We start from the raw sequence: 72,089 nt of genomic DNA on the forward strand, positions 1-72,089 counted from the left end.
CAAACAGAAAGCCTAGAACAAATAGCACTCTGTGGGAGAATAGAGCAAGTGCGTCTTCAGAGGAGAAATTTCCAGTCAAGTTATTTTGAAAGTTCGTACGCACACGTATGGACGTAGGAAAGATCTATTTAAAACCTCAGTTGTTACAATGAGAGTTGAATTAGAAAGTCTCCTGTTTATCCCAAGAAAATGATCTGTTTCCTTTCAAGTGTCCCAAGTGTTTGTAATGGTCAGATTGTAATTTGCTATCTACATTAGTATACCTTTTTTATATAATTATTATTTTAGTACTTTGTTTCATTTATTTTATTTCTGATTTCTAAATGAATAGAAAAGCATCAGAGATAAAGCTGATTCCTAAATTAAACATCACTATGCTATGAAAGTGCAGTCTCTGAGCAATACACTTTTCTTCTAGGGGTTTCAGATTACTTCTATTGCTGAAGGGTGTTGTCTAGTGACATATCAGGTGAGAAATTCTAAATAATAGAGGAATGACTTTATAATTTAATGTTAGCTTGTGTTTATTAACCAAGTAAATATGCATATTGACAGCTACCCGAAAGCTCTATTAAGGACTTAAAAACTGTATTTTCGCAATTTTAACACTGAGGTGAGATTTAAAAACCTAATTGCCTCTCCATCACCATCTGCTCAGATAATGCTTAAACACACACACCCACACACCAACAGATCAAACACTGCAACAAGTGATCACTCAATAAAACACTTGATAATAATGAATATTTATTCATGATGGTTTTATGTACAAGTTTTTTAGACAAAGCATGTTTGTGTTTGACATTTCCCTTCTGTAAACTTACTCAGAGAGAAAGACTATGCACACATTATCTGACACACAGAGAAAACACAAATCTTTCAGCTCAAGTGGTTCCTGAGTTTTACAGGTTGAATTAAACATTGACTTCCTGCCCTGACTTCACCTGATACTTAAAGTACCTGGCACAACTCAGATTAACTAACACAACCTAAAGTACTTAACACGGTTTTAACAAATGAAAAACATTCATGGCGGCCTTTGTTAGTCAGTTATTCCATTAGCTATCTGTTCATCCTATTGTTTACAGTGGCACCAAATAGATCTGGACATTTAAACCACTCCTAAAACATTTTATTGCATTAGGAATAAAAATATCAAAGCAAGTGGCATCTGCTTTTAGTTAACCACTTCAGCTATGCACATTTCACTATGACAATCAGAATTAATCCAAAAACAATATCTCCATTGTTTTAAAATTTTAAGCATTAACTTTTTAGTGAAATGTTCTTCCTGAAATTTGGACATTGTAGCATGTGTCTACATACTTTTTGGAGCCACTGTGTGATAACATATCTGGCTTAATATCCAACAATCACCAAAAAGACAAAGAGATCTACTCTCTAATCTACTGACAGTCACCTGGAAAAGTAAGTCTAATCTGTGTATGTTCTTATTTACATGATGATGTGATGAACTGACATAGTCTCACTTGTCAGCATGAGAGTTTTCCTCTCAATGTATAGACTTTCCCCGCCATCTCTGACATTTACCTCTAGTCTATTTTCCACATCACTCCCATTTTCTTTGCCCCTCTACTTGTCCTGTGTTCTCTGATTTTAGAGAAGGACGAGACTTGAGGTGGTGTTACAAAGCCTGCTGGGAGTGCATGTATGCAGTAGCCCTGTCTCTGTTGTACTTTATGAATTGCACAGTGTGTGTTGGGTTTAATATGTTGTTGTGTGCCAGTCTGGTCACCCTTTCCTACATGGCTGCTTGTATGCGCTTATTAGCATAAGCCCAATTGCAGGAGAAAGGTAGTGGAGCATAACAGAAGAGAAAGAGGAGGAGAAGGAAAACTCAGCCGAAGAGAAGGTGAAAAAAGAGAGTGAGTGCTGTGAGCGAGAGGAAGGGTAGAAGTGAAGGCGAAGAGGAAGATGGGAGAATGGGAGAGTCATAACCTGGTGGACATTCAAGCTCAAAACAGCGGACTGAGGCTGCATCCTCATTGCCATAATTTGCCCAGTACTCTTCAGGCTCTAGCTTGGGTAAGGCAGCCTCCTCCACAGTGAGATCATACTTGGATGAGAAGGAGGATGATGAAGATGAGGGATGTTTAACAGAGGTGAATGGAAAGGCCTTAAGGGTCTCGCTGCTCTTGTGAAAGTGGCTCTTGGATGATGAGGCTGGTTTGTTCTTTGAGAACCACCAACGGGTCTTGGTGCTGAAGGTGGTGGTTGTAGTGCCAGCCAGGGATCCTGGGTCAGGCAATGGGCAGAGGGCGAAGTCCAGCTCCCGCAGGAACCTCAGGTCCTGTCCTTTACGAGGGGCTGGTGAAGAGCAAGTTAGGTCTGAGCTGGAGATCCGAGCTTTGCGGAACCACTCCCATAGCGACCTAGCTTCACAGCCGCAGGTCCAGGGGTTAGCATTGAGCCTGAGAAACTGCACCGATGATGTATCCTTCAACACCTGGCCTGGAAGCTCCTGCAGAGAGTTGTTGAAGAGATAGAGGATTGTCAATCTGCCCAGGTCACGAAAGGCTCGCCGATGGACTTGTCGGATGCGGTTGTCATGCAGCAACAGGCGGTCAAGATTCACCAGGCCACGGAAGGCATTTTCAGACAGGACACGGATGCGATTGCCATGCAGGAACAGGTGGGTGAGGTTGACCAGGTCAGAAAAGAGGCCATCTGGAAGGTGGTTCAGCTGGTTCTCCTGCAGGTAGAGGAATTGCAAGCTGTATAGCTTGTGGAAGAGGTCAGCGGGCAGCTCGGTCAAGTGGCAGCGGTGCATGTGTAGACTCTGCAAGCGCTCCAGCCCCCTAAATGCACCCCCATCCAGCCTGCGCAATGATGGGTTGTCACTCAAATCTAGTTCCTCTAGTACACGCAGATTACTGAATGCACCTGCTTCAATCCATGTGATGTTATTGGAGTATAGCCATAGGACCTGCGGATTCAGAAAGTAAAGGCAAAGGGTAAATCTCTGCTTACTGCAAATCTTCACACAAAAAATTTTTAGCATGATGTTTATTCACAGATTCGCACTCACCTGTGTTTCGAAGCCAAAGGAGTCGGCTCTGAGCTCAGTGATACGGTTGTTCTGCAAGAAAACACGCTGAGAGTCATAGGGCACGCCGGCAGGAACAGTAGTGAAGTTCTGAGACTGACAGCTCACAGTCATGGGCATATGGTAGCATACACACAACCTGGGACACGCCTTACCCGGTGCACAGCGACAAGCCAACAACCATATCACCAACCAAAGAGACAAACCACCTGTGGAGTGAAAAAGAGGTAGATTTAACACGATGTTTGTGTTTACATTTGAGAAGAAGATGTTCCACATCTGGAGGGATGCAGTCATGAGGAAACACTTTGCCGTTTATTGTGCTGGATTAAATACAACAAAACAGCTGCTATTTGTTAGCCTTTATCATTACTGGATTAAGTAATGTCCAGATATATCCCCCTTGAAGAAAGCAGTTCTAGGAAAGACTCCCTCTGTCCATGTCCATCCAGGACAGAACAGAACAGTGCCTAAGAGTGCGTGAAACAAAAAGGGCAGATTAACTTCAGGTTTGTGAAACCGAACCTGATTCAATTACTGCAGCTCTTGAATATTTAAGAGGGGACCTCATGGGGATCGGTGACTCTACACAATAACATGGCGCTTAAAGACACGCATGGCGTAAATTAATCATGCAGTGTGCATTCATGTTGCCTGCACAAGATTTTCCTATTACCTGACCCATGACCTGGTCACTCCACATCCCTTCCAGGACAAGATGTACTAATCCACTGCACTAATGTGGAATTTTATTTTTTTTATTTTTTATTTTTTTGTATTATTATTTTTATTTTTTACTGTGTTTCCTTTTTGCATAACTGCATACTCGTTTTTGTAAACATGTACAGAACTGTGTATATATTATTTATCTTTATTAGTGCATATAATTTATTTTTATGTGTTTGCATGTATACAAAATATAATTATCTATCAATAAATATGTATCAAACAAAAGTAATTACTATCGCTACTACATTTATTTATATTTATGTTTGCAGCTTGTGAAATTCACAATATAAGGTTAAATATGCAATTAAATGTCTTTAAATGGACATCAATACACATCTAACAAACATATAAAATGTTTTAATCAAAAATGCATTTTTATATAAATAATGTCTAGAATTATGCCTCAAAGTAAATAATACATAATCATTAAACATGAACTAATAATTACAATGCAAAGTTGGTACTTACTCTTGAAGGTAAGAGTGTTGGAGACGCGAGCGCTCCGCGCAGCCGAACGAGTTTCCATCCCAAAATCCAAACCGAGAGCGAGTTAGCCTAAGCGCAAGCTGCTATCTGCTCTAACGGTCAGCTCTGGTGCTCGAGTCGACTGCGACTGAGGAGCGACGCGCACCCCGGGAGCGTTTATAGTCCAGCACCGGCTGCCCACGGACGTGGGGAAGCAACGGAATCTCTCATACGTAACGTGCGCGCGGGCGAACTGCACGTAGGTGAGGGGCGGAAACCGGACTGTGTCTGAGTGAGTGTATTGAGGGGGATGACTAAATAACTCTAACGGTTGTTTTGCATAGATGACTGTTCTTTTCTCTAGAGTCGTATTAGTAAACAGGCTAGAATACAACCTCATTTATGAAATCAGTGTGTAGGCTACAGATAAGGTTAACTGACGAGAAACTATACTTTTACATACACTTTTGACAAATTAGATTATAATTTGTCCGAATTCAGGTATGGCAAGTAACATTATGATATAAATGTATCTGTGTATGATAGATTATCATAGGTTTGTTATGACAGAGGTATAAATACAAAAATTCACCAAATACACAGTGAAAAATGAGGTATTTCTTAATATTCATAATATGGATTCGTAAAGAATCCGAATATAGATTTTAGACGATCATAGTCATTTACACTATGATGGAATTATGTAATTAATTATACATTTACATTATAGATGTACAGATGTACATTATAGATGATACATATTTAATTATACATTAATGATACATTTTCTATTTAGTATTGTTTATTGTTTTAGTAGCCTGCCAAATCGGCTGTGCGGATTGTACTGTGGCGATCCCTGATAAAGGGAGCAAGCCGAAGACGAGAGAGAGATTGTTTTAGTAGCCTACAACAGAGCATGTGGTGTGTTTTCTTTTCACCTCTTTTTTGAAACCATGATAATAAGTAGCTGGAAGCATAAAGTTGTGAAAGTTCTTCTCACACTTGACAGCTGTCAAAACTGTAACACCACCTAAACCGGAAGCATCTTTAACTTTTAAAGGAAGTTAGGTATGCATTTACCGTTTTTTTTCGTTTCATGGGATTTATATATATATATATATATATATATATATATATATTGTTGCTGATAATTTAGAGACTTAGAACTTTGTGTATCAAATATGATACAGTATAGGCATAGGCTTGACGTGATTCTAACAAAAATCTTTATGAATTTTAAAACCCCTATAGCTGCCTTTGTGATTTCTTTTAAACATCAAGCAACAAATATTATAAGAATCCAATACCATTAGGGTTCTAAATATAAAAGCATACCCAAGAGGATTCTAGTAATCTAATAAGGACCTAGATAACCTGAAATTCCTTTAGAATATTTTTACTATAAGGACTCAATGGTAGTGCAGAGTTTTTAGTTTCCAGAGCTGCATTTTTAGACAAAAAGCTGCTGTACGTGTAAACAGTTGTGTAAAATAAGTCTTAGAAATTCATGTATGCATTTGTGTGCAAGTGTCATGTGTGTGGGCTGCACTGAGTCAGAGTTCTGTTCCCTGACCGTGACTGAGGTCAGTGCGTTCCAACTTCAGCATGATGCAGCCCATCTGCACACACACACCTGTGTACCCGTGTCATGACACATGCAAATACACACGTTTGTTTTTGTATCTTTGTGGGGATTTTCTTATCGACTTATTTTTTTATAAAAAAAAAAATAATAAATTATATTATGCATCTTCTAATCACAATTGTACACACACACACACACACATACAATCCGCTCTGCCAAGATGCAGTCATGTGCATGTGCATGTGCAAATATGCACACTTTTTACAGTTCTTGTACTCCTCCTACTCTTTCTCTCAGTGGACTTCATGAAATATCACATGACAAACACTGAATATCATATACACACACAAATACACACAGTTTAATCTGTACCCACAAGCTCACTCATCACTGAGAATCAAAGGTTAGGGCAGGGGATCATGGGGTATGGGACACAGCCTGCAGAATCATACACACAGAAGTAGGTCACTCCTCGTCATATGTGCCCTTTGTTCTTTGTGTGCTTTGCAGAAACAATGCAGCCAAGCTTGGACTATGTACTGTGCACAATAATCTTAGCCCACCAGCTAACTCATCACTGCACATTCTCAGCGCTGCAGGGGGCCGTGGGGGAAGAGACACACACACACACACACACACACATACTAGACATACATACATGAGGCAAGATCAGACAGATGACCACACTCCCCCTCACCACTTGGGGCAGTGACACACGCTTTAAAGAGCAACAGACGGGTTTGGGGAGAGTGTGTACATGCTTGTGTGTGCATGTCAGTTCATATGTGTGTCCTTTACAGTTGCCAACCGTTACTGAGCAACTCAACTCTGAATGTTTTGTTCTAATGCCATGAGCATGTTTTTCAGCTTTGTACTGTACATGTGTGCCTTCTTACAGAGGTTGACAACCAGAAAATCTTAATATAAATCTCGTAGTGTACATGATTTTGTGTCACAGTTTTAGCTCTTAAAAATAAAGTGTGCAATTTCTGTGCCAACAGCAAAAATGTGGTTTCCATGCAGGTTGTCTACAATAAAGTACTGCAGGAATTATGTTTTTATAGTCCAAAAGTTCAGTCATCACCTTGGTTCAATCAGCAGAAACAATTACAGGATTTTCCTGTTTGCTTGTGGATAACAGTCAGGATTATCTTCACAACTGAGCATATCTTTTATAAAATTTGAAGCCTAAATACAGTCATCAGAAGTAAGAATCTAAGATTATAAGCAAAAATGATTTCAATGTCACCACCAGTGTTGGGGAAAGTTACTTTTAAAAGTTATGCATTACAATATTAAGTTAATCCCTAAAAAAGTAACTAATTACTTTTTATGGAAAGTAATGTGTTACTTTACTTTTGCGTTACTTTTTAAATCTGGGCAGGGCTTGCTTGTTTGTTTTTAAGATAAAAAGTTATATTTTTGGCAAATGTAAAAGCCTTTTCACACCAAAAGCCTCAGGCTTTGATAAAAATAAATTCACGTCTGTATAGTAGTCCGCAGAAGAAAAAAATGTCAACTCTTTCAGCAAAAAAAAAAAAAAAGGAAAACAAATGTTAGATTATCTTGAGTAATTTTTGCTTATTAGTATGGTTGAATTGGATCATCGAAGGTCGGCAGCAAAGACATTGGTTAATAAAATGGGATTAAATGCATAAAGGGTATTTGTATCATTTAACATTTAATTATTGCAGGTTTGCATCATATTCTGAGTTGAATTTCACTGTTTTTATTCATTTTGAGGAATACTGAATCTGTTTTTGTGAGTGAGATGAATTAATGCATGTTCACATTTATTCTAAAACTAACATCTTACTCCCAGTTTCTCTCAATATGGGGACAGGAGAGCTTTTAATCAATAAATGGGGGAAAACTGGCATTACTTATTTGAAAAAAATTAACTCAGATGTTTTCTGGTCAATTAAAAAGTAATGCGTTACTTTACTAGCTAATTGGAAAAAGTAATAATATTACGTAACTTGCGTTACTTGTAATGCGTTACCCCCAACACTGGTCACCACCACTAGGGTTCTAAATATAAAATCAAATCCAAAAGGAATTTCATCAATCAAATAAGATCCTATTAGATAGTTTTTAGTTGTTTCAAGACCCTTCCTACAACTGTTTCAAAACAATTTAAATTAGATTTAAAATTGGCAAGTTTTAGTTCAAATGTGGATTATTCGTGGGACAGCCATTTGGTGTTCGAAACCATAGTGGACATTATCAAAGACAAGCATTCAATCCCAAAATGCACCTCAATTAGTAGTGTATAACAGATGTAAACTGAAGGGCTATGAATTCCTGAGACTCGCCAGAAGATGGCATTTGCCGCACTACCAGTACACTCTGTGTCCAAATCACACACTTGTTTATTATTCATTTATTAAGCCGACTATATAGGGGAATAATGTGGAGTACAGGGTTAAGGCTAGAAGGGATACAGCTCTAGCTACTGGGCATGCGCACGTCAATCTAACGTTATTTTTGTCACACTGTACAAAAATAATATTGTTTTTGTATTATAGTAAGGGCTAAGTTTAGGGTTGGGGTAGGTGTAGATGTTAAAAAAAAAAAACAAACAAACAGGTAGAACAGTTCATTTCATTGTTAGTTTCCGGTCGAAGCTGTATCCCTTCTAGCCACAACTGGAGTACAGGGGATCATTCTGGATATAGCCAATAACCTATTGATGGCTTAGATGGCTATTCATCCCAGTGGTAGCTGTGGTTTTGGATTCTGTACTGACACCTCATTGGATGCATGTTTTACAGCTACAACCTCTTTACAACTAAACTGTTTAAGTTAAAGTTCTTTTTCAGCTGTTTTCTGTCTCATACTATGGGCTCCCAAATTTAAGATGGTAATTTGGTGTGATTCATTTTGGAAATAATAATTATTAATGTATGTTCGCTTACATCGCATGCAGTTGCTAATGAACATAATGCAGGACAACAGCTGATTGTGTGATACAGCAATTATTATTATTATTATTATTATTATTATTATTATTATTTTGTATTATATTTGTCAAAATATAATTTAGCAATATCACAACAGCAAGAGTAGGCTACTATTTTTACCAAATATCTGCATAACTGAAAATGTGATATTAATGTTATACAATAAAGCAGTTAACACTGTTAAATTTAAGACACAGTATTGTGAATATTGTCTGTTTTGCTTAATTTGGCCAATGAAAACCACCTCAGACAAAGTTTGTTGTGTCTGTTGAGTTTTTAGTTACTGAATGAATCCACTTTTTGAACGAATTGTGTGAGCCAATGATTCAGTGACCCATTCATAAAGAAAAAAAAAAAAGGAATCTAATGGAAATGTGTCCCTCCCCCAACAAAATGTTCTCCCACCTGTTTAATACTGGCAACTCTGTTTACATCTATACTTAGCTGTCTGACCTGTTTTTGTTTTTTTTTCTAAATAAATGACTGCTGTACTCCTACGGTTTATACACTTAATAGGGAGCAGAACCTTATCATCACTCTGTCATCTTTTTCTCGCTGACTAATATTTACCTCCAGTTTTTACTGCCTCCCTCATCTGTCTATCTGCTGTCTATTCATTCATACGTCTCTATTTTTATACAAAGGCTGTCCCTGTCATATCTCAAGCCATCATGACGCAGAATTAATGATGCAGAGGGATGAAGGGAATGTGTATTAGAGAGAGAACACAGTTAATGGTACAAGCTGTTGGCAGAGATCAACAAATCAACCTGCTACTATCCACAAAATAAAAGAAAAAAAAAACATTTTATCTTTATTTTTTACAACATTTATCTCCCAAACACTTTTAAATCATGATGAAGTGATCCTTAAGATGCTTCACTGAGAAAGGGAAAGTCACAAAGTGTCAATTCTGTGGGATGGCTGAGCTACAGAATGGAGTAAAGATGGGTCATAGTAACTGGCTACTGAAATAACACAATGCCTCTAATTAAAGGCCTAGATACTGATCAGCTAAGGCTTACAACACAACAACAGCAGAGATACAACAAGAACAAAAGACTCCACATGAGTAATTCCCTCTTTTTTCAAAGATGTCCACTTACAGCTGCGACACCTTAAGAGAACACGTGCAGATCTGACACAAATCCACTGATTGCTCACAATAGAGACAGTTACGTTCAAAATAGCAGACATCCAAGGACAGAAAATTTGAACAACATCAGGCCCTGATATGATTCATACCTACTGGTTAAGGAAACTAACAGCACTAAATTGTTGCCGGGTGGTATGCATAATTAAACTCCTACCAGCAGATTGTCCTATAAGGAGGTTGGACAGTGCAAAAACTAGCAATAACCTGCCTGTCCACAACATAGAAACTTATGGGGACAACAAGTTGATGTGCAAGGCTCAGATAGGAAATGGGAACAACAGGAAGGCTAAAAAAAACATTTTCTACTGAGTACTAAGCCAAGACCCCAGAAGCAGACAGACCACTGTCAGAACATAATGCAAGGTCAACAAGAAAGAAAAATGGATGCAGGTACTGTGGCAAGGTAAGCTCTATCAGACCCTAGAAATAGCATGGCAAAAGGACAACACACATGAATGAATTATGGCAACACAAACATGAGACCCATAGATAAACAAGTCCAAGGAGAACGTACAGAATAGTCATTTTGCATAAAAGCATGTTATGAATCTATAAATGCAAATTTAAGACCCAATGGGGGTCTGGGGAGTATAAAGTCAAGACTAAGTGAGCAAATAATAATAAGGAAGGTGTTTACGTCACATTTCAGTATTAGTGAATGATGATGGACCAAATATGCCTACAATGAGTACAGAAATCATATTAATGTTTAAGTAGAAGAAAGTTTCCCTTTTTTCTTTATTCTTCCAATCTTAAGACCATCTCAAAGCACTTATTATAACCAATGTTTTTGTTGTGCTTCCTTAAATCCCAGTACTTCCATTTATAGTAATTTTTAGAGCCTTTCCGTCTCTGTCACATTCATCTCACTGACTAAGTTTCACAATCAGTCATTTTACACCGCCGCCCTCGTCTATCTATTTCTGTCTTTTATGTTCATTAGTATTTTTAGTGGCGATGTCAGACCATGTCACATCCCAAATGAGTTTTGAGTTTATTTGTGTAATGCGCAAAGCTTTTTACAAAACACCTTCATGTGCGCCATCTGCTGGTGCACATGGGTGGATGCTTTACATCTGTAACAAATGTAGAAAAATGTGGTTATATGGCTTTAAACCACATGTAATTCTGATTCACAAATCTTTTAATGGCATGACTGGCTGGCTTATTTAATTTGTACTGTTCTTCACTTTTTGGCATCCTATAACGGGCCCTTTATACAGAACCAAAGTCATATGGGCACACGTCCAAACAGAAAGCTCTATCGCGTTTACAGGTTCAGGCTAGATTTTCTTATGAACAAACTTACTTACACTAACAAATTCAGTCAATTTTCTTTAACTTCTTATAAAAATTCCCTTTATTTAGAGTAATACTAATGTATTTGTGAAAAAAAACAAAACAAAAAAAAAGATCTCACAGACAGCAGACCGACTAACAGCTATCTCGGTAGGAAGTACCGATGAGGATGTTTAAGACAGTGTCCAGCAGAGGGCTCCTACAACAAACGAGTATGTAAACATTTGCTGGGAAAGGAAATCTAAATGCACACGTATGGATTAACTGTTTAGTTGGTGTTATAGTAAGCTAAAGATACAATTGGTATTTACTAGAAGATAGATACATTTGCAGACATGTCTCCCCTTGCTTGGTCAACAAATGCATGTCATATCACATATTTTTATTTTTTTTTATCTCTACCCTAGTGAAAAATAAAATACTAAAATATATTTAAAATACATTTATTTCAAGCTAAGTGTACTACAAATACATTTACATATTATGTACTTAATAAAAATACTCTGCAACTGTACTTTTAGTATACTAAACTGTTATATTTAAAGTCTGCTAAATTGGAACAACTAATTTTGTACTTCATGCACTTTAATTGTGTGGAAGTAGTTCTGAAGTCCAACTAAAGGTATACATAAAACATATTTGTGCTAAAGTGGAACTATTGCAAGTACACTTTAGCTACACTTTAAATATTTTGCATTTAAAGATATTATTTAAAATCATACAATCCTCATCATATTTAGGCTTAATATTAAGAAATGTGCATTGTGCAATTACAATAAAAAATATATTTTTTTATGTCAGTGAGTCTTGAGCAATATGTCAGTAAATATGTTAATAGACTTAAGCTATACTTAGTATGAAATAAATGCATTTTAAATCTATTACTTTTTTAGTAGAGTAGCTTTCTTATTCTGATCTCTTTCTTTCTTTCTTTCTTTCTTTCTTTCTTTCTTTTCTGCAACAAAAACAGTTTTCTATTCAACAGTTGTATATTAAGTTTGTAAAATACTGTTCAGGATGATGTTCAGGAAGATATTTTCTTAGTGTAATGTACTTACATCTAGAGTGTAATGTTCTTACATCTTAGTGTAATGTTCTTACATCAAGATCCAACAACTAATGTGCAAAAGAGAAAGAAAAATAGTAAAGAGCTTGGGGAAGCGGTCAATTTCCTGCTATAATCAGCAAAAATTATACATTGCATACCATCATACGGTCAAGAGTCAACCTCTGCAAAACAGGGCACTGAAAGGTTAGTAAAATATTTCTTTACCCCGTACATTTTTTGTGTAGTTTTGTAAAGAAACCCTAATAAGAAATAGAAACCAGTTTTAAAAGTCATAGGTCAGGTTGATATTCCCCTTATGAAGAGGCACTTTTGTTGGAACTGGCTCGTTGGGCTGCTTGACGTCGACAGTGCAGATAAACATAAAGAGGGTTGATGAAGGCTAGGAGACTCAGAACGGTCAGACCGATGTTCACCTAGAGAAATCAATTATTACAGTTCAATCAACACTATTGATCTAAAACAATGGTTTTTAAATGGTCAGAAATTCTTTAAATAAACAGTTCTTGTGTTTTTTTCTTGATGGGTGTGTGAAAAGAACCGTTTCAAATTTCTCAGAAGAATGACAAATATGCTGAATCTATATCTGCCAAACAAATGCCTTTCATGACTTAGGGCTAGAGGATTTCGAAACATAAACAGCTGTATCTTATTTTGAAGCTTACAATGGATATTTTTTTGCCAGTGAAATTTTGCTAATGTGACCTTATCACAATGTTCAAGCACTTGGGGTTAAGACACACTTAAAGCATTTAGAAGCTTACATAAAGGGGGTCTCCACCCAGTGGTCCTTTAATAAGGGTGAAGCAGGGATACTGGAGCAGTGAGACGATGGCTGAAAGAGCCATCACCATTCCAAATAGCTTTCCAAAGTGTACGGATGGAAACCTGAAAAAAAAAAAAAAAAAAAAAATACATTTAAGACATTCACAATTACACATAAACTATTAATACCCAGAACTCTTTTCTCTTACTTATAGACACATACCTTTGTGAAAAAGTGTACCTGTAGTTGAGGATAATCTAACATAAATGAAGTAAATGGCCACTTAAGTGAACTTACAGAGACTAAACTGTCATCACTGGATCTTAAAACACTTACATATGTTAATTATTATAATTTTATAGTGTGTGTTTTTTTTAAATCACAGTTAAAACATATTAACATATTTTAAATGCATTAAATTGCAATTTTATTGTTGCTAATGTGTAATTATAGATATATTCAAATGTGACATAGCGGTTTCAGTAGAAATTACACAAAAGTATATTTTTAGTTTTCCATAAAATGCTTGTCATTACATTTGTCAGTACCATAACCATACCAAGACAACAGAAGTAATTGCAAAATTACATGCTAAACTTAATTGTACCAAAAAGCACTCTTAAGTTCAAATAACCGCATTTAATATACATTTAAACTTTAATATACATTTTCATTTAATTGTAAATAACGTGTCAGAACACATTAAATTCAGATCACACTTAAGTATATTATTTTAAGATATATTATTATTTTCATACACCTTTTAAAAGCTGAAGTGTACTTCTTTTTTACAAGGGTAATATACATCTAAAATTAATTGTTGTTATTTACTCTAATGTAATTTCAAAGACATTTTTTTCTTTCTTTTTAAAAACTGAAGCCAGTATATATATATATATATATATATATATATATATATATACATCTTATATATACATCTGATTTTAATTTTTGGGTGGACTATCCCTTTAATGTGCTTGCTTGTGGGCCTGTGATGACTCACGCCACACTGATGAAAGCAGCATTTCCTCCATAGAGGAAGGATCTGTTGAGGACTTGGAGGATGAAGGTGAGGTACTGCAAAGGAAGGATGGGGGTGGCAGCACATACTGAAAACAGCACACACTGCAGCGCCGTCAACGACAGAGACAATATGGTTGCCTTCAAGTCTGCTTCTTGTTCACTTTGTCCTGTGTAGCACAGTATTTTACAAACTAAATGACCATTTACATCTAAATGTTATTTAATTTAATAAATGGTCTTTTTGGACCAGGGAATGAGTTTCCTAATGTTTTTATATACTGAATACGAATACGATCAAAAAAAAAAAAAAAAAAAGAAACTCAATTTTTCTTGAAATGACCCTAACGAAATGTGTGCATATATGTGTTGACCTGGTTCTCGCTGCTTTCCTTTGTGACGGTCCATAATGAGGCCATTCCAGGGGGCACACAGGATCCCACACAGCTGAGTGAATGCAAAAGCATTTGTATAGCTACTGACTGTAAGCAAAAAGAACATGACTGTTTACATCCACGAAAATGACAAAAACAGAATTCAAACTCATGATACACACATGACGTGGGTCGGTACACACGATCTTGAAGTGAGTCGGTACACACTGGTGCGCAGTATCGGCACTTCTGTATTTTAGCCTTCTGCGTACTGGCACTTTTTCGTGCATACCGCCACTTCTGACATGTTGCCGGTACTCAGAGTCAAAGCGTCAGTGTCTGAATGATTAGAAATGGCAATAAATAAATAGTTGTTGTTAACTGGGGCATAGAGTACCGGCACTTCTTTTTTTTCACTTCAAGCACTGCACATGACACAGACAATATCTATTCATACTGCTCAAAGGCATAGCTTCACCTGCACATAAATAGCTGGACATAAGAATAATACGGTATTCATACCAAGGCCTGGGTCTCCAGCGGCCAGATGATTCAGCATTGGGTTTAAGGTCCCGATGAACAAGTAGTGTCTCAACTGCATCACTGAAAGCCACAGCAGATGCCACAAGAAGAACCAGGAAAGCAAACAGCTCTTGAAACTACGCTCTGACAAAAACAGATACATTCATAGTGTTGATGCACTTAACATGATATGTTTCACAATGAAGTATTAGTAAAAGTGCACGTGCTTAATCACAATAGCAGAGAAACTTCAGCACAATAATGCAGTTATGTTGACTGTCGTTTCATGCACATTGCAGCTTAGTCTGATCAAGCACTTAAGGATGTGACTGTAAAATCACTAGTAAATGCATCCTTACATCCTTCTGTTTACTTACAATCGTATACTTCATTACACGATACAAGGTTAATATACAAATCTACTTGAATTAACAATAAATAATAAATAAAACCAAATGATGAATCAAAGTTCATCATAAGTGGCCTGTCCAATAACAAAATTAATTGTATAATCACGTGCTATCACACAGGGACTTCTGGGATTTTTTTTTTTTTTTTTATTGTTTTCCACCATACATTATATAGTAATTCATAGTTTTTACTTGCAAAAACCATATATTTGATGCCATTTTACAGTAAAACTACATATAATACGAAGTTAAGCCATTTACAGTTATTCACCATATATAATCATGTAACTTAGAGTAAAGAAATTATATTTTCTTTGATTTTGACAGTCATCTTTATTCTACACATGGGCTACAAAAAAAAAAAGTGTGGAACCACTGTGAAATGTTGAATACTTCCTTACCCATTTTGTCTGTGTTTTGGCCTTGGGGAGAAGTCCCTTCAAATGGCATTTCCTCTTCAGCCTGTGAAGTTTGGATGTTTTTCTCTTCAATCTTTGCAACTGCATAATCCCGAGTCACTCCACAGTTCACCCTACCACAATAAATAAGAAACAGACAGAGGCAAAGCACTGTTAGAGGGTACAGATAACCTGTGAAGAACAAGCATTCTAAATACTATAATTCTGAAGTAGGTATTTTGCCTTAAAAAAAAACAAGACAAAAGAAATAAGTAGATAATATGAAATAAATAAATAGATAATATGAAATAAAATAATATAAAACAAAAATCTGACTGCTCATCCTGGTATTTTCCAGCAGCCAACATTCTCATATTGTTTGCAGCTAATATAAAGACCTTAAAAAACTCAGCTGTTTCATAAGTAGCTGATGTTCCCTGAGAGAAGGCGCAGTATTTTAACATAGAAGCATGTTTCTGAAGGAAGATTTGTTGAATGTGTTGTTTACCCATAGGTGTAGTTCTCTGGAAGCGGGTATGGGATATGTGTTCGAGGCATCAGCACAAATGTCCGGACCAGATGAATGACACTGCAGCAAGCCAAGAAGAGGAAAGATCCTTTCAGAGAGACTCCATCCTCATACAGCAACTGAAAGAGATAGATGTGACTACTATGATTCAAGGTTTCCCTAGCTATCTTATCTTTCCATAATCATTTAATGTGAAGTGTTTTATTTACCTTGATGATGAGGAAAACTGCAGAGGAAGAGTCAAAGGCCCCATTATAGAGGGTAATTATAGTGGAGCGGTGCATGCCAAAGAGATTTCCTACCTAAAGACAGCAGATGGATTTCTGCTTTATCATACACAAAATATTCTACAAGAGGACATTATGTGTGGGTTTATGCTTTATGTTAGAGGGTTCATATAATGTAAAACAAGAAAAAGGAGTATTTTTTGCTCTTTTGCTCTTTTTCTTTTTTTTTTTTTTGTTATAAAAAAAGTAACAAAAGTAGTTTTAGCATAAGTAACATAATGTATTATTTTCCATAAAAAGTAACTAAGTAACAAAATTTGTTACTTTTTTTATGGAGTAACGCAATTTTGTAATGCATTATTTTTAAATGTAAGAAACATGCAAATCTACCTTTACTGTCTTTATGTTTGGGGTCCCATATGATGATCTGAATATTTCCTTTTCTGATTTAAAAACAAATCCTAAATTCATAGCCTTCATTCATGTTTCTCTAACACCCCAAACATAAGTAAAGAAACATTCGTCATGGAAGTTTTTTTATAATCTTTTTTTTTTTTTTTTTTTTTTTTTTTTTTTCAAATCAGATTACCTCATACCTCACTGTTACATGTTTTTGAATTCCTTAAAAGGCCTTGGGGTCTCTCTGACCACAAACAGAAAAGCTTCCTAGAGAACTGTAGCAGCTCGTGCATTTGTTATTAGGTATCACAAAGGGTTTGAAGCTTCACTGCATGCTGAAATATTCAGTACCTGTATGTTGGTCACCAAGAACAGAATTCCTCCCACAGCAATGAAGGACAAAGCAGGGAAGAGGAGGATGGAGTTCACTGCAGGAGTAAAAATCGGTTATGGCTATAAACAAACTGAGATGTATCAATATACTAAAGGTCAAATAAAGATAAACACTCTATTTACCAGGACTGGAAAAGGCTATTAACAACATTCCTGCAGTGTAAACCGATCTGTAAAGTAAATCATAACAAAGTGAGAACATGAGAGTGGTTAAATAAATGGTGCCGTGACAGAGCCTACTTAATGTTTTCTCTACCCTTCTGTCTCAAAACATATGTAAACATATGGACTGAGTTATTATTACAGATTTAGATTTATGAGCTGAGAGACAAAGCCACACTTTAAATAGCTTACCTTTCCTTTTTTTTAAAAAAAAAGACATTACCATTTTGTTCAGCAGCCATGCATTCAAAAGTGACAATAAAGACTTTTACATGAGCTATGGTTTCCACATAAATATCTGTCTTCAACACTGATAATACTAAGAAATGTTTCTTGAGCAAGAAATCAGAATGATTACTGAAGGATCATGTGACACTGAAGGCTAAAAATTCAGCTTTGCCATCACAAGAATAAAATACTTTTAAAGTAAATATTTGAAAAAAACAAACAAACAAACTGTTATTTTAGATTGTAATAATATTTCACAATAGTACTGTCTGACTTGAACTTGTGTCCAAATACAATTGGTGACTACTACATTCAGTCATTTCCGCCTTATTGTGCAATGTCTATAGAGGCTGAAAACATCCAAATTTCTCAACGCACCACAGATCACTCAGTCCTACCAAAATTTCCTCCTTCCCTCAGCTGCGATATCATTGCTTTCTCTGGTATCAACCCCTCTGTTCTCACACCGGTCTCTCTACTTTTTCTGCACTCCTCTCTTTTTGAGGCACAAACATATGGATAACAGGGGAGTGAACAGCTTTACAACAGCCTTGAACTATTACTATACTCAAAATGTAGTGCTTTTTTGAGTCATAGTGTTTATATAAACACTAAAAAATCTTTAAAATAAGAGGATAAAGAAACACATCCCTTGCAAAAGTACTACAGCAATATGGCATTAGGTGGTAATAGCCTAGTACTGAATGATTACAATATTCATTTACCACGGTATGTGCAAGTTGCGCTGGGATACTTCACATCATACCTATAGTATTACCTTTTTTTTGTTGTTGTATTTTTTCTATTGTTATATGGTACTCAAGCCAGACAAACACACATGCAAATCTGACTTACATTCCCAGTAGCCTGGCAACTGTGGTACCAAAGTGGTCAAAGAGGAAGCCATTTGGAAGCGTGAGGAAGTTGTTCATGAAGGATGCGATGGTGAAGATGAGTGAGAGTTGCTCATCCTGTCTACTGCAATCTAACACACAGCAAATGTTTAATGTACTACACAGATTTCAACAGCTAGACATGCATACACAATGCATATGTTTGCATTTTCAACTGACCATCAACAGCTGTTCCATTTATTGTGATGTTTACACACAGACTTCTGAAGTAGCCTTCAGTCTTGAGCACAAAAACCAGCGATGCCCAGCCAAAAACAGCCCCTGCGAACCCCAAACACTCAACTAACCCTGATATCAGAGTAAACCAGGACCGTACCCTCAACCCGCTTCCCTGGCAGCCAAACATCTTTTCTCTTTCCTCCACTCCTCTGTCCTCTTTTCAAATAGTTGTGGTGTTTCTCCAGTGTCCTGAATTAAAAAATAAAAAAGTATTTCAGTTTTATTAAGAAAAACTCAACATTTTCAAATAGCAATAGCAAGACACATGAATTCACATGCACACTTACTTCTGAATTCTTAACTCTCCCCGCAAAGTGTACAGACACCCACTTCTCCCTTCCTCTCATTTACTGTCTCTTTATATGGACGTCTGTGTTTCTTCTTCCCTCCCATTTTTACAAATCCCTCCTCTTCTTGGACACTCTCAGCAACAGAAAACAGATGTTTGTAAGCATTCAAGCTCAGCAAGAGAGCTAGTTTTTTAATAGTAGCTTGTTGACTTCTGCATCAAACATTTCTAATGTAACGAGATCCTTACTGATCCTTATTACATGTTTAAACTTAAATGTAAATAAATATAATTCTGAAACCTGTTTTTGTGTGAACAAATTGAAGCTGGTTCTTGGAATCAGTGTGTTGCTGACTATACAACCCCCTTTAACCCATTTACATTTTAACTGATTTTGAGAGAAACAAGTGAATGAACTACTGAAAGCACTGATAAGCCCTGAAATATTGGTTTGTGCCTCACTCTCTGACTCCTCAGGCAAATATTCCACATTAAAGCGTGAGCAAAAATGCCACAAATCAAGAATGTCTGAACGGGCAACACTTTAGGGTTTTGTAGTAGATTGAGAAATGTTGACTTTATGAGCTTAAAATAAAAAACAAAGCAGAACTTAAACGTGTGATTGGCACAAGATGCACTATTTCTGTGCTTCCTTTTCAGTTTTTGTGGCATTGAGTGATGTAAGATTCTAATTGCACTTTCACAGTCTCTATCACAAGACCTCCAAAAGAGTTTTTCTTAAGTGTGACAATCTACGTCAAAGTCCTAGAAATGTGAAATGTGATTTTTGTTGAAAGGTCTGTTTTAAAAGACGTACAAAGTTCTTAGAAATGTACTTTCTGTATTGTTTTCAAATCTTGTTGGTTTCAAATGGCTTTAATAAATGAATGATACAAAAATGTAATGTGGCGTAACCATCAAATAAAAAATAGAAACACTGTCCTTACCCCTTAAATACATGTACACAGCTTTATCATTATTGATATATCATTATATATAAAGAATATTACTTTTGGGGGAGTAACAACAGTTAATAATTTACAACTTGAACTAACCTTGTTAGAAGAAGAAAGAAGAAGAAGGTAAAACTGCCTGATATCTTTGCATGTTTCTGCAGTAAAGCAGTTTTGTTGAAATAATTTTAATAAATCATAATAAAAGATAATTCCAAAGTACTTAAGTTTTCTTTTCGAGATATTAGACAGTTGTATCGCCCCAATATTTTTGAATTTATGTCCCCAAAAATGGCAAAATAAGTTTTAATTCAGAAATTAAAAATATACTATCATATATTATAGATGCATTCATTGCTTGTATAAATTGCATTTTAAATAATCAAATAAATCAAATTATCAAACAGATCTGGACAAAAATGTGTACCATGTCATTGACTCTTTTATTCCAGGCAGAAAGGAGACCAAAAAAAAAAATTCTTTTTATGACTATTTATTTCCAATAAAGCTTATAGTTTTAAAGCATGGATGTTCGTGCCTGCAAACATACATTTCCTATGAAACAGACATTTAGGTGTGATGTACCAAATCTATTGTTTGCTACAATAAATGCAATCGTGGAACATACTACATTGTAGTCTTAGATGTGTCAAAAATGCTTGTCAGCATTTTTATATTTGTGTATATGTCATCACTTGAGAACATCATAAGATATCTGACTACACTTCCTCAAAAAGGGGAACCATTAGAATGAAACAGACTATACCTAAATGTAACCTCAAGGCCTGAAATTTCTCATCTGAGTCCAAAGGACTGCTCTGACTGCAATGCTAAGAATGTTTTATTGACTCTTTTTTTTGTCCAAACCGGTTTGCTTTATGACTAGACGCTTTTCTAAAACTGTGCTCAGCTGCATTACTATAGCATTTCATTTTAGAGTTAATTTTAAGTTATAGCCTATAGTCATGTCTGATATCCTGAATATGACCACAGTATTCTCTTTTCTGTTTTTCAGATTTCCTATTGCCTGGTAAATCTCATAAGTGTAACACAGAGACAGACAGGTCTTATGACACATCTTAATCCACCCCCACTGTAGTCTATTCTATTAATTCTTTTTTATTATTTTCTCCCTCTTTTTATATAGGCTATGTCTTTGCCTACCTTACCATATTTCCTGTACTGTCTGTTTAATTCTCGAATGCGGTAAATGTTGGCAGTCATGACTTATGCCAATAAAGCTTTATTGATTTACAATAATTATAATTATTGACATACTGTACAGCTATAAAGCATATCTTGAATATCATGACGAATAAAGACAGTGAAAGCAGAATAATACATAGGGCCTGCTACCTACATAAATAAATTATTATACCTTTAATGTTTTGTTTTGCTCGTAATTTGTTTTATTACAAGCTGATAAAATAACAGGCAACAGGCTGCTAAAATGAGCAAATACTAAGACAACAATGTACACTGCCCTCCAAAAGTCTGGAAATGCCCTAGAAAAGTGGGGTTTTGGACAATATTGGCATGAATCCTTTTTAATTTGTGATAATTTTGCACTGATAAGGGACAACCCAAACTGCAAAATATCCACCATTAGCAGCTATTACAGCTCTGCATAATCTGGGCCTAAATTCACTGTATTCTAAATGTAATAGGCAATCAGTTGTTGAAGCTATTAAGGTGCTATTACCTACTGATTTGTTAATCAGAGTTTCTAGTTAGTTAATATTAGTTACTAGAATGTTAATAGTGCATTAGTCATTTGTTCCTGCGTAGTTATTCATTAATGACGGAACTGTATTCTAAAGTGTTACCAAAAGTTATTTTTATAATTCTGCATAAATTATTCAGTTTCTCTTTCTCGTCTTGCAGTATCACTATATCCAGACCAGATGTATCATACTCTTTATATGTATTCGTGTTAAAGTTAATTAATTAATGGCTCACCAGTCATGAATGTGTCCTGAGCAGCAGCTGAGTCCTCTGCACCATTACGGCGATCAAAGATGCTCCTGCTGAAAGACTGACGAAACACACTGTATTACCTACAGCTTCGTATGACTGGCCTATTTCTGTAAGAAAACATTGCAGAATGTTGTATTGTATTTAAAAACAGCTGACTCTGGTCACAGATTACGCTTATTTAATCACATGATACACATGATAACACTAAAGCCTTTCAATGACATCACTTTGATTTTTTGATTGTGCTTGTCGTAATTTTCATCTTAACTCCAAATAAAGCTATTATGTTGTATTTTATTTATTTATTTATTTTACAAATAGATCTGATTTGAATAAAATAACTAAATAATTGTTATTTCGTGTGTGTGTGTGTGTGTGTGTGTGTGTGTGTCACAGCGCGACTTTAAATGGTTGTGAAGTGATTTAAGACTAAATGTATGTATATTTGGCGCCCTCTTCAGATCTGAACATAACCTACATTCAGTTCTTAAGAGATAGGAGTTCTTTTACAACCAACTGTAGCATCAATTCTGTTAAGCTGTTTTACCGACTAATCAAAAGTCTTATACCTTATTTGCAGTTTCTTGGTTTTATTCACAAGAGTTTACAGTTTATTTACAACAGTTTTTAAATGACTGATCCCAAAAGCCAAAAAACTACCAGTACAAATTAGACTGACAGTTAGACCACATTGGTGTTCATTCATAGCATCTTAGCTTCACCAGTATTAACACCAAATCTTTCCCTTGAATTAAGGGTATGCATGTTTCTTAATTAATGCACATCCACATAAAGTTAGATTTGTTCATGCAGAGAAGTGAGCACAGAGGCAGGGAGGTGAGAGAGAGAGAGGTGAAGAGAACAGTTATTCATGGACGGTGAGTGAATGAGAGCAAAGATAGCTGTTTATTTTTAAAGCCATCTGCTTTGTGTTGAGGGAGATGCTCCTCTACAGGATAAGAAGAATGTCCATTGAGATAATGAACCATGGTCTGCTTTGCTTTAAAAAATAGTATCAAGAAACCCTCTTTGTGAATGTCAGAGAAGATTTTAGGTTTTGAGCATATCTTAACATAAAATTACACAAACCTTAGAAACTGGAAAAATTTGTATAAGGGGGCTATCTTTTTTTATAGTAAAAGTATAGTAAAATATTATTACCTAACATGTACTGTACACTTTAGTACCGAAATGGTACATGTTAATACCTTTTAAAAGTGTACCGCCCCAGTGACAGCTTTTGTACCTTTTACGAAAAAGATTAAGCCACTTCATATTCAGTTACTACATTAAAGGCTATTTCTGTCATAAGCGTTTGTCTGAGTGGTATGTTGGATGTGTGTCAATACTGTTTTTTTTCTACTACGTGTGTGTGTGTGTGTAATGTTGTGTATTGGTTACCAGCACTAACAGCTGCTCAGTGGGTCTGTCTGAGCCAGTGTTACCAGTGTTACACTATTTCTGGAGCGTGTGTTGTTTAAAAGGTCAGACAGAGACGGGGGTGAGGGAAGGAAGAAAAGAGAGACAGACCAAGAAAATCAGAAGAAAGACAGAGGTGAAGGAGAAATAAGTATCGTCTGTCTGTCAGTTCAGTGATTACTTTAGACTAGACATTTGCTCCGTTTGAACAAACAACTCTGGACAAATGGAGGATTCAGAGAATATTGCAGTGACCAATGAGACAAAGGTAATGAATGACCAGGTAAATGTTGCAGTGAATTATTATATGATTCTCTTCCTATTCTATCTCTCTTACTATCTGTTTTGCTCACATTAACCCTCGTGTTCTGTCTGAGAGACCCTAAGGCCCTTTTAACATCTCATAACCATATGATGCATTAGGTTAATACGACATGATGTTTGCTAATCTTTTGAAATTTTAAGATTGCTAAACATTTTTTGACACTAAACTACATAACATTGCACAAATAATATGATAAATGTTACATTAGTTTCGTGTTGGGACTTATAAAGATCTGACACATAAAATGTAAACACTTGTATACACGGCAGAGATACACTCCAGTTGTTTATTTGGTTGATTTTAATTTCTTTTACTATATTATATTTGTTGAAAATGTGTTATGCTGGGGTAGGATTGACCATAAACATAATAAAAATAACTTGCAATTAACCATGGATTCACACCAGTCAGATTTCTGAAATATCCTTTACAACAGAAGGTTAAAATTTTATAATATTATACAATTGTAATACAAAATAAACACATGAAACACATGTACAAAATAAAAGACATGAAAACGTGAATGTAAAAAAACCCAAACCGCATGTTACAATAATAATATAATAATATTTATCAGATTAGATTTGTTTAATATAGTGGAAAATATTTGAAGGGAATTAACTGGAATGAAAATAAGTTATTCATTTCTGATATACTACAATACACTAAAAAAACTAGTGTAGAAGATTTTATCTCAGAGATAACTAGTAAACGTCACAAACAATAAACAGCAAGTAAGACACTGAATTAAACATGACATTTTGAAGTAGAAAAAATTAAATAGTATTTTCTTGTAAAACAAAATCCAATCATCTTTGTTTTATTCTTCTTTTTTTCCCATTACTGGGGTCACTGAAACTCAAAATATGCTGTAAAACTGATAATCACACAGAATATGAGGCAGATGCTTTTCCACCAAAGATACAATGAAATGCAAGCATTATCTGAGAATTAGAAATGCTATCAGATAATTCTGCTGGTTCCATTTAGATGCGGTAATTCGATATGAGAACACATTTACTAATGGTCACCCTCCTACACACCTGCTCATTTAGTGGAATGCTACAGCTCTTTTTACAACTGGTGAGTCATGACCTCATGTGACACCTGGGACAGCTCCTCTAAAGCAAAACGAAGCACACACACACACATACACATAAAGAGAGAGACACACACAAACACTGATGTTATGTTAGATATCAAACTGAGAACATTACACTGAACCCTTGGGAAGGGACAGTGGGAAGAGAAGTCAGAGGGGGTGGGGTGGGGGTGCAGGGGGGGTTAATATCTTGATGAAAAACTGAAGTGACTGACTGAAAGGCAGTGCGTACTTGCTGGTATAACAGATCTTCACAAGAGAATGGAAAAATATACACTACCAATTTAATTACAGGCTATTAACAAAGAGTCTTTGTGTTTATGCTTTTGTAGCAGTGATAGCTACATATAATAAACAGTACTATTGTAATCAGTGTGATGCTAAGCTAGAAGGTTAACTGGCTATCTTAATGCTACACTAGAGGCCCTCTCCATCTGCTACATAAATAACCTGCAAAGGTTGAGTGCATAAACTGTCTAACATTCCACACTTTGTTAACTAAGAGCATCATCCTGATGTCTGAAGTGCACTTTTTATTTTTGGAGTTTTCAGTGTGAACGCACTATTCACACTATTTATGTTACAAATGCCACAGAACAGTGCATGAGTGTGTAGGACACCCCTTATATTAAGCTAGTAGGCTAACCACTTACAAACCACTTACAAACTAATTGAAAAAAAAAAAAAAACATACATAAACACAGTCACATTGTAGTGTACACACTGTAGAGATATATGATATACTGTGAGTGGTAATTTTGTACTTTGATGCATTGTCATTTTGCCCTTCACAGGATGCCAAAGATGTGAAGCCCCAGGAGACAAAATGTGTTGCAGCTGAATCAGAGCCAGGAGGTGGGACTGATACTACAGAGGGTGGAGCTAATGAGAACAACAAAGAAAATCAGGAGAATACTGAAGCCAATGACAGTGAGGTATGTGAGCGAGAGGGCGGAGTCACAGAGAATGCAAACATTGTGGAAGAGAAAGAAAAACAAGAGAAGGATATCAAAGAACTTAAAGCTGGAGAACAAGAAAAAGAGACAGGGGTAGATGAAAACAAAGAATGTGAGGTAGAAGAAGAAGAAAAGAAGAGCAGCAATGACCCTCACAGTGAAGAGAATGATTCCTGCAACAAAGGACAACTTGAGGAAAAGCACAAAGAAGAAGACAAGACAACAAATGAAACTAAAGGCAACACTAAAAATAAAGAAGATGAAAGAGAAACTAAAGAGAAAAAAGAGATTAAAGATGATATCAAGAACAAACCAGAAAATATGGGGAAAAAAAGTGGAACAGTTCCATCTTCTGCTCTTAGAGCCCCCACCAAATCATCTGCTCGACCCTCAATCAGAAAAGATGCCATGGCCAAGTTTCAGAAGGACCAGTAAGCCATCTTCTTAACATCCTCCTGATAATAATACTGATAATAATATCTTTCTTTATCATTGCAACAAACCTTATAATCACCATGTGCGTTAACGTTTTGATTAGCCACCCAATTGTTATATTCTTTAATGTAAAAAAAAAAAAAAGAGCAATGAATGATGTTTATTAAATAGGTCAATTTGTTCAGTAGTATCTCTCAGCCGTTACTGTAGGATTTGTAGTTTGCTGTGTCTTTAGTGTGAAAAGCATATGTTGGTTTGTTGTAGGACGCCAGGTGTCAGAAACTTTAAAGTTCAACGGACATCTATAGGTATGGCTGGTGGAGCATCAATTAAACAGAAAATTCTCCAGTGGTGCAGGAACAAAACACAGAGATATGAGGTAAGCCAAAGTTAAAACTTCCTCAGAAACATTCACTCTTAAAAACAGGTTCAAATCAGAATATTATATAGCAGAACCAAGCAACAATATAACAAACCAGTATACCTTAGTCAGGGTGGATGCCATACTTTCACTCTTTACTATGGCATGCACTGTAAGGTTCCGAATCACATGTCATTTTCAAGTCTAACAACTTTCAAAATATAGAAAAAATAGTTCTTTATTCAGTCTATATGCCAAAAAAAAAAAAAACGCACCCCTACATAATGAACTATATTCATTAATATGAGCAAAACACATTAGGCCAGTATGACCTAGTAGAGTGATCCTACGTTTCTTTTCTAAAAATCATACAAATTCATATTAAATCACCACCTCGTAAAATTGTATATGTATATAATACGTATATATATATATATATATATATATATATATTTTTTTTTTTTTTTTTTTTTTTTTTGTGAGATCTGGTTGTTTTCATATTATTTTGTATCTTAAAGGGTGTCAACATAGAAAATTTTTCTTCTTCCTGGAGTGATGGTCTGGCTTTCTGTGCACTAGTTCATCGTTTCTTTCCTTCTGCTTTTGACTTCTCCTCCCTCAAAGCAAGTGAACGGGGGAAGAATTTCACTCTGGCCTTCAGTACAGCAGAGTATGTTGACGTTTGAATTTGTGTGCAAATACTGTATGTAAATATGTGAGCAGTATTTCATTAAGGCAAAAAGATGTGATGTGCGAAGAAGAGTAATGTTTGTGCAGTTTTGATTTCATGTGTAGATGTCAAACATCTGAAAGTCTGCAGCTAATATAAAACAAAAACGAACTCTCTTTCAATTACAGATCTCTTGCTGACTGCTGCCCCCTTTTGGAAGTGTCTGATATGTTACTAATGGGCAACAACCCAGATCCTCGGTGTGTTTTCACCTATGTACAGGCTCTTTGTCATCACCTCTCAAAGATAGAGAAAGAGAGGAGGGAAAAAGAAAGCATGGAGAAGGACAAGAACAAAGAAGAAGATCAAGTGTTTTCTGAAGATAATGAAAACAGAGACAGAGAGAGGGATGAGATGAATCAAAATGAAGAGACAGAAGAAAAGAGATCAGATTATGAAAGAAAGACAGAAGAAGCGACAGATCAGAATGAAAATCTAATAAATGAAGATGTTGTTGAAGAGAAGTAGAAAAACTACATTAAATAAAAAAGAAGGGAGAATGTCAGAATATTTGTTGTTGCTGTCATATTCTGCTTTTTTAATGTATGGGTATTTCTTTTGTATCTAATGTGGATGATAAATTGTTTAGGATTGTATAGGTATTTCTTTATACAGTTTTTAATTTTCTAAAATGCTTAAACACTTGACTTTGATTATATTTGTGGGCCTTTAGAAAAGTTTTTTCAATTGCATTTTGGTTTGACAACTGACTTCAAAATCACATCTGACATATTATATTATATATTCTGTTATATTCTGACTTTGTTATATTCTGATTACATCTGCATGTCAGAAATTAGAAATATAACAATGTTTCACTGTACAATGTTTCACGCAAAAGAGCCCATAAAATAACAAATAATAAGCTTATTCATCTAAACACTGCGGAACAGTATTACTCTGTCTGTTACACAGTATGTGCATTATTATTCAGTGTATTGGTAAATTCTGTGTCATCACCTAAATAAACATTTATTTTGCATTTTAATCTAATTTCATGCTAAAGGGTTGAGTCTTCAATTAAGGGATTGGAAGTTGGAAGACCGAAGTGGAAGATTAAAGATTTCATTCAATTCCCTATTAAATGGTGGATCATAATAAATTAAATTTGTTTTAATTGTTTGAGTGCATAAAATGTTAAATCTGCAACAGTTTGTCTAATTTAGTTTTGTCCCTCTTCCAGATTTTTTTAAGCTTTCTCTCTATACAAATTAATAAATATATTTTATAATATATATTTTTCTAAAGAATAGTCCAGTGAAAGAAGAATACACATTCATTTTCATGTTACTCTAAACCTGTATATTTTTTTCTATTATCAGAATGGATGTTATTTCATAAATTAAATACATTTCATTTTTATTCAGTATTGTTATTACTATCACGTCAAGACGAGGAGGAGCTTAGTCACTTAGGTTATGTGTTGTCAAATACTTTTCAAATAAAATTACTTCATTCTGAACTGGAAATAGAAGGTCCACTGAAGTACACTGCACTCTGGGATACATTAGGCCTCTTCTATGCGGTGTTCTTCACTGTATACTACTTACATCCAAAATGTCCAAAATGCAGCAGCTAGAGTTCTTACTAGAACCAAAAAGTATGATCATATTAGCCCGGTTCTGTCTACACTGCACTGGCTCCCTATTAAACATCGTATAGATTTTAAAATCTTGCTAATTACTTATAAAGCCCTGAATGGTTTATCTCCCCAGTACCTGAGTGAGCTCTTATCGCATTATAGTCCCTCACGTCCGCTGCGTTCTCAAAACTCTGGCAATTTGATAATACCGAGAATATCAAAATCAACCGCGGGCGGCAGATCTTTTTCTTATTTAGCACCCAAACTCTGGAACAATCTACCCTACAATGTTCGGGACGCAGACACACTCTGTCAGTTTAAATCTAGATTAAAGACCCATCTCTTTAACCTTGCTTACACATAACAAATCCACATTCTTATAATTCAAATCCATTAAAGGATTGTTAGGCTGCACTAATTAGGTCAACCGGAACCGGGAACACTTCCCATAACACCCGATGTACTCGGTGCATCGTCAGAAGAATGGCATCTACGCTAATATTAGTCTGTTTCTCTCTTATTCCGAGGTCACATTAACCACCAGATCCAGTCCGTATCCAGATCAGATGGTCACTGCAGTCCCCCGGATCCAGTCCGAACCCAGCCCAGACGGTGGATCAGCACCTAGAGACGGCCTCTACAGCCCTGAATGTCAGCGGAGTCCACATCAACTAGATGAGCCCCAGAGACGGATCCACATTAAAGACCACATCACCTAGACGGCTGTCGGCACAAGACCACGGGAACTTTGGCCAGAGGAGAACTGGCCCCCCGACTGAGCCTGGTTTCTCCCAAGGTTTTTTTCTCCATTTGTCACCGATGGAGTTTTGGTTCCTTGCCGCTGTCGCCTCTGGCTTGCTTAGTTGGGGACTCTTTTCTCTTAACACAATATTGCATTTTATTTTATTGTTTTTGATTAACTACCTTTACCTATAATGTGAGTGTTTAATGTTGCCTTTGGCATTGTTGATGTACTGTTTCCTATTTAATACTGTACAGCCGCCTTGTCACAATTCTGTATTGTTAAAGGCGGTATATAAACAAAGGTGACTTGACTTGACTTACATCAAAAAGTGCATAGATGATGTGATAGTCACCAAGACCATCACCACAAACTAGAAGCCGTGGATGACAGCAGAGGTTCGTGGGCTGCTAAAGACCAGAGATGAAGTATTCAGACCAGGAGATAAAGCAGCCCTCAAAACAGCAAGAGCCAATCTGTCCTGTGGCATCAAGAATGCAAAATGGTTATGTTTAAAAAATCAATAATCACTTCACAGACAGCAGAGATACACTGAGCCTGTGGCAAGCCATTCAGACCATCACTGACTACAAGCCCCCGGCACATGCCTGTGATGATGACACATCCCTCTCAGATGAACTCAACCACTTTTATTCAACGGTGGTAGGACTAATCAAACGATGAAACGCACTACAGAGAGGAAGTAGCACAGCTGGCTGTGTGGTGTGGTGCTAACAACCTGTCCCTCAGTGTGGGGAAGACAAAGGAGGTGGTGATGGACTTCAGGAGAAACTCCGTTGACCACCCCCCACTGACCATCGACAGCTCGACTGAGGAGAGAGTCAGCAGCACTAAATTCCTGGGGGTGCACATCACAGAGGATCTCACCTGGACCACCAACACCATGTCACTCTCCAAGAAGCCACAACCATGCCTAACACTTTCTCCACTTACTGAAAAGAGCAAGTCTCCCTCCACCCATCCTAACCACATTCCACAGGGGCACCCTTTAGAGTATGCTGACCAGCTGCATCACTGCCTGGTACAGGAAAAAATCGGTATCTCTCTCCCCTCCATTCTGGACATTTTCCTTGCACGATGCTCCAGTAAAGCTACTAGTATCATGAAAGACCCCACCCATCCCTCCCACAGTCTCTTCCAGCTCTTGTCATCAGGAAGACGGTACTGAAGCATCAGATCCCACTCTGCAAGTCTGCTCAACAGCTTTTTTCCCCAAGCTGTGAGAGCCCAGACACTCTTATAAACATTCCATGTTACAAGGACTTAATAAGATAACACAAATGTTTACTTGCGAATGCACCACAAATCATATTGCACTACTTGCTTTTTAACCTTAAATACCTCTTTGGAACAATATCTTGCATGATATCTTGTACAGTTATTATGTAAAGTACTTGTATAGTCTGTCCTAGATTATGTGTATAGTCAACTATTTATGTATAGTTAGATTACCACTTCAGTAAGTTAACTATGTATAGGTTTTAAAAAAAAATTACTCTTATGTCTAGTGTTATACGTTTATATTTACGTTTATTTATGTAACACCGTCGTCCTGCAAGACACAACATTTTGTTCCACTGTATGTCCACACATGTAGTGGAATGACAATAAAGCTCAACTTGACATTTCACAATTCACATACTGAATATTTCAGAAAAGATAAGTACGGCAGTGTCGATCTAAACACAGCTTTAGTGTTGTTTATGTCAGTGGATGTCATCTCTGGTCCTGTGGACCCACAGCTCTGTACATTTTGTATGTCTCTCTTATCTAACATACAGATGGAGCTTGTTGCAGCACTCTCCTAATGCGCCGATGATCTGAATCAGGTGTGTTAAATAAGGATGACATACAAAATGTGGAGAGCAGTGGGTCAAGGTTTTTTGTGTTACATAACTTAACATAGGCTGCCCTCCAAAAGTTTGGAAACACCCCTGGCAAAGTGTGGTTTTGGATGATATCAGCATAAATCCTTATCATTTATTGGTGCAAATACATTAAAGTAACTTGACATTATCATTGAAGACCAGCAATAATAATTTTCATTTTGATTACATAATAATGGCAATATATACATATCAAAGTCAGACATGCCCCTTTGCCAGCTGTGATGCCTGGTTGCTGATTTAAACTTGGTCCAGGTTTTTAAAAGATTTTTGGGTCAGCACACCTTAATAGCTTCAACAATTGATTGCCAATTAAGTTTAGAATACAATGAATTTATGCCCAGATTATGCAGAGCTGTAATAGCTGCTAATGGTGGATATTTTGATGAATCAAAAAAAAAATTGTTTCTATGTATAAACTGTTTATGTGATAAAATATGTCTTTGTAGTTTGTGTTGTCCCTTATCAGTGCAAAATTATTAAAAAGGATTCATGCCAATATTGTCCAAAACCCCACTTTTCTAAGGCGTTTCCAAACTTTTGGAGGGCAGTGTATCAAAGTCCATTTACAAACTGTTACAAAAAAAGTGTAATTGATCCAATCATCCAACAATAACCTTAAGGAACAGAGAGAATCGCTCTCTATCCTGTTTAATTTCTTAGGACACAGAGTCACTTCAAAAGCAGAAGTCACGCAGACTGAATTCTGTCAGCAGTTTTTCTTTTAATGGCTTTAGAACATGAAACCCATGAGGGGCATCTGCTCCATGTTGAAGCTATAAATCACCTCACTGTAACTACACCTTGATGTTTGTGTTAGTTAGAGCTAGTGAAAGGGAGGTAAATAATAAAGAGAGGAAAATGATTATGCAATGTGAACATGCTGTTCAACACTGATGAATTTAAGGCTGTTGACACTGTGAAGTAAATGGCTCAGCGTCGCTGTTTCTGACACCCTCTTCGTCCAAATGTTCCAGTCACTTGGTGCTATATATACACATAGGAATCGTATCCCTACATCGTTTGCACTCTCTCAGAGTATCTCTCTCAGAGTATTGTATTTCCCTGAGTGTGGCTGGTATGAAACTGGTGAAGTGATCTTAAGAGTTCCCAACACACACCAGCTCTGTCAGTGCATGCAAACACCCACAGAGAGAGTTAAAGAGACAGAAAAAGAGAGAAAGAAGAGTGCAAGAGGAAATTAATGAATCTGTGTTTAGGGTGTTCTCTGCAAATTGTGTTTCATCTGTCAAGATCTGACTGAGAAAGACACACAGGATCACGCACAGGTCGCACAGGATCATGCAACACTCAGGAAATGCTGACAAGTGGAACATCTACCTTTGTTGGATGCTCCATAGTATTTAATCATTGTTCATTTTGATTTGCTTTGTGGATCAACCATCAATATATAACCATCAGTCATGGATTCCGCTGATCCAGAGTCTTACAATTACATGGATTCAGACAGCATCGCTTCGCCCATTCCACCATCATCAACATCCCGTAAGACTACTCATTACCGTGACCATGGTGGCCTTAGTTATGGTGTGGGAGTTGTGTGGACACATCTCCGTCCCTTTATTCCCTTCTTTTTGGTCTCCAGCCTAGTGGTGGCACTGGTCTACCTGCTACAAACCATTGTGTATGGAGGGCCCTTCACCGACCCACTATTCTTCAGCAAATTTGAGAAACGCTGGCCCCCACCTAGCCAGCAGCCAGCCACAGAGTCAGAAAAAGGATTATCTGGTATTCTTTAAGGCAGAGAACCCTGTGATGAGCAGGGACTGTATGCAAGAGGCCCACCAATAAAAATTTTATTCTGGACCCCATAAATCAAAGTAACGAGACTGAGGATATGGATAACGATTCATCAGATTAAAGTTGTGACAGAGTAAATCATTTTTTTGTCCCTTATTTTGGAATATGGGACAAATATAAGTAAAGTATCACAAAGATACATGGAAGACAATGTAATATGGTTTATATAAATAGCTGAGAACAAATGATGTCATCCCAGTAAGACTGGAATCATTTTTTTTACTTTTCATTACGAATTTTAGCTGAGAATCACCGCAACTACTTTGACTAAATAACCACCTTTGATATTTGAATATTTTCTTGTTACTTTGTTATTTCCGATAACTGTTCTAACTTATCTTAAAAGAAAGGGCAGTTAAAATCTGTGGCACTTGCATATTTAATATATGCTCTGTGTGCATGATAATATGTTGTGCATAATACATTGGCAGGCATGGTTTATGTTCTAGTCAAGTCCAAATAGTTTGATGTTATAGATCCAGTGATGCTATGGCAATATGCAGTCTACATAATATGAGATGTGTTTATATGTCCAGATTTAACCTACACTGCTAGTTGCAACTGAAAAGGAATGTCATTTTTGTACAAATTTCAGCAATTAGTAAAATCATAATTAGAGAAACAAGAGTCTTTTTAGCAATTAACTATTTTAACATTTCCCTGTTAAAAGTGTAAAGCTCGTTTGACACAATCTGCACTGTAAAAAGTATGGTAACTATGGTAATGGTGACTTGACTTGATTTAAAAAAGTACACTTATACACAGTAAATTCATTTCAACATTGGCATTCAAGTTAAAATTTATTTTACAGCGTTTTTGTGTACCACTGGTAACTGATAAAAAAAAATGTAAGCCAAAAACTGCTTTGTTATATACTTGTATCTTCTTTTATGTTCCTGTTTGTGATTCCACTGTCCAACCGCTTCATCCGTCCTCTAGGTGTCACTTTTCTCTTACTGTGGAAAGGGTGAAGGTGGGAAATGGTGGGGCAATTTTTGCCATTGAGATGACTGGGAAAATGTCGCAATTACCTTAAATTCACCCTATGGCTGTTGTTTTGAAGTTCGGAATATTTGTTTCTAGCTTCATGCAATCTTATCTGAGTTGTATGTTTTTTATTAGCTGGAAGAACGTTTAGCTGTCACAGACTGTGATTGTCTGAACTGAATCGAAATTGATTGTACTGAATTATACATTCTTTACGAGTTAGCCTACTTTTAAGTTCAACTTTAGCCATAAAAGTCTTGCAAGGTATAACTGCAGGGTATAAAACTGAAACATACTAATGCCAGTTTTTAAAACCACAACATTCCTGTCATCTCAAGATGTTTGCATGAGCTGTGAGGTCAAAGGGAATGTCATGATTTGGTGAGTGTTACAAAATATTGGGCACTGGTAAAATGTCTACTAAACCCAAGTGATAGCTTGTAATCAGTCATTCTCTATAAATAACCGACAAGATGACCAGGAATTGTAGGAATTTTTCAGTAATGGCCGTCAACTGCACATTGTCATGTTTATCATAAATTGACATTTGAATTTGAGTTTTCCAAATTATTTTATGTAAGAAGGTAGCCTACGTTTGCGTTTTCGTGACAATAAATAGTGCCGCTGCAGAGTCGTCAGCTTCACTGGAAGCATAGCTACACGTTGCGACGCCTCCCTTTCTCGCAGTCTCGCAGGCACAAAAAGGTGTATGCTACTAATGCACTACAGACCTTTCACCCCTGTTACCCTGACGAACTTTTTAACTGACCGGATGAATTAACTGCATGAGTTTATATCTAGATTATTTCAGACTACGCACGCTTACATATGTTTGACTGAAGACTCCTATTGTTTTCACAGCAGGACAAATAGCCTACTATCTCTTATTAGTTACTTGCAAAAATGTCACACATACCTGTGCAACATCGGTAGATGTGTAATTTGACCCATTTACTTTTGCGACTGACAAGTTGGACAACTTTTTTTTTTTTCATAAATCAGCCAGTATTATAGTTTCTGTTGGGAGCTAAATTTGTATTTTACATTACATGTGTGATTTCCTGTAGTGATTTTTTCCTTTTAGAAACATTCCAAAAAGAGAATACTAATATTATGTCACACACACACACACACACACACACACAGAGAGAGAGAGAGAGAGAGAGAGAGAGAGAGATTATTTCCTATTCTTCATAGCGCTTCTGTGTATTTCTTTATAATGAATACATATGTTAAAGATTTGTTAACTGAAATAGAATTTGTACGTAGTGTAGAATATCATTTTAAAGGTGAGCTAAAGCCAGAACTTTTACCCAGAGCTAGAGTTTTGCTTAAAAGAAAATAATGTGAAAATACTGCCATATTTCAATTTGTCTTCTTGAGGTACCAAAAATACATAGTGAATGAAACATTTCTAGGGTTTCAGGAATGTTAATGCTTACCTAAAAAAAAAACTTACCAAAACCAACATCAGGCCCGGTTCTACGGGGGTGCTTGAGGGTGCTAAGCACCCCCAAACAAAAGCAAAAGCACCCTCAGATAAAATTATTAATAGCGTATTAATTTTTAAATTAATGAACACGCAGACTAGACAAAAATTAATACATGGAATGGGACATTTTTTTATTCCATATCTTGCTTGCTATCATGTTAAACGTGTACTAGTTTTAACGCTGCAAATTCTGTAAAAAATACTGTAAATACACAAGCTGAATTGTTAAAAGCGCACCTCGGGTCATGTGACACGAACCAACCAATCAGCTTCATCCTTTATAGAAACAACATTGAAAACTCAGCCAAGACGGTGAAACAGCTGATCATAGCTGTACAGGGATAGACATTTTTAAAATACATTTTGTAGCAGGGCAGTGCTAGAAAGCCATTTATCATTTGCTGAAACTAACTTGTCTTCATGGAGAGCGTAGGCCATGGTTGCCTAGTAACGACAGACGCCATGGGAGCGTAACTTAGCGCTTTGGAAAGAACGCGTTTTTAGGCGCGACATGTGAACTGCTCCTAGATGAGCATGCAGTAATAACCTTCACAGTGTATTCTTGATGTTAGATGGCATTTGTTGAAACTACAATTACGATACTAGTGTAGACGATTTATATTACTCAGTCCTATTTGGTGGTACCGTTTTCATACAGTTCCATGCATATTTTTTGTGAGCACCCTCACAATTTTCAGAAGCACCCTCAGTGATTTGGTTCTGGAACCGGGCCTGACCAACATAAGTGTAATGTGATTACACAAAAAATGTGTACCATCATAAGCACAATGTCGTTATAAGTCTCTGTAATTACCACTCAACCAATAGTCTCCTCTGTTCGAAGACTTGCACACAAATGCACAAAGAACAAGATTACACTGACAACCACATGAGCATTAAAGGGTTAGTTCACCAAAAATGAAAATTCTGTCATTAATTACTCACCCTCACGTTGTTCCAAACCCGTAAGACCTTCGTTCATCTTCGGAACACAAATTAAGATATTTTTGATTAAGTCCGAGAGCTCTCATAGCATATCACGTTCAAGGCCCAGAAAAGTACCAAGATGATCGACAAAGTAGTCCATGTGACATCAGTCGCTCAACTGTAATTTTACGAAGCTAAGAGAATACTTTTTTGGGCAAAGAAAACAAAAATAACGACTTTATTCCACATTTTCGTCTCTGTTGCGTCACTTGTGGAAGCGCGTTCACGAGAGTACCACGATGCATGCGTGTGGCGCCGCCACTGTACCGTAAGGTTCGGTTTGGGGTTGGGGTAGGTGTACATGTTAATAAAGCCTCACACAACATTAATATCATGCTGGAAGCATAATCTGATAGGTAGCATTTTTCGCTGTGGAATTATGCTACCATCTGTTTTAATGGGAGATAGCAAAATCTGACAAGATAGCACAAATCGTCAGAACACCGGCGCTGACCCAGATCCGGCGTTATTACGTTGAACACATGCGCCGTAAATCTCCCTCCGAAGTGCACTTCGGAGTGAAAACAATTATGGCCGCCATATTGAAGTGTCGTTCCAAACCGAAGTGCTCAAAACTAGCCACTTCAGAGGGCCCTTCGGAATGCAGGATTTCGAAGGGTACAACTGATGGACACTTAGGCCCCCCTGAAAAAAATAATGAATTAAATGATATGAAAACGTAATGTAGACCAAATGTAGATGATTTTACCCAAAGTAACATTTTCTTTCATACTACATATTGAATTTATGCAGTCTGGCAGTTGAACTCATAATGTTACTACACACACACATGTTGTGTTTCCATGTTTTATGGGGACATTCCATAGGCGTAATGGTTTTTATACTGTACAAACCGTATTTTCTGTCGCCCTACGCCTACCCTAAACCTAAACCTAGCCCTCACAGGTGACTGTGCACATTTTTGCTTTCTGAAAGAAAAAAATTCTGCATGATTTATAAGCCTGTTTCCTCGTGGAGACCTAAAAATGTCTACATAAGGTCAAAATTTACTGGTATTACTATCCTTTATGGTCCCCATAACGTGATAAACACCAGGTTCACACACACACACACACACACACACACACACGTGTAGTAAAGACTTCTCTTCAGCGTCATGACAAAATATTGTCATGCTATTTGGTAGTGCAGGCTTATACTGAAGTCCGTATTTAACAATTTAACATGTATGGGAAGTTAATGGTTTGCAATAGTTAAGTTATTCTAGCCTGCCATATGACACAGCTATTGCTAGCAGGTCATATTAAAAAACAAAGGGCACTCTAATGACTGTGCAGGTGGACACCCTGTTCTTATATTTTAATTTCATTGTCTAACAGTTTCTGTTTCCATTCTGCTCTGCTACTGCGGATACGCTAATGGAGCATCTTCAGGTAGACCTCTGAGGAAAGACAAAGAAAGGAAAAAGCAAAAGTCACCGCTTTCGCTTAAAATTCTTTTGTTATGACCTATTATTATTCATCATTTTGTGAAATAGATTTATTTCTTTTATTAGGTTTGTGGAAAATCGCAAAACATTGATTAGCCTAAATTAGACAATTTTGGGTTGTTTTCACGAACCCTTCCACTGCTGTTTGTTTTTCATTTTTGTCGTGAGGTTGTAGGCCTAGGTAAAATGTTTGAGTAGGCCTATAATACTTTTTTAAAACGATATAATTAATATATAGGCCTACTTTAGCCTATACAGTACCGTTACATTTATTGCGCAGTCAGTAGTAGTGAAATGAAGGCTACTGATGTTATGTAATAAGACATTTCCTGTAATCTAAGGTGTATTAGGGATAAGTTTAGCCTACGCTTGACGTTGTATATGTAGCCATTTAGTGGTCTGAGAATATTGTACGAACGTTTAACGTGATTCGTGCAACTTCAGTTGAGAATCGTGCAATATAGTACCGATCACCTCAGCAAGACGGTTTGACATTACGCAGCATTGCGCTGCATAAATCAAAATGGCGATATATTTTTAATTAAATTATACCTATTACATGCATGCTATGTGACATACAGTAAGACGCAGTTCCCAACATAGCCTAAGCCTACCATAACACAATTACAGTAAAGCATTTCCCCCCTAAAAAGCCTGTTTATATATGTAAAATTGCAGTCATCCTAGAAATATTTACATCTTCAGAAAACAAAAACATTAAGAAAGAATGGCGAATAAAGGATATTTAGGTGAAGTTCGGTGAGCATCCTCCTGCTGTCTCTCTGCCTCCTCTTCGCCCTTTTCGTTTTTCCGTCCCGCCCAAGTGTGCTTCTGTGCCTTATACATATCAGTACTGTGAATATGGTTCACAGTCGACAACGTAACAACCCTAACTGGCCGAAGATGATCATTGGAGGTACCTGCAGGCCTAGTTTGCAACCAGAACTCTCCACCACACCACAGAGTAAAACGTTGTGTGTGTTTTAGATTAATAACAATTTGAATAAACGCACAATTTTACATCCAACACTCTAACACTCCTCAGTTATAAATTACATACACAATCGCAGAAGTAACAATTTTTAAAACCATAACAATCAAATCTATTAATTAAATAAAAAAAGTCTTTAAAATGTTTGTCATAACATAATTTTATTACTACTATTATTACTCAAAATAACAATGTTAATGATAAATTTCTCATGACACTTTCATGACAAAGACAATCAAGCAAAATAAAAACTTGTTTGTAATCTCTCTCCATGTTTTGGAGCTGACATCTCCCTTGCATTTTGAAATGAACATTCTGCAGGGTGATTTTGAAAACTGGAGAGGTTCAGTCGATAAACAATTCATGATGTGACGTAATTTGGGGTACGTAAAGTAACGTAACCTAGGTTTAACTAACATAGGTTTGTATGATCTTTATCAGTAAACCGGAGCCTGGACTATTCCAATTCTGTTTTTTTTAATCCTCTATGTAGTAAGATTCGCAAGCCAGGCATGACTTTTTTGTTTTGTTTTGTTTTGTTTTGTTTTGTTTTGTTTTGTTTTAAGCAGGTAAACTGCCACAAGCAATTGTGCCGTCTACTAGCCTATATGTTTCATTTTGTGTATTTTTCAGGGTTGAAGATAAGAATAAAGAAAAGTGTGCGATAAGTGCTCTTGGCACACAGAGGGCGCTCTCTTCATTGCACTACGGCAGTGATGCGGGCAAATGTGCAACATAATTAATTTATGTACAATATTTGATCACAGCATATTTTTAAATCATCTTGTATACAGTCACGCTAAATGTATATTGTTGAGCTGATCGACAAGAGGGTCGAATAAAGATGAAATTGTTTCTACGTCAGTTGAAAATATAGGCAATGTAAGCGATGCAAGATCTAATTATTTCTTTGCAAAACCTAATTAGGCATTAAAAAAGGTTAACGCCAGCGCCTGAAACCGTTTTTGTTTAATAATCCCATTACTGACGGCTCATCATGTATAAAATGGCGCAGAAGGACACAAACTTTCCACTTGTTAAAGTGAATCTCCCAGAAAAAGACAAGACAAACTCTACATTAGCCCACTGTTAGGATATGACAGGATACCAAACGGAAAGGCGCATCACGGCACTGTAAGTAGCTAGTACATTTTTACGTTTTAATTTTATACATTTTTAAATTCTCGCATTCTTAAATTTTCTTTTATATGAACTGAAATCTGTTGGATATTTTGTCTGATGCCGAATGTTACACGGTTTTAACGACCGCTGGAGTGCTGAGCAGTGTTTTTCCTCTGAGATCACTGCACTGCTCGAACCATCAGCCTACGTGGCAGAGCAGCTGCAAATAGTAGTTATTCTCAGAGGAATCACAGGGTTTAACGGCATCTCAAATTTGTATAGATATCTTGCAGTGAGTGGTATAAAACGAAAATAATAAGAAGAAAATAAAAAATAAGGGTAGGACCATTGCGTAATGCTTTGATTTTTGCCTTTAAATGTATTGCGCACATTACATTACTTTATTCTGCACTGCGTCAAGTGAACGCATTTTTAGTTAAGCTGTTTATTTCATATAAACCGTGTTGGCCATACTTATTCTGAAGTGGCCAATTTCGAGAACATATGAACTTGGACGATATATTACCATTTGATCTCAAGTCAAAGCATACCTATGTAATGACTAAAATGTATGCATTCATGTTCATGACTTAGTCTCTGAAAAAAGAAAATAGCGACGAAGTAAAGCATTTTCGTAAAACCGAAGCAATTACCAGGGAAACCTTTTCACTTTTCCACCCTTAACCTTTCCCTATTTCGAAACGGATCCATCACATCGGACGATGGGCTTTCCGTCCAATCTGCATAGAAGCCAAAGCTCAACAAAAGAGACGGATTGACATCTCGGAGTCAAAGACCGTGTAAAGCCAGAGAAATCAAAGACTGTAGTCAAAAGGAATGTGCTTGTTATCGAAAAAGAAGACTGTATTCTCTCCGCAGCTGTGTATCGAACCTAGAATAAAGGAATAAAACAAACTGGATCAGAAATAGAGCGAAACAAACGTAATTCTGGACAAGCGAGAACAAAGGACAAAAGAAAAAAGATGCAGGAAATCGACTGTTAAAAGACTTCTCTCAAATTGTCGACGAAAAGAAACATCTCATAACTATGAACGCGCGGGTTTTAAATGTAGTACAATTTTATGGTCGTGCAACATGAGAAAATAGTTAAATACGTTATTTGTGATGCAAATTACAATTTAAACTGCAATTTACTGAACGGCTGTTTTGGGAATTTATAAAGGCCATTTAAGCGGGGTTACCCCCTACCAACATTTACCGGCTCTGCGCGGCTCTAAACAGGTTTTTAAATAATAAATCAGACTCACTGGAAGAGTTTTTTGTATTATTATTGCTTTACTTAGTGGATCTGGTTCTTGCTAAATGGATGGGATAATGATTGTCACCCCAAATTACCGAGGCGTTACAAAAATTTCGGGATGACATGAGCTATTGTCACTGCAGTGATCTTTAGGTTGCTTTCAAACGGATGCGGAATAATAGAATGCATAATACAAATGAAAATGTTAGAATTTTTAAAACAATTTAAAAGGAATGACATTTTTATTCTGATGTGTATTTCGATGAAGAAAAAAAAAAACAATCAATACATCAAGAAGTTAAATGTTTTTATTCATTTGTTTAATTTATTTCAATTAATTACCTTAATAAAGTGAAAATAGTATTTTCTTTTTTTTTTTTTTTTTTTTTTTTTGTAGGTTTTTATGATCTCATCTCACTGATAACGTTAGAAACATGTAAGATTTTGTTGATTTTAGATGTTAAATCACTAACATACAGTGGCAAATAAAATATACGTCATTAATTATCTAAATGACAGCACAAAAATAAATAAACAACACTCCAGTGGTTAATCATTAAGTATCATACCGAACACCAATTCTGGAATAAGCCCAATATTAGGAAAAGCATGGACATACTGCAGGCTAATGCTGCACACACAACATAACCCTCCTAAAAGTATTAATTGTCAGTAATTAATACGCAAAACAGCCAAACCACTCAACAGAATAAACTATAGGCAGCGGAACAATAAACAACGCCTACCTTGACCGGAAATAAAAACATGACAAAGGTGAAAATTTCACAAGAAATCTAAGCAACCCGTTTAATTAGTCAGACATCGGCAATTATTAACTATATATGCTTTATTTACCGTCAATTATTCGGCTTCTATTTTTTTTTCCTGAAAAAAAAAAAAAAAGAAAACAGTTTTTCGTTTTGGATAAACTTCGACCATGTGTATTTTATGAGTCATTTTCCCAAACTAAACAGAGACATCATATTAAAAATGGGTTATTGACAGGTTGAGGGAAATAAGCCAAGGCCGAGGTCTGCACACAAAGAAGCACTTTTATAACTGCCCCGTGGAGAATTTAATGTCAAGAGGACCATAACAGTATCGTTATTAACTATCAACTACAATCTCAGAATGACTTAATCAAACACAAGGAGCTCGAGTGGGAGTACGGATGTAATAATGGCTTTAAAATATGACGAAATTATTTCCCGTCATTGCAGAAAACAAATTGAACATTTATTGCATATATATTAAAAATTATACGCTGGTGCGTGGAGCTCATGTCTCTTTTATTGAGGCGCTCCTAAAGGTGAATTCTCTGAGGAAACATTTTTTCTGTCTTGTTAGTCCCACTGGAGAATGTTGCAAAATTGCTTTGAATCTGCTAAATTGATTCAAAAAATAATTCATAGCTTATGTGTGAAGAACAAAAAAACTCTTTTTAATGAGCTGACAAGTGCGTTTCGTGTGAGTCTAAAAAACTGGGCTACTTCGGTAGTGCTTTTGTTCATGGCCTTAAAATAATACAATTAGGACATAACTTAGCAGTCTTGATTACTTGGCCTGCGTCGCAATCCAGGAATTAAAAATAAAAGAAACATCTCAGACTTATGATTGGTTTCCTAAACATAACGATTATGGAGATACTATGCTTGCTTTGTGGATTAGTTCCGAAAATAGCGCAGACTCCCGTCGGCATGGCGAAGAAGCCTGCTCTTTGTCTCTGATGGTAGATGAATGGTTGGTGTCACCCACATGATTGGTTTGCACTATTAAATTGTCAAAAAGAAAGGATTTCCCTAATAATAGTTTTTATGAAGAGTTATGGAATGTGACGTTTCTGGAGACGGACGTGAGGACTAACAAGGGTTAGGAGGGGAGGGGCAATGCCCAAGGTCAAGCAGAGTTTTCATCAATGATTATGTTGTAACCTCTCTGTGTGGTCAGCGAAGTTGCACGTAGTTTATTCCTGCACAGGACAGCTTGCTCTAAACAACCTGTCATTGGTGATCCCCATACCCAGGTGTGTTTGCTTAAGTAAATTCTGCTCTAAAGCTAATATCTAAGAACAGAATTGCGTGCTCTCTCATTTGAAGTAAGACTTCTAATCATCGTTGCTTTTAGTGGCAACTGTGTGATATTCCGGTGATATTTTAAACAATACATTTCGGCACCGCATTTTCATGCAATTAATCTCTCATAATACAACTTTTTCTTTTTTTCTACCAAACTTCTATTCTAGTTTTACGTTAAATAATAACAGCTCGGATCAACCCATTCTTTCTTCTAACAACAAATCAGTGTGTTGACTTGAACACTCGGCCTCTTTGTATGCTTTGTGTTGCTGACCTCATTTGAAGATTTATGTATTTTTGATATCAAATTCCGTATGTCATTAACACTGCTCTCTTGTTGACTTTTCTTGACCCAACGACCCGTTCCCCAAACTTTCCCATATTTAAAGCGGGACCCCTCCTCTTCTTCTTTTGGATCGTTCGCCTCATTTAGCTGCTGCACTGAACGCTTTGCCCATTTTTGGCATGTGCTGTTTGCTCTGTTCTTGAACTTCAGTGCATTACACAGGCCATGTCCCCCTCCTGTACTTTGAACTCTAGATCTTCCCCTGAGTAAAAGCCTTGTCCTACAAGTCTCCCCATGGCTGCCCAGCTTGCTAATTAGTTAAACAAACGCATCCCCTAATGATTCCCTGGGCCGGCCGGGCTGGAGTCGTTTTGTTCGGCTCAGCTTCCGCTGGCGAGGGTCTTTGCTTATCCTGTTAGAGACTTGGCCTCTCTGACCCAAACTAACGGCGGGTTGTTAAAGCTGCTGGACGGCCCTGTCCGAAGGTCCATCCCCCACCAGGCCAAAGGCCACAGAGCCGAGACGGACTCGGAATGCCCACCAGCTGTTAACGGTGACAACCCCGACAAAGCGGCCAGCAGTCGAAAAAACATGTCGTTATCATCCGATCTATATTCTTTGTAGGCCTACTTATTTTGTAATTATCTGCTTTAGATATCTGCTTTTCGTAAAACCTACATTTTGTTGGGAGTATACATGGGGCCTTTTTTGCATCGACAGTGTCTCCGTAATAGCTATAGTTTGTCGTCGCCTTAGTGCTGGGTAAAATGTATCCATTCAGTTTTCTTTGCAATGTTTTGCCATTTGACCGCGCTGTGTCTGTGCGCTCCGAGGAGGTCTGGACAGAAATGGATACTAATTGCGGGAACTGTAACACTGCTGGTCGCCGCAGTGCCTCAGGCGATCCCCAGACCTGCTCATCAGCAGTTAATTGACAAGGGCTTGTCTGTTTTTGAGAGCAGCTGGTCCTAAGCACTGGCACACAAACGCAATCTTGACACGGCCTCTATTCGCCTGGAGGAGTCTGAGAAAAAACGCTCTTAAATAGAGGGAGATTTATTAAAACTCCCTTTGGGTGTCGCGAAGTAAGATATTTCCGATTTTGCCTTGCTACCTTTAATAATGGAGGGTAGTAGCATTTAGCAGGTGATATTTCTGCTGTTTTCGATGATGGGCAAACAAGCACGAAAATTCTAAACCAATGACCAAAAATATAGTGCTCAAATTCTCTAACCAACATGGTACAATGGCCTTTATTTTGATGGGGCCGTATAATTTTGATTGTAGTGTGGTCCACATCAGCAAATTCGTCCTCCACAAAAAAGCAACCATAATGCCCAATAAAATCTAATTATATCATCTAAATATTAATGTATTAAATAGGCGTCATATACATACTCTATAGTGACTTGAATTTTAAGCGCGGACTTTAAAAGGAACCATCTGAAGTCCATCATGTTAATAAAAAGGCCTTTCTTGAGTTTTGAGCCATATACTGCAGGGCTATGTTTTGAAGGAGTCTACAGACACTGAAGTGGTATTGTTTACTTATAAAATGGAGAGAGTTTCTCCAACTTTCCCACTGCCTGCCTGGATGAATGTAAAGAAATCCCTTTCTGTCCGCTTTTACACTGAAATCGCGATTTTTTCGTGTATTCTCACGAAGCCTCCCCCCTTATGTCACAATAACAATGCCTGGAGTGAAGCACCCCGTAGGAGCTCCACAGTTGGGGATCTCTGTGATTGTTTTAGACATCTTTAGATTTCATCAATCAAAATGACTGCAGTTTTCCATAAAAATGCTGAATTTAGGACAAGGTCTGAGAGAGCTAGGTAGAAAATGCGACGCTGTCTCGATCGATGATAAATGGCCATCCTTTGACTCAGTAAACAGAGAAATACGTGCTTGAGCCACTTGTCCTGCAGGTTTTATTTTTTATGAATAAAAAGAGTTGACAGTGACATAGGAGCTCATTTGGGTTGTATTATTGTTTCTTAAGACTGCAAAATTCTAGTACAGTTTTTAGTCAAAGCATTAAGTCTAATATTTGCTTTACTGTATTTCAAGAGAAAATAATACCTCTTCAAACTTACAAATATAGGATATCCAAAGTAAACCCATGAAAGGCCGCTGAAAAATGTCAACAAAACATTTGGAGGCACTGGAGGCACATTGGAGGCACTGGAAACAAATAATTTTACATAATTAATTTTACAGTATTTTTGCGAAGGGTAATTCATAAAGAAGCGTTTCCCTTTAAAAATTGTAGAAGGTTATGCTTCAGTGATAGCTACATAGCCTCTTCAATCCCGAAGGTATTAGCATGTGGCACCATTTTGACATGTGGCTTGGTTGACGACGATGCGCTAATCGAAGGGTCCCCCAACAGAATTATCAGCAAACTTACCTGCTTGTAGTAATTCGGTATGTAATAATCCAGTCAAAAGCTTAATGTTGTATAGCCTGTCAGGAATCAGGTTTAAGAGAGCTCTGTAATTGACCTCTTGAAATCCATGCAGGTGCGTAGAAATAAATGAGAGAGAGGGAGAGAGAGAGAGAGAATAAAGAACAGATGATTAAAAAAACAAAAAAACAAGTGTACTCTGCCCATATTATTCAGGGGGGAAAAGCATTGTAGCCTAATGTAAAATGCCCTTTTATTGCGTTTATTGTTGGATTGCGACATTTGCATACAATGAATGGGGTAATCCAGTTCTTATTTCTTTATTGATCATTAATACTTGTTGAGAAATAAAACGTTAAGTGAAATCATTTGTTCTGAAAGAAAGGCATCTAAGGTCTGAATTGACCTTGTCGACTTGAAGAATTGTTTAATTTTGGTTCTTGGTTGGAGTACGGTGGGCATTGGATGCTAATAGAGATCTAATTGATGGGTGAAGTGGCGTTTCTGCTCTTATTGCGCCCTGGCGTCTGCTGTAAAATAGAGCCATAATCGGATTGAGGTATTCCTCCAGGAGACGAGTGTGAGCCTACGGCCAGAGGGAAAATCGTTATTAAAAAAGTTAGGCGCAGAGAGAGAAGTTCGACATACTGTTGAGGCCTGATGAAAAAGGGGGAGAAAGTGATATCATCGACAGAGCTGACGAGATATCATTCTCCATCCGTAACCAGTTTTGCTATTGCTCCAGACGATGATTTTAACAGAGAAATAAAGAAAAGATTCTACAGTAAGACCTAATTAATTGGTTTACTGTGAAACACCTTAATCATTTACGATAAAAAATATCTGAAAATATATTTTAAAGCACAATACACGTACATTAACTGTAAAATATTATTTTAAAACGTGTGAATTACTTACAATTATATTTTTTTCATTTAATATGGTAATGCGTAGGCCTATATCTTTACATTAAAAAGTTATTAAAAATCAATTTTTATAAGTAAAACTGGCCTTTTCATTTATGGGAAAATGGGTAACCATGACATATGCTTAGATTTCCTTCTTTTTAAATAGTTCCTTCTTGCTTTAGTAATTGTTGTAGTTGAGTGTTTTGTTTAGTTTATTGCATTGTTTTAATGTCTTGTGTCACTCTGATAATGTTTATTATTTAGAAATTCTACACTGTGCTCTACCTTTGTTATTGTTAACCATAGTTGCTATGTTATGATAAACTCTTACCATTGTGGCCTTCCATTGTATAACCATATTTTACAACAGCGATCCGACTGTAATAGCCTAAAAATGTGAGTATATGTACAATTTTACATTATAGTCCTAACAACCACACCTGCCAGGGGTCTATCTTAAATGTAACAAAACAAAACAAAACAAAAATGTTGCAATAATGTGTAAGAAGGGTTTAAAACACATTGTTTTTTAAGAAGTGAAATTTTAGACACCTGCTAAAATAAAAGAATATAAGCTTACCAGCAACGACACACAGTAGTAGCTTATGTGCTGTGGCCAGTTAACACATTTTTTTCAGTTAACAAACAAACAAACAAACCTAAAAATGACCTGCTGGCAACTTAGGATGCAACAAATCATATATCGTAAACCATTTTTTTACAATCACAGTGAGCTGTCTTGATTTTTCTAAATGTTTGTATTTGGAGACTTCACTGAAATATTTCAGAACAAATGCGCGATTGATTTGAGTGATCAGTCTTATAGTAAACATTCTCTCTGTCTCTCTTTTCTCCTATAGAGATGGTTGAAGCCTGTCTGTGTTCTGAGCTCGCCCTCACAGGCGGATGATTGATGAGGGACGGGGGCAAGGCCGAGCACGCACAGCATAAAGACCCATACACGGCTCAATAAAGCCGGGCCTGAGCGGGGACCGGGCGCGCTCAATAGACGTTGGCGCGAGTAGATTGAGGCCAACGGCAGAGAGGAAGGTGCTCTGTTGTCCCATAATCCAGTTAGCTATTGAGCCACCAGCCGTCTGCAGCACGATAGAGAGCAGTAGCGAAAGATGGCCGATGAGAGACAGAAAGGTTGGACAGCCCAGAGGGGGGTTTTGGAGAGAGGCACAACTTGCATCCCCTGCTGAGAAAGACGGATTTAGAAAATAGATTTATTCACCTACAAAAACAAAAATATGATAGACATGGATTCTTATTTAATGTAGGCATACAGATAAAGGTTTGTTTTAAGAAAACAAGTTGCTATTATTATTATTATTATTATTATTATTATTATTAAATAATTCACATGAAAGCACAATTGCAACCCAAACCATGGAATCGTGAAACAACAAAGAAAAATATAGTCTATAATAGGATGCAATATTTTCACTTTACACTGCAGTTTACAAAGAGAGAAATATATCCCAGCAGCTCAATGTGAACATGAATAGGTGCCATCAGGATGCATCATAAGTGCTCCATGCATGGCCTGCACACCATGTTCTCTGCTCTTCTCCACCTCATCATTTACAAGCACAGCATCAGTCAAAAACACAATTAGTATACCCTAATCCCCTGCCAGGACTGCCTTTCATCCAGCCAAGGCCACAGACAAGGTATCCTGCAGAACTGCCTTGTTCCTGGAAGCCAAAGAGACAGAGAGAGTGATGGAGAATGAGAGGGATGAAGCACTTATGCTGCACTCTGCTGCCTGCTGTGATTCTCAGCAGGTTTTTCCCAACTGCTTTCATTCTAGGTTTTTAATTTAGTTTTCAGTATTTTTTCAAGAATTTTCAAGGTTTAAAGGATGAATACTGTCTTGATTAGTGATAACTTTTGTGCTTAAATGTGCAAACATATACAGAGACATATATTTGTTGGCAACAGCATAGTGTGTGGAAAACATTTAAAACATTTTATTAAAAACAATTTATCATATCCCAGTATACATCACTTATATTGTAGCCCAGTGATTCTCCAGGAGTACTTTTTGATTTTGTTTTGTTCTATCCACCTTTTTTATCTTATGTACCCACAATAAGGCCCAAGTGCTCCTTGTTATAATTGAATCATAACTGTTTATATTATACATATATTATGTGTAGTAAAGTAATTATAATTTAATTATAACAAGGGGCACTTGAGCCTTATTAGTGGGCCTTTGTGGGTACATAAGACAAAAAAGGTTGGTAGTACAGAGTTAGTCAATTCTGTATATATTGCTGGTATTTATTTTGTTTTCATTAAATTTTGTTTGAACATTTATTTGCAATGTTATATTTTTTTACAATAAAGAGCAATATTCAAAATTTCACCTCATGAAGCCTTTTTTTTGCCCCAATACTGTCAAAATCACAAAAGCCAGGGTGGTTAACAGGTTGAAGGCTGGTTCAGTATGTCTCCATGTATTTGTGATTAGAGCAAGAGTGGGAAGCCATATTTGGAGCCACAGGATCTTGTTAATTCAATTCCAACTTGGGTTTTAATTGCTCAATTGAAGTCATAATTTAGCCATAGGAATCCCTTTCACCTGTTCTCCAAGATTTGATTCTATCATGGTTAGAATTTCTTTTTATATAGAGCTGATGAGGTTGATGATGCTTGCAAAAAAAAAAAAAAAAAAAAAAAAAAAAAAAAAAAGCACTGCTTCTATGGTACCCATCTCAAGCTTGATGCAATGTTTCTGGTTAACTTTCCTTTAGAGTTTTTAGCTTCCTCTTAAAATCATACAGACATGCACACACGCACACACACACATATATACATATATATGTGTATATATATATATATATATATATATATATATATACATATATATATATATATATATATATATATAATTAAATAAAATCAAACCAATTCATGTGCCCAAAAGGGAATGTCTTTCTTTCTTTCTTTCTTTCTTTCTACTCTAAAGACACTTTTTCCACTACAAGGATCTATATATGGAATGGAAAGGTTCCATGACTGTTAAAGGTTCTTCAGGGAACCATCAGTGCCAATTAAGAAACTTTATTTTCTGTGTGTCAGCTGGATTGTGAAGTACTTAAACTAAAATACTGTAATTGCTCTGATAAATATCCTTCAATTTGTGTAATAGTTTAAAGAATTGCGATGTCAGTTCAGTTATATATATATATATATATATATATATATACAAAACAATATTGATTCAATAGAGGCCAGGACTACAGCACCTCACCTCACCTCACTGATGTAGAATATTCATAATAACTTGTCAGTTATCCCCAAAACAATAGAACATTGATGCAAATTACAAAAGAGAAAACTATTAAAATTCTGATTTCCCTTTCAGAATAAATTCAGAAAGAATTCACAAGCTATATACTGAAAGAGCGTCTTTGCCAGATATACCACTTCTGGGATATGAAACGCAAGACAGACGGGAAAGAGAGAGAGGCCTCAGCCTCATATGGGAGTGTCTGCAAGCAAGAGAATAATCACAATGTAATCAAATTGCCCTGTTTGATAATGGACGATGGGAAAACGAAGAGGAATTCCAGGCAAATTTGTGCAAATAAAAAAAGATTCCTCCTGACATGATGTGCCGGTGAGAGCCAGGATATAATGAGGTGTAATTTGTCTAAGAGCATCCTCCCCCTGCTTGCCTTCTCCCAGCCACTGTATTCTACTTAAGAATCAGAGTTCATTTCATGGACTGCCCATCATTCACTCTCTCCTAGTCTGTCTCCCCGCCAATGAGTTAGACTCGCCTCAAAGTACGTACAAGTTCTTTCTGTGTGTGTGTTTTGAACTGAGCCTCATCCATTTCAGGTGGATGTTGCAACAGAGAGCAATAGATGGAGTTGTCTGGTGAAGTATGAGTTGCGCTGCTGGCGGGAATGATGATACAGTCAACATGTGGGGGTATGTGTGTGTGTAAGGGCTCTTCAACCGTATATATTTCTGCAACATAAGCAGCCGCACTCAGTCTCTCTGCCGGTGAGATGACTCTTCCTCTCCTGAGGGGAGAATTACCTACCACCAGCCAACGCTTCCCCCATGCCATCCCTCACAGCTCCCATAAATTATTGGAGATTTTCATATTTCAGATTTCATCTACATTCATCTAGCACAGCTGGGTGGCACTGGGCAGGGCTGATGGAGGAGGAGGAGGGGGGAAACAGGGCGTCAGAGAGGAGAGCTGAACGTTTGGCAAGCTGGCGGTGGGGCCCCTGAGATAGCTCTAATTGAATTGCGAGGCCCTTGATTAGATTAGCCTTGCGGCAGCTTGCTGCCAATCTGAAGTATGGGTGCCTTCCATCCTACTTAACCCCTCTGGCCCACCCCACTACACACACCCACAGCGGCCGACACGCACCGTGCCGAGCAGACAGCCAGCCAGCCAGCCAGCCAGGCAAAGTGCTCCCTATACTTTTAGAACATCAGAGTTGGGCTCTTTTGTGATTTTTCTTTCTCTTTGTCATTCCTTGTAAAAGAGGTGATCTTTCACCGCCATGTCCTACCATTGGAACCCCCCATCCCATGTTAGAGTCACTACTGCTGGCCCTGAATTAATCCAGTTACTCTTTGTTTGTTTTTAAGTAAGGAGTGTGTGTATATATATATATATATATATATATGTATGTATATATATTATAAAGAATGTATATAAAAGTAAAGTAACTGTAACCTTATATTTAAAATTAAAGATTATATGCATTAGTCTACTATATTCGGAATTAAAGTTTACCGAATGTAATAATTTAAGAATCTGCCATTGAAAATCCCATGTTAATGTAATCTAAATATTGATCCCTGTCATAGTGTGTCCAAAAATACAACAATATACCTCTGTACAAATATAACTGAACTATATTTTTCCATTCTCGCTACCTGCTTATCTATCTATAACTTCATCTCATGGCCTCACTGTCTTCACCTTCCTTCTGGCCCAGCCTTGCTTCCCTCACGCCACACTGGTGCCCTGAGTGGATGGATAAGGTAGATGAATATGCGCTGTTGTACAGCAAAGAGAAATCATATTGTGATGCAATTATCATCTATTGTATCCTGTAATTCTATCAGGTCTCTGTTTAACAATAATCTCATGTAGAACGTCCAGGGCCAGGTCCCTTCTCTCTCTATTGTTCTCTACTCCACTGAAAAGCCCAATCCAATTGGAGGATGCGCTATTGGATTTTTCTCTGTAGAATAAACTGGAATCATATTTTTGCAGGAAATTATCAATACATCTTTCCCAGGGAACTCGAGGAGACAGAAGCTTGTGGAGAGGAGGATGAAAAGATGATGGAAAGGGACAGAGGTTGAAGGGAAGCATGGGAATGGCTGGTGTCTGAGGAGACGTTTCAGTGGATATGTCTGCAGAACAGGAGCAGCTGATATTTGTAGATGGAAAAAAATAATAATAAAATAGAAACAAAGAGAGGTACGAACACTATTGTGAGAGGCCAATTTCCTTCCTGCCAAAATGTTTCAAAAAACTGCAACTGTAATCATCACTGCACGCCTCTGAAAGTAAGGATCTAGGAGTCACACTAATGTTGTAACACAATAGCATGTTCATCTGAATGCAAAAAAGATCACTGACAAGCTTTTTTTGTACTCATTATTAAGTTATATTAAACCTTGTAATGGTAATATGTGTATTAAAATAGAAAAAATGCAAAACTGAAGCATTTTTATTACTGATCTCAGACCTTTTCTGTTATATACATCAGCAAGTGCACTCTCTAGTTCCCTCACCTGTTCAGAAGAGAGCGTCTGTCTCCTTCTGGTCTGTTGCCGCTCCAGACAGAGCCAGAGTCATCCATCCATCCCGCCATGCTCCCCTCTCCCCACTCTCTCACTTTTCATAATTATTAAATTACACTCTGTGGCTCCCATTAAAAGACGGACATTTTCTTCTTAACCACCTGCTCTTCCCCCACCACCATGCGTTTTACACCATCAATCTCTCAGCGTTACCGGACCCCTAAAAGCTTTCTGAATCCTCTATAATGGGGAGGCAATGTGGGGTCAGTATCAGAGGGGAAGGGGGTGCTGGTCATTTTGTGTGTGTGTGTGTGTTGCGATGCCTCAGCACTAGTAGTCTTATAGTGATGGTGTTGTGTGTGTGTGTGCGTGTGTGTTGGGGGAGTTATGTTGATCATTCTGTGTGAGGTATTGTTTAGAACTGCTGGTAACACCAGGTCACTAACTGTGACCCCACAAAAGACAAAAGAAGGGGTGCAGTAAGAACACACAAACCCACCCAGTTAGTATTCTGCCCCAAAGGTTTGTGTGCTGGGGCACAATGGGGCAAGACATTGACCCACAGTCAGACCAGCTAATCTATCTATCTATTTGAATCAAACCATCATTGATGGTTCATCATCATCAGTGTTTTTGGTATGCAGGTAAATGTTGCATATATTTAAGCTTTGATCTTAAAGGAATATTTCAGGTTCACTATGGTCAGCACAACAGATAGAAATTGTGGCATAATGTTGATTATCACAAAAATAATTCCGTTTATCCCTCATATTCTTAAAAAAAGATCTTACAATGACAGTTAAACAATGTGAAAACAGTAAACTGTAAACAGTGTGCATTTTAACATGATTTCAAATAATTCTTGCTAACCTTTTACAACTTGAGAGTGAAATGCCATAATCCCTAAAACAGCAGCAAAGTGCTAACAGAAGAATTAATGTAAATGTTTTTGTTTTTTTTTTAAATAAAATTACACATTTGTAATTATATTACAAATGTAATAAAATTACATTTCTGCTCCAAAAACGGTCACTTTCACTTCCATTGTACCTCACTGTAACTATCATTTTGGCTTATTTTTATTTATAAAAACAAGGGTTGAGCCAAAATATTTATTATTTATTTATTTATTTAGTTTACAAACACTGTTAACTGAATTTAATTTATACTGAAATAGAATAGTATCTTAAATCTGTGAATTTAAAAAGTATGTGTATATACATTTAAACAAAGTACGTATTCTTGAATTTACAGATATTCTGCTTGACCTGTCCAGTATTTGTAAGCATGGATCTGTGTATGCGCATGTGCGTAGTGAATGTGTGTGTGTGTGGTGTAATCACTGTGTCAGCACAGATGGAAGACTCTATGCAGAGAGCTGGTGCTGATCGCTCAGTTCCCAGCATGCCTCTCATTACCTAATGCTCATAAAGCCACTCATATTATTCATCTCTGACAGCCAGCCTGCTCTGCATAACCTAAACAAATCCTTCGCACTAGCACACAAACACACTTACACAGGCACATAAACTAGCATGTGTTGTAGCAAACACACATTAACAAATGCAATATGCACACACACTGTTAACAACACAACTAGTTTATACAATTGTACCCACATACATATACAATATGCTCAATGTGCAGTTACAGTTTGTAAAAAAACTGAGGCAGATGCACACAATTACAAATTACCATAAGCCATACTAAACCACATTACAAACATACAAGACAAACAGTCACACACACACAAGGACACACTCCCAGACAACACAAAATTGCACAAGCTGTATGAGAGATGAACAACCTTAATAACACCTTAAACTTTTCTCCCTTCCTCTCCCTCCTCCCCTGCTTGCCTTCACTTCCCCCTTTAACGTGCAGTAATATGATTAGTGTGCGGCTAATGGCCTCTCCTTCTGGTGCTTGGAGACATTCTGCCCAGACCTTGGAAGGCACACCAGGCCTGCTGTAAAGAGGCTGCATCTGCAGAGAGGGAGGGAAGGAGGGAGAGAGAGAGAGAGAGAGAGAGAGAGAAGCAACCCCTCCTTCCACAGAGCAAATCTATAGGGAGAGAAGGCAGAGACAGGTGCATTTCTGCACAAATCGAGTTAGCCAAGACATGCCACATCCAATTGGACTAAATTGATGTGAGAGTTTGTGATGTCTGCCGTGGGTACTACAGCAAAGGTCAGTGTGCCGAGACAATGACATCAATCTGCCCTGCACGTGGCTAAGAAAAACTCTCTTCCCTTCTTTTCCACCCAATTCAAAAAAAAAAAAAAAAAAAAAAAAAACTTTAATATAAAATGATGGGTAATAAAATGAGAGCTGAAGTCATTAGTTTTATTAATGGGTACTTTTTTATTATTATTATTATTATTATTATTACAACTAAGAACAAAGCCATTACTTGATTAATGACAGATGTGTCAAATGCAAAAATGCATTTGTATGGGACGGCAAACTTTTTTTTTTTCTTGCCATTTCTGCTTTTCATAATTCATGCACTGTCATATAATCTATTAACAGACATTTGCCTTTTGTGGCAAACAGGTCTAATCAAAACTTAAGGATACATTCAAAACATGAAATCCACAGTTAGATTAAAGTTTCACTGTCTCACCAGAAAGAAACTAAAAGGAACGAGTCTGGCACAGGTTTCACTTTCCATAACTCTTTCATTTTAGCCCAGGTCTGAAAATAGATATTTCTGGCTATTGCTTCCAACCTACCTATATTCAGAAAACCACTTTCTTTTATCACATTAGGGTTATTGCCACTCTCTGGCATTGTTCTGACTCTGCAGCTCAATATCTTACCTCAGGCCTCTAACTTCTGTTTCCATAATATGAGTCTGGCCTGAACTCAACATCTGAAAACTGTTCTTTACTCTTGAAAATCATACTACACTCTATGAATTTGTTAACTGGTAAGTCAGTAGTCTATGGAAGGAAGAATTATCATGTTACAACATACAAGGCCTATGCATCAATATGTTCCAATAACATTACGATTTCTTTCCAAAAGGGCTAAGATTTTTTTAAGATTACCAGAATTAATCAGATTAATTACATTCATGTTATTTCACAATCAAAGATAAACAATAATAATTTAGTTATAGTAATATACAATTTTATTAAAGCTTTCAAATCAATAGAAATACGAATGCAAATACTTTTCTCCCCTTTCAATTATTACTAAAATTAACTATATTACTGAATAAAGTGTAACAAACTAAAGATAAAATTTTGTAAATAATCATGTAGGTCACGTTCAAGTAAAACTGAAGTTCCTTTTTTATATATAGACGGGTATATATATTTTATATATGTCGACAGGTAAAAGATTTGACAACCCATACGCCCATACCTTCTTACACAACCATGTCATATAAAACAAACATATGGTTGCAGCGTAATTCTTTAGGACTTTTGTCTAGCATTAACAGCTTCATCTCCTCATTAATAGCTTTAAAAAAATAAATAAATAAAAAAAGACGTAAACATTATTTAATAATAATAATAATAATAATAAAGCTATTAACGAAGAGAACAAAATCACACGGTGCAACAGCAGGTGGAGGGAATACAATAGTAATTCATCAGCTCTCCCGGCAGAGCCATTCCATTAAACCACATTAAATAAGTTTGGGTTTATTTAACACCGTCGACTCCCAAAGCATTTCCTCACCTCATTTATACTCTTTCCTGGTCTAAAAACGAAGAAGCTGACCGCGCGATTTATCATTACCATCAGCTCGGGTTCATCACATTTTAAAGTGATGCCGATGAGACACAAGATGGTTAGACTGTTGCTATAACAAACTTACGAAATAATGCCGAGGATTTTAAAAACAGGTCACGTCTGCTGCTAAAAAAAATCAACAGCTAAGTGGGAGGATATCGTTCACTTATTTTCAAGCATTCACTTGTGGACCCTTGCATCAGTTTAATGTATGGAGATTATGGCGTAATGTAATAACGATTTTTATAAGTATAAAAGAGGAACGAGAGGGGAAAAGAGGGAGAAATCTCACCAGGCTTAACAGGCCGTGGGTTTAAATGTTCATGATTGTTGGTTCTGTGACCCCTAATATCCGTTTTCATCCATCAAAAACATTTCGTTCATTGCAAGACAAATGCAAAACTCAAAAAATATGACACGGATCACATGATTTATTGTCACATATAAAGACAGAAGAATGCCGGTCATTGTTTTCCCAATGAGAGACACAATGTTCATCAGTGACTGTACTGAGGGGACATGGAACCAATGTGAATGGCCTTTACAGGCAGATACGAACATATACAGAATTACTTTATGGATGCATGCATATAAATTTTAATATTCCAAGAAAATAATAGATAAGTACAGAAAAAAAAATCTTGATTTTATTTTTGTATAAGCTATTGAAATGTGTAGACACACACCATGAAGAAATGTATAGTCTTATGGTGTATTGGTAATTGAATATTTTGCCTAAAGAGATCTCCCAAAACATACAAAAAGGCAAGGGAGAGAGAAAAGGGGAATTTAGTATTTGATAATAAATTGGTTGGTTCGGCCTGCAGTAATTGAGATTCAACTTGAAGCGCAACAAGGAGACCTTGAGAGACCAGAAGGGATTAAAAAAAAAAAAAAAAAAAAAAAAAAAAAACATTAAAAAACACTCAGTCATTCTTGATGTGCTGCTGTGTCCCATTTAACGTAACTGGTCATTAATCGCTTAATTCCAGTAAACCTTCGCTCCATACAATAGCCCGCTGTCTTCTGCTAATGCATGTGTGATTAAGCATTTATCTCAGCACACGGGCGATATTAAGCCAGCAGGTCCTACAGAGACCCAAATGCCTTCGGGGGGCCGACCAGCCTGCTTGTGTAGCCTCATGGAGACGGGCTCTGGTTAATGACAGTGACCCGAGCTTCATCGGCCATTCTATTCAACCATTATAACGGCCTGCCGGCTGATTTATGAGATCGGGGCTAATAATTGTCAATTGCTTAACGTGGACAACAATGCCAGTGTGTTTAATAAAATATGCCCCCACTCACTGGTTTGGCCTCGTTTGTACGAATGACCCTGCCGGTCTTCTTAAGCCATTTTAAAATAAACAGCTATGCTTCGTAAACGTTGATAGACAACTTAAAAGAGTCACTTAAGCTGAACAGAAGCACTGAAATAAATCAGTTTTATTTTATTTATGCATCTTCCTCAAAACAGTACCAAAATCTGTTAAAACTGGTTATATCATGTAGCGGTGAACTTTTAGAGTAATTAGAAATTGAAACACCAAATGCAAAATTAAATCAATAACAGATACATGGTATCACGCTATGCCCAAGACCACATCTTTATTAGGAGAGCATTTTGAGAGTCGATGTAGGCCTTCCTTTCCGCCGGACAGTGCTAGATTTGGTGGAATCTAATGAGGGCCACTGTTAAACCAGCGTTACACAGCACGGGATGAAACGATGACAGGGGACTCCGATAAGAATTGAATTCCATCTCATTTTAGACAATTTTATGAATCAAATTCTTAAACACTGGCAAGAGATTAAATAATCACATCTTTTCAAAATCTTATTTGGGTCCGGTCGATGGCATTTCTTCTCCCGTTAATGTCGACTTAGAGGTTGAAGTAATTTCGTAATTGATTCCGAGCACAGGATCTCGGCGGGGCCAGAGCCGCGTTAGAGGGTAATATGTTTGCTAATACTGTCCCCGCAGAATAAGATTTTTATGCTAATCCGCTTCTCTGAAGGCCAGGCATCATAGTGGTCACTTGGGAAGGCCTTGAGTTGAGTGGCCATAAGGAAAGGATAGGATGATCCGCCATCCCGGATACACAGCCTATGGACCGTTTTACATATAACGTGGATTTTGCCCTATTCTCAAAAAAGGCAAGTGATTGTATCTGTAATTGTAAATATAAGGTATTGTTTTGTTTTGTTTTTAAAAAAAGAAAAAAAGTCAGCGTCACCATCCTTAGAATTAGCAAATTAGATTTTTTTTTTTGATATCGTACTATTTTTATATTTATATTAATAAAGCATTCTAGAGGTGAGTTTAAACCAAAAGTTAACCATTTACCTGACATTTATGAAAAGCTTGATTTAGTGTGAAACCTGAACAATAAACTTGCTGCATAGCTATATTCAGCAAATGCATCCCACCGCGAGCGTATAGGTTGGCACACCAGTGGCATCATTACTTCTATTTTGGTGTAAATAATGATAACAATAAAATTTTACAAGTATATCAGTATATTGTTTATTTGTAAATGTTAATTTTTTTAAAAAAGAAAGAAAATAATTTTTATTTTATTATGTTCTTTATATAGTCTTGTATTGTTGCCGGTTATGTTATTTATATAGTCTTGTATTGTTGCCTACCACAGGTTTTTAGCAAATTATCAGTCTGAACAATGCTCAGAAAACGTATTTAACAACACTTACGTAATTCAAATATAAACAAATAAATCGATTCTACTATAACAATGTGATCGAAAATGAACCAAGATACATCCGAAAATACATTAATACAACCGATTTAAAATAAATTAACAAATCCAAATTAATACATTTATTTTAATTAAAAAATGTAAAAATTAGATTAAACGCTTAGATTAATAATAAAAGAAGCAAACATTTGATACCACAGAGAGAACCATATTAATTTCCCCTCTGATAATCTGAGGTTTTCCTCAACATTAAAGTGAGACGTTATGTTCGATCTGACAGCAGTCCCACCCCTCTGGCCTCCCTTCTTTTTCACTCCTCTTTTTTTCTATTGTTTTTTTTTTTGGGGGGGGGTGTTGGCTGATTCGTCTTATCCATCCACATACAAAGGCATTTTGTTTTTCCTTTTGCCCTCCTGCCGACCCGCATTCCACCACCACAGAGCAACACAGAGCGGGCGTGTAGAAAATGAAGAGCCTTCTGAACTTACACCCCTATTGTCAGCCACTTTGCAACCAGAGATTTAGGATCTTGTGAGCCCCGTAGTTATCTGATTTATTTAAGTTAAGCCATATGGACGCTGTTATTTATAAGTCATTCAATCACAAATAACCTTCTAAATTACGGTTATTGAATCATTATCACACTGTTAATCACTGATAACGTACAGTTTTACGATTTGCTGTAAGAATAGGGCTCAATTTAGAATTCTTCGTACTATTGACCCGTTAACGATATTATGCCGGTGCAAGTTGATTTTACTGATTTATCACAGATTATTGTCAAGTGGATCCAAATAGCTCCTTTAGAATTGCGTGCGCCCTCAAAATTGTGTGCATGCTTTCTTTAAGCTTGGAGGTGGACAGGTCGCTCATTCAAACAGTAATATCAAAGGTTTAACGTTGACATTTTAGTCCGCCCAACAGATCGTAGAACCAGTTGATAGTATGAAAAGAGATGTTGAAAATATAAAAGATGGGCGTTTCGGTAGCTGGTGGACCACAGATCATGAGAATAAAGAGCTGTTTGAATAGGGGAAACGGATGGTAAAAGCTATAATTGTATTTGCCTCGGCAAAATATCAGAAAGGACTTTTCTCGGCCCTTTGTATGTTATTAGATTAATTCCTCGCGATGCCTTCTTTTCCCTTTCTAGGCGCGTGGAGGGAGGATCGTGGACCAGTTGGTCTTTGGTTTCAGTAATCAAATTAACCATTTGCTTCTTCTTTTAGTCACAGCTCGCGTGTAGAAAGAAAAAAATTAACATAATAGGGGCCGGGTTGTATCAAGAAAGACTGACGTTTTTAATCGTCATTTATCTTTTTTACAAAAAAAAAAAAAAAAAAAAAAAAAAAAAACTGACTGAAGGAGAAAAAGAATTTAAACGGTGCAAAAATGGTGAAAAATCTAACTCTAAAGGCTTGATGCTTTCATTCGAGTGACCTCATACATTTTCATCATCGCTTTTATCCCTGTTGCATATTGTACCGAGGGCGTATTTTTGTTTGCATAACCACAGGTGCATCGGTTTTTCTTGTTTCCTTTCTTTATAAAAGTGTTGAATTATTTAGCTTATCCCTTAAATATGATCAATAACACAGGCTATGCCTACAATATTTTTACGGTAGAATTTCTTTGCCTGATAAATTTTACTAAGCGCTTTTGTTTCAAACTTTCGTGTATTTCAAATAAATAGATACTAATAATAAAAACTACATAAATAGAAAATAACATGAATAATAATAACGAAATTGGTAATAGTAATAATAATAATAATTAATTTAACATTACGCATACATTACGTACATTAGGTATGACTTATAATAATAATTATAATAATAATAATTATTATTATTATTATTATTTATTATTATTATTAAGCTATTACTAACGCGCATTACGCAGTAATTTCCGGTTGCATTCTTCCGAATAATATAGCTTGCATAGGCTATGTATCCTGCTAAATTAAGCGTGTATATTATATAAAAACCTTCTCTTCTGTTTAATAATAATCTTCTATTCAGCTCCTGAAAACCAGCTAGTACCAAAGCAGAGCCGTGCAAAAGAAAAGATAAAAGGAGAGAGGAAAAAGTAAAGGAGACGGGGAAATACTATCGAAAATTCAGCCCAAGGTATACCACCGGTTTAAAGGCTTAAAAGCTTGGGGAAAATTGGATCAGGGAGAATCGTCACCCAACTTTCATTATTTCCAAGTGGTGTGATTGAATTAAAGGGCAAGATGGCGGTTTGAGCGAGAGGGCTATATGTGGTGGAGGGGGCTGGCGCGTAATGGTGGGGTATTAAATTCTAATTAGAGATGCAGGGGATCAATGATAGGGAGGTTGGACAGCCCGATCCCCCAGTGCCAGCCCAATAGACTGATGAGTTATTGTCATGTAAAAAAGCGCTAGCAATAAGACCCAAACGCCGTGCTATTGTCCAAGCGGAAAGAGCCAAGTTTATTATGAGGACTATATGCTCTAGAGACCTGGGGCTAGGCGGCTCCTTGGGAGGCTTTTCATAAAACAAGGCTCAGCTCCTATAAAGGAGGGCAGTTTTTGAGCAGGCACCGAGCAGTGCACATCTACCCACGGCACGAGCCTCCTTCAAACCAGTAAAAATTCAGCCGTCACAAGCTCCCCAACTTCGTCTGCGTTTTGGCTTGCTTTTTTCATGTGCTCCTCGCCAATTTAATCCAATTTAAATTTGACGTTTGTGTGTATTTTTCCTTGGGAGTGCAGCTTTCCTTCTCCACTGAGCCTTTTCAATGTATAAAATGGAGTATTCTTACCTCAATTCCTCTGCCTACGAGTCCTGTATGGCCGGGATGGACACTTCGAGCCTGGCGTCAGCCTATGCGGACTTCAGCTCCTGCAGCCAAGCCAGTGGCTTTCAGTACAATCCCATCAGGACGACGTTTGGGGCCACCTCCGGGTGCCCGTCGCTAACACCGGGCTCCTGCAGTCTGAGCACCCTGCGGGACCACCAGAGCAGTCCGTACGCCGCAGGTAAGCCCAGAGACACCTTTAGTTCGCCAGCTGAGAGGCACAAGAATCATGGCCTCGGTATATAGGACGCCTTGATTGCTTTCGAAAATGGAAACGTGTTTAGTATTTACCAAACGAAATTTGCTTACACAAATGAAAGAATTTATCACGTTAGAAGCGATTGCAGGCAAGAGGTAATTCAGTTACGGGGTTACACTATCCCAGTCACACCCTAACCGCCAACAAAATTATCTTAAGCTGCCAAAATGATAGGCATAATTTATTTACTTTGCGATGAGACATAAACCTTCGAAAATAATGAAATAACCAGGGACTTAAGCTCATTATTGGCACGGAATTGAAGTTGGAGTAGCAACAATAGAAGATATAGAAGCATTTATGACAAGTTTCCAATCCAGTCTCCAATAACATTTAATTAACAGCAATTCACAGATAACAGGATTACATCTGACTCGGGATTTTCATAACCGTATCTTTTATCACGATTTTATCTTATCTTAAATAATTTATGAAACAAAGTAACCACTGAACACGCTTAGTTTAGAAACTTTATTTGACTTATATTATTTTAATTTCTTGCTATGAGAATCAACAAGTTGCATGTTTTACTTCAAAAGATTTAAGGTGATATTTAGGTACTTTATTTTTAGTACAATTATACTTACACAAATGGCTAACCTTACTTGTGTATTTGAACAGTCCCCTACAAGCTATTCACTGACCACGGAGGTTTGAATGAGAAGCGGAAGCAGAGACGCATTCGGACAACTTTTACCAGCGCTCAGCTCAAAGAGCTGGAGCGCGTGTTCGCTGAGACCCACTACCCAGACATTTACACACGAGAGGAGCTCGCGCTAAAGATCGACCTCACCGAGGCTAGAGTGCAGGTGGGATATCCACTGACTTTTAAAATTTCTTTTATTTACAAAAAAAAAAAAAAAAAAAAGTAAAAGTAAAATCGTGCAATATTATATTATACAAGAGCAATTACAGTGTAGTTTTTTTTTCTGTTTTAGGAACTATGTATCACTTCGTAGCTTCTATGCTGTACATTTTCAAATGTAAATACAGTTATGTGCGATAGTAATAATAATTTTCCTTATTAATGTAATGAACGTTCATACTACATAATGACATTGTGTTAGTACCTATTAGTCAGTACTAATGCAAATACAATGAATCACGAACATTGTTATGTAAAACATGTTAAAAACTATATGATGCGCATTGTCTACAGGTGTGGTTCCAGAACAGGCGCGCCAAATTTCGCAAACAAGAACGTGCAGCCGCTGCCGCAGCTGCTGCAGCAAAGAACGGGTCTGGGAAGAAATCTGACTCGCGAGAGGAGGACAGCAAAGAGGCAAAGGCTACAGATCCTGACAGCACTGGTGGGCCTGGGCCAAACCCAAACCCTACCTCCAACTGTAGTGGACCGAGTCCCACCGGCGGACAGGTCAGCGCCACAGGGAACGGCCCAGTTGAACAGGTGAAGACGTCAGTGGCTGGTATGGGAGGCACTGCGCCAAGTCAAGGTTGGGCCTCAGCCCCGGGCACCATTACCTCCATTCCGGACTCTTTGGGCGGACCGTTCGCTAGTGTTCTGTCCTCATTACAAAGACAGAACGGAGCCAAAGCCACTTTAGTAAAGACCAGCATGTTCTGAGTTAGTGCTTGATGCAGAAAAGAAACGACGACCGCGAGATTCAACAAACAAACAAGTAAGCGTTTACTCTAGTCACTGATAACTGATAAGTGGAAAAAGGAGAATGCCAAAAGAAGGAGAGAGCCCTCTATCTCTACCCACTGGTGCAGAAAGACGAGACCACCTCTGGTCCTCACTCGACTACTTTCGATGCTATTGGTTTACGCCAGAAGCTGGATAATAATACCATACATTATGTTAACATTGTGATCTTATCCGGACTGTTTTGTTTTGGCTGTGGTCGTCGACATAATTTCTGACTAATTCAAGTAAACTAACCAATAGACTGCGATGCGCTCTCTTGCTGCAAAGAAAACCCACCAAGGACTCATGAAGATACAATGTCATTATTCAGTGTCATTATACATGTCATTATATCTTGGCGCCATAATTATTTGTTTACATTGACTCTAAACGTACCAATAGCGCAAGTTACGTGTCTGTGTTACAGAATACTGCCAAATGTGGCACTCTGTTATATATTTTTTACCTATAAATTTACCAAGCCTTAGAGCCAGGGGCTCTGCAAACATTCATCTACATACATACTATTAATCTAAGGCAAATTGTTCTTCAAAATGGCACAAGTACATACTTCATTGTTGACAGGAATACGTAAACGTTTTGTGTGTCTTTCTACAGCTGTGTTTTTGTGGCTCAAATTGTATAGTGTTAAAACGTATTGACGTCCTAGATAAACATAGACCACATCCCCCTTGTAGTTCACTGAGTCTTTATAATGTTTTACAAGTTACAACTGGCGCATTCTTTGGAGGGAAAAGGGAATGGATGCAAAACATTGTATTTATTTTCTATATTATTTGCATGTTGTCTTCTCCGTCCAATTTTATAATGATTTCACCTATTTTGTGAGCATAATGTAACACGTTTTTGTCCAGGATTTGAGAATTATTTATATGTAGGTAATGGATGCTTATATTTAAGAAGGAAATATTTCTACATGTGCACATAGTTTTTCAGGTGTACCATTGACATGGCTGTTGATGATAAAAACGATTATGATGCTAAAAAAATAACATTGTCCCGTTTTCTCTTTAAAGTATCCACTTACTTTAACTAAAACATTGCTAAAAGACCGTATGAATATTAATTCAAAAGATCTTTAGTGTTTTACTAGCTTCGGACGGCCGAGAGGGTGAATATTCAGCACCATGGACAGCCGCACAAGGCACCGGGCTGCTAACATGATTCCGGTAAACGATGCTGTCACGACACTGAAATATATAGATACTATTGTTATTCACAGCTTCTCATATTTCCCCTCCGACTATTGCTTTCTACAATAGACTATTATTACACTCAATATTGATGCTTCTAGATTGACAACAGAAACGGTTTGATTCTTATTTTAATCTTCAAAATTCAGTCTGTAGAGATGTCACTGTGCACCTTTAAAAACGGCTTAAATTGCACAATCAGTGGACCAAGTAGATTGTATGCAGACCCATAAAAATAAAAAGCATACCACTGGGGCGGTACCCTAAGGTACAAAAGTTAAAAGGTACAAATATGTACTTTTAAAGTACAAATATGTACCTTTAAGTTACCAATATGTACTTTCAAAGTTCTAAAATGTACCCTTTAGGGTAGGTAAGGTACAAAGATGTATCTTTTCACTTTTGTACCTTAGGGTATCGCCTTGTACCTTTTTTTTTTCTGACAGTGTACAAAAGTAAAACCTGGTATTAAAAATAAAAAATATTATATCTATCTATCTATCTCTCTATCTCTACAATGGCAGACATATACACTGCGACTACATATATTAAACAATAGTTTTTAAGAAGATCATTCTTATAACATCAAAGACAACGAAGCATTACACTGTCAGAAAAAGGTACAGTTCTGTAGCTGGGGTGGTACTACAAAGTGAAAAGGTACAAAATATACTTTTAAAGTACTACAATGTACCTGTAAGCTACTAATATGAACTGTTTTGGGGTAAGTAAGGTACAAAGATGTACATTTTCACTTTTGTACCCCAGCGACAGAACTGTACCTTTTTTTCTGAGAGTGTACAATGTAACCGCAAACGTCTGTTTAAATCAGCATAGATAGAAATAAGCAAATTAATGCGATGAAAAAAAAAATGGATTTAAGCGGATTTCACGCGACGTTGTAAGGGACTCTGCATTTATTATTCTAATAAGATGCACACAGAACAACACAATAACACTGTAACGAACTAGCTACATATATATTTCTAAACCATCTGGTTTGCGATATAAGCACTTGTTACTGCCTAATACAGTGCGTGCTTGCATTGCCATGCTACAGACTGCAGAGCAGTTTCGTGCCACAGGAGGAAGAAGTTAACAAGAACAAAGACCATTTTGCAGATACTTAAATTACGGGGGCAGTTATGAAAAAAATAAATAAAAATAGGGCCGTATTTCCCGATAACGACGTATCTAGCTCTTGAGAGGGTCTCTCTACCTGTGAGGTTAGGGATATTCGTTTCTACATACGGTTCTCAAAACGCCTGAGTAGGCGCTTCAAGTAATAAGAGTCGCTGTTTTCATAGAGAGCTGAAATGTCAGTTGCTGAGCATTTTAAAAACTTACGGCCTATAATTTTTGTGTAACGATAAAACACTCTTTATTTCAATAGCCAGAAAACGTCTATTTTTTTTCTTAAATATTTAATATAAACTAGCACATTTTTGTGCAAACCAGCCATCTATTAAGCTACGTTGTCAGGGTTTTAGTTTCACCAATTTATTTGTAGTTATATGTCACTAGGGGGATTACACAATGGGTAAGTAAAAGCTGTCGTTCAAGACATTCACTAATCAAGCAGTGGTCTACCCTTTATTCTCCCGAAGTGATAACAATTACAATATTGCACACAACACTACAGTGCAGGCGCAAGCGCCTTTGGATGTCAGAAAGGTGGAAGTGGAGAAGGTTGTAGAGAGGGAAGAACATGTCAGTGGGAAGACGTCTTGACGACCCATGATGTGCAGTATTTTGCAGTTTTTCATATGGCGACAAGTCATTCATCATCTCCGCTCCTCTCATTACACTTGTTTGTACGCCACAGCATAGTTAGGCTATAATTTTTTTTTTCTTTGTACCAACTACAGTTAGGGCGATTTAATCTAATACTTCATTTTAATGTAAAATAGAGCAAATATACAGTAAATAGAACTGAAATTATGAAGATATGAAGATCGGATATTTAAAAAAAAAACACTGAATGGTACAAAAAGTGTTGGTCTTGTAAAAATTAACCATGACTTTACTACAAATAAAACAAAAATCATGGTTATACTCAGCAAATTAATCAAGGTTTTGCTATACTAACCGTAGTTTAACCATGGTATTTGTAGTAAAAAAAAAAAACATGCTTTCACTTTGCAGAACGCAGGATTTCAGATGTTTGCCATTTAAAATAGCTTGTCTGACAGTTATTTACAAAGAAATATTCACATCTAAATTTATCAACAAAATAAATAGACATGGTTTAACCGCACACACTTTCAGATGGGCAACGTTTCAGATAGGGCCTACATTTAAAACACGAATTCGATTAATAAATGTAATCTGTATCAAAATACAAAAGTTTGATATTTTAGCATTTTCAAAATAGCCTACATCAAATACTAAATGTAAATGTTTATTTTCTGTATCAATATAATCTGTATCAAAATACATACGTTTGATATTGTAGCATTTTCAAAATAGCCTACATAAAATACTAAACGTAAATGTTTTTTTTTCTATATCAACTAATACAAGACCCCAACACCAAGATCGTGCACCCGAGCAGCAGATATAGGTGAGAACGGCTCCATCTAGCCATTTTCTGCGTTTCAGTACACACAAAAATTGGTTCTTCAGCGGTTTTTCAGAGGTTCTTTAGGGTAGTTTAGGTGCTACAGCACCGCTACCGTATAAACAACCTGTTAAGCCCAGTATGGTTCTTTGGTTGAGTCTCTTAGTCTCTTAGTGTAGTTGGCGATTAAAAAACGACATTCAGATACAGTGTATGTCCTGAACATAACGTGGTTCTCAACCCTTTAAACCCCAAGGCCCCCTATAAGGAAATATTCCTAAGTAGCACCATTTTGTTTTAGGAGGTGTAGGAAAAATGGAGTACTCTGAATCACTGGTAAAAAGAATCGATTTTTTTTTTTATTTGAAACATTCAGAATCGAAAGTCGATTCCAAAATTTGGAGAGAGCTTTCAGAAGACCATATCAACAGCAACACTAATATTAAAATAATTCGATATCCCAAAAGCTAGTCCAATTGTTCACAGTAGTAATTTGACTCTTACAACACTGCTGAAAATCATTCTTAGTAAGCACACACGATCTGTCACACACAGATTACAAGAAGAATTGGAAATATTAGTTCGGAATCGATTCTTCAAGTTCTTCAGTCGATTACACGATTTCTGAAAGTTAGACAATGTTTTTTTAACTTCCATTAAAAAGTTAAGGAACTACGTCTCGCAATGCATGCAATTAGCAGCAAGATATTAGCTAGTCTAACCATCGTTAGTGTAATTTCCTATTTCATACCGGGCCACACTGGAAAAGAAGGTGGGGAAATGAAAATAAATGTTTCTAAGCAGTTGCACATTAAATGTTTCTTCTGACTGGGTCCAGATAAATTTCAGTCATGTGATACTAAATGTTTATGGCCTATTTCACATGTAGGCGGCCTATTTTGTTTATTTTCATCATAAATTATTTTCCACACTCTATGGTATATACTATTTTAATATATTTAAATTGAGGTATTTTTATTTTAAAAACATTTTCATGTGTTTGTGCCCATCTGTGTTTGCTGCTGAATTGAGGTTTCAATATCATGAACTACACAATAACGAGTCGCGGCACACAAAGTGACGATAAACAGAAATAAGGATTGTGCGTACGTGTGTAGGACTCTTTGCGTGAGGGGATGTAGCACTGATGATGACTTGACAGTTCAGTAGGTTATTCTGGATTATCATCTTGGCGTCAACTATTAATTTCAGACTCCTGATCGATAGACAGTAAACGAGAGACAGAAAAGAGGAGAAAGTATAACTCAGTGTTCTCTATGCGGCAGACACTGTAGCCAGAAACAAAGGAACAATATCTATTACTTCTAAAAAGGGCGAGGTCAAAACAGCATTTGAGTTGAGTTTGAGCGCCCTCTCGTGGTACTGAGTGTTATCACATCTGGTAAGAGAATAAGAGAATAGGTAAGAGAAATAATAATAAAAAAAATTCTTTGCTAATTCACATCAAATAGAATAACATTATTAATTACACCAGTTCATAACTTTATTCTTCATTAACTTATTTTTCACATTTTCAGCATTCACAGCTCTGGCCCTCAAGGTCCACTTTTCTGCTAAACTCTGGACGAAAGCAGACCTCCATGGCTAGAGTTGGGAACCCCTGACATAAACTGTCTGGTGGCGTATATATCAGTAAGAGCTCTTGCTTAAATAGCGCTCCCACCTCCTACTTGATCATCTACCTTCCTACAATTAGAAATGCCATGGTTTGACCCACTTCAAAATTCAAGGATAGACTTTCCACACATATTTACCACGCATCCTTTGTGCCATTATACCTTTATATTTTTGTGTTCATCAAAAATTTAAATTAATAATAATAATTAATTATAATTACATACTGTAGTGGTTTTCTAGGCACTGAAAGCGCTTTACATTGGGAGGGGGGATCTCCGCCACCAGCATGCAGCATCCACCTGGATGATGCGACGGCAGCCATAGTGCACCAGAACGCCCACCACACACCAGCTCATTGGTGGAGAGGAGACAGAGTGATGAAGCCAACCAGTATATGGGGACTGTTAGGAGGCCATGATGGTCAGAGGTCAATAAGCAAATTTGGCCAGGATGCTGAGGTGACACCTCTACTCTTTTCAAAAGACATCCTGGGATTTATTATGACCACAGGGAGTCAGGACCTCAGTTTAATGTCTCACCCAAAGGACAGTGTTTTTTTTTGTTTTTTTCTTTTTTTTTACAGTATAGTGTCCCCATCACTATACTGGGGCACTAGGACCCACACAGACCACAGGGTAAGCACCCTCTGCTGGCCTCACTAGCACCAATCTAATTTTCCCAGGAGGTCTCTCATCCAGGTACTGACCAGGATCAACCCTGCTTAGCTTCAGTGGGTAACCAGTCTTGGGCTACAGGGTGATATGGCTGCCACAAGTCTGTGAAGTCAGTCATTTTGCAATCCTCTTTCTTCTATACATAAAAGTAATAAAATAATATTATTATATGATATAGTCATTTTAGAAAAAAAATCTAGATAGTTCTACTGTATGATTCCTATAAAAATAACTGACAGCTTCCAACCATCCATTCTCCATCTGTCTGGACAGGTAACCTGACCATCAGAGCACTCACACAGACTTTCACACTCTCATTCATACCTACTCAAATTCACCTATGCATTGGATTGTAGGGGAAAACAGAGCAAAATGAAAAAAATCGAGGCAACCTGGCAACAAAATGTGAATTAACTATGTTCTTGTTAAGAATAGTTATTTTCTGCAGCATGAAGTAGAAAAGGCAAAACAACTCGAGATGGCTCCTCACAATAATTACACAAAATTGCTAGCAAATAATGCAATTCTGGAAGGACTGACACAGAAAAATATAAATAAAACATAGTTAAAAAGTTGAATCTCAGCAGCCATACTGCCAGCAAATAACTGAAATGTAAGGTAATATGGCATTTGCCATGTAAGGATACAGGGCCCAAAGTATGTGGACACCCCCTTTTTACTAAGGAATTTGGCTAGTAAAACTTGGTAAATTTTTGTAAGGGTTGTGATATCCATATGTTTTTGTTGAAGAAATTATAGAGGCTGCAGCATTTTTATCCAAAAAGGTAGCCAATAAATAAATAAATAAAGATTAAGTAAATATGTGAATTAAAGGTTTGGTCAGTGTTAAAGATTCACATTATTCCTTGGCCTTTGGTGCCTTTTGCAAGCATTTGTAATAATGTGTTACGTCCCGGCAGATGTGCCTTCGCGTGTGGGTCTCTCTCTCTCTCTCTTTCGTTTCTCCCTCCCTGTCTTTTCCTCAGGCACAACCCATTTTAACGGCTATTGGCTAAGGAGGCTGCCCATCATCATCATCCCGTGTGACGTGATGGTTTCTGCGGCCAATACCATCTGCCGCCAATATTTTAAAAGTGGACCAGCTGAACGCCAAGGCAGAGGCACCTTTTTGCGTTCCTGCTTTGTTGCTTTGTTTCTTAATTTGCCTCTCGTTATTTTCTTTGGTTTTGGTTTTTGTTACGCTCTTTGTTAAAGTTTAAGTTGTCATCTTGTTTGTTTTCGTATTATTTTGTTAGCATTTGTATTGGTTTGATGACAACCTTTACGTTTTCCCCAGGAGGTTTTGGACAGGTAATATATATCACGTGATATACATATTGCAACATCTAGCGATCGTTATGTATAGACACATCAGTTTAGAAGTGAGCGCTGCACTTGTATATTTTGTTTGGCAGTTAGAATAGGTAAGCTAGGGCGTCTAAAAACGCCGAAGACTTGCTTTGGTTGTTTTCTTTTCAGTTAGGTTAGAGGTTTACATTGAGTTAGTTTGATTTTGTTTTGTTATTTTCTTTTCTTTAGCGCCACTAACGTCCAATTC

At 37.0% G+C, this 72,089-nt stretch overlaps 4 protein-coding genes across 5 annotated transcripts; 2 read left to right on the forward strand and 2 right to left on the reverse strand.

The window, feature by feature from the left end:
• Positions 1 to 734: 734 nt before the first annotated feature.
• On the reverse strand, positions 735 to 4,681 carry rtn4rl2b (reticulon 4 receptor-like 2b). The gene is made up of 3 exons (XM_051128452.1): positions 4,265 to 4,681; positions 3,050 to 3,276; positions 735 to 2,947 (listed from the first exon to the last, which is right to left on the reverse strand). The coding sequence occupies exons 1-3, from the start codon at positions 4,320 to 4,322 to the stop codon at positions 1,859 to 1,861; spliced, it is 1,374 nt and encodes a 457-aa protein (XP_050984409.1). The 5' UTR covers positions 4,323 to 4,681; the 3' UTR covers positions 735 to 1,858.
• Positions 4,682 to 10,667: 5,986 nt separating this feature from the next.
• Positions 10,668 to 19,289, reverse strand: slc43a3b (solute carrier family 43 member 3b). Its single transcript, XM_051127764.1, has 13 exons — positions 19,179 to 19,289; positions 18,832 to 19,080; positions 18,614 to 18,743; positions 17,492 to 17,538; positions 17,327 to 17,403; positions 16,559 to 16,651; positions 16,329 to 16,468; positions 15,824 to 15,954; positions 15,013 to 15,156; positions 14,491 to 14,598; positions 14,100 to 14,286; positions 13,095 to 13,218; positions 10,668 to 12,746 (listed from the first exon to the last, which is right to left on the reverse strand). The coding sequence occupies exons 2-13, from the start codon at positions 19,016 to 19,018 to the stop codon at positions 12,627 to 12,629; spliced, it is 1,488 nt and encodes a 495-aa protein (XP_050983721.1). The 5' UTR covers positions 19,019 to 19,080; positions 19,179 to 19,289; the 3' UTR covers positions 10,668 to 12,626.
• Positions 19,290 to 23,560: 4,271 nt separating this feature from the next.
• smtnl1 (smoothelin-like 1) lies at positions 23,561 to 28,485 on the forward strand. 2 transcript variants are annotated; one of them, XM_051127147.1, is made up of 5 exons: positions 23,561 to 23,812; positions 25,751 to 26,343; positions 26,612 to 26,726; positions 27,227 to 27,378; positions 27,567 to 28,485. In XM_051127147.1, the coding sequence occupies exons 1-5, from the start codon at positions 23,756 to 23,758 to the stop codon at positions 27,904 to 27,906; spliced, it is 1,257 nt and encodes a 418-aa protein (XP_050983104.1). In that variant the 5' UTR covers positions 23,561 to 23,755; the 3' UTR covers positions 27,907 to 28,485. The 2 variants fall into 2 exon arrangements, with proteins under 2 accessions (XP_050983104.1, XP_050983105.1); XM_051127148.1 differs by having other exon boundaries at positions 23,563 to 23,797; positions 27,567 to 28,483.
• Positions 28,486 to 62,138: 33,653 nt separating this feature from the next.
• phox2bb (paired like homeobox 2Bb) lies at positions 62,139 to 65,428 on the forward strand. Its single transcript, XM_051127462.1, has 3 exons — positions 62,139 to 62,719; positions 63,419 to 63,606; positions 63,957 to 65,428. The coding sequence occupies exons 1-3, from the start codon at positions 62,479 to 62,481 to the stop codon at positions 64,380 to 64,382; spliced, it is 855 nt and encodes a 284-aa protein (XP_050983419.1). The 5' UTR covers positions 62,139 to 62,478; the 3' UTR covers positions 64,383 to 65,428.
• Positions 65,429 to 72,089: the final 6,661 nt, after the last annotated feature.

The sequence above is a fragment of the Labeo rohita genome, chromosome 14 (assembly GCF_022985175.1).
Source record: "Labeo rohita strain BAU-BD-2019 chromosome 14, IGBB_LRoh.1.0, whole genome shotgun sequence".
NCBI classification, from domain to species: domain Eukaryota; kingdom Metazoa; phylum Chordata; class Actinopteri; order Cypriniformes; family Cyprinidae; genus Labeo; species Labeo rohita.

Excerpts from the sequence above, each read along its gene's own strand:
- rtn4rl2b (XM_051128452.1), bottom strand. The coding sequence starts at position 4,322 with ATGGAAACTCGTTCGGCTGCGCGGAGCGCTCGCGTCTCCAACACTCTT. Across the intron at positions 3,277-4,264 it reads CAACACTCTTACCTTCAAGA|GTGGTTTGTCTCTTTGGTTG; the intron begins GTAAGTACCAAC and ends TTCACTCCACAG. Across the intron at positions 2,948-3,049 it reads CCTTTGGCTTCGAAACACAG|GTCCTATGGCTATACTCCAA; the intron begins GTGAGTGCGAAT and ends CTGAATCCGCAG.
- slc43a3b (XM_051127764.1), bottom strand. The coding sequence starts at position 19,018 with ATGTTTGGCTGCCAGGGAAGCGGGTTGAGGGTACGGTCCTGGTTTACT. Across the intron at positions 17,404-17,491 it reads AATAGCCTTTTCCAGTCCTG|TGAACTCCATCCTCCTCTTC; the intron begins GTAAATAGAGTG and ends TTACTCCTGCAG. Across the intron at positions 15,955-16,328 it reads CCAGAGAACTACACCTATGG|GGTGAACTGTGGAGTGACTC; the intron begins GTAAACAACACA and ends TTATTGTGGTAG.
- smtnl1 (XM_051127147.1), top strand. The coding sequence starts at position 23,756 with ATGGAGGATTCAGAGAATATTGCAGTGACCAATGAGACAAAGGTAATG. Across the intron at positions 23,813-25,750 it reads CAAAGGTAATGAATGACCAG|GATGCCAAAGATGTGAAGCC; the intron begins GTAAATGTTGCA and ends TGCCCTTCACAG. Across the intron at positions 26,344-26,611 it reads GCCAAGTTTCAGAAGGACCA|GACGCCAGGTGTCAGAAACT; the intron begins GTAAGCCATCTT and ends GGTTTGTTGTAG.
- phox2bb (XM_051127462.1), top strand. The coding sequence starts at position 62,479 with ATGTATAAAATGGAGTATTCTTACCTCAATTCCTCTGCCTACGAGTCC. Across the intron at positions 62,720-63,418 it reads GAGCAGTCCGTACGCCGCAG|TCCCCTACAAGCTATTCACT; the intron begins GTAAGCCCAGAG and ends GTATTTGAACAG. Across the intron at positions 63,607-63,956 it reads TCACCGAGGCTAGAGTGCAG|GTGTGGTTCCAGAACAGGCG; the intron begins GTGGGATATCCA and ends CATTGTCTACAG.